General features: G+C 43.9%; 3 protein-coding genes across 3 annotated transcripts in view; 2 read left to right on the top strand and 1 right to left on the bottom strand.

The window, feature by feature from the left end:
- LOC140715724 (scavenger receptor cysteine-rich domain-containing protein DMBT1-like) overlaps positions 1-12318 on the top strand; it is a 90935-nt gene extending 78617 nt beyond the window's left edge. The window contains exon 18 of the mRNA XM_073028096.1: positions 12101-12318. Coding sequence (XP_072884197.1) covers positions 12101-12318 — 218 coding nt within the window. The remainder of the gene's footprint in view (positions 1-12100) is intronic.
- Positions 12319-27224: 14906 nt separating this feature from the next.
- Positions 27225-31976, top strand: LOC140715616 (beta-2-microglobulin-like). The gene is made up of 3 exons (XM_073027985.1): positions 27225-27390; positions 28967-29248; positions 30779-31976. The coding sequence occupies exons 1-3, from the start codon at positions 27297-27299 to the stop codon at positions 30949-30951; spliced, it is 549 nt and encodes a 182-aa protein (XP_072884086.1). The 5' UTR covers positions 27225-27296; the 3' UTR covers positions 30952-31976.
- A 6237-nt stretch (positions 31977-38213) lies between these two features.
- LOC140715723 (class II histocompatibility antigen, B-L beta chain-like) lies at positions 38214-50791 on the bottom strand. Its single transcript, XM_073028095.1, has 5 exons — positions 50686-50791; positions 49481-49711; positions 47239-47520; positions 45123-45224; positions 38214-38302 (listed from the first exon to the last, which is right to left on the bottom strand). The coding sequence occupies exons 1-5, from the start codon at positions 50789-50791 to the stop codon at positions 38214-38216; spliced, it is 810 nt and encodes a 269-aa protein (XP_072884196.1).
- Positions 50792-72089: the final 21298 nt, after the last annotated feature.

Below are 72089 nucleotides of genomic sequence, written 5' to 3'. Positions count from 1 at the left end.
GGATTTAGGAGAGCTCGAAGGGAGCATGAGAAGGACTTGGCATGTAGGATTAAGGAGAACCCCAAGGCGTTCTATGCGTATTTGAAGAACAGAAGGATGACGAGAACGAATGTGGGACCGTTAAAGGATAAAGAGAGCAACATGTATCTGGAGGCGGAGGAGGTTGGGGTGGTCCTAAGTGAATACTTTGCTTCAGTATTCACAACCGAAAAGGATCTTGATCAGGGTGAGGTCGAAATAGAGCAGGCCTGTTTGCTGGACAGTGTGGAGGTTAAGGAAGAAGATGTGCTGGATCTTCTTGAAATCATCAAGATTGATATATCCCCAGGGCCAGATATGATACTCCCCAGGTTCTTGTGGGAATTGAGAGAAGACATCGCTGGAGCACTTGCTATGATCTTTGAATCCTCTTTGCTTACAGGGTAAGTGCCAGAGGACTGGGGAATGGCAAATGTAGTAACCTTGTTTAAACAAAGTGATAGTGAGAAACTTGGGAACTATAGACTGGTGAGTCTTACACCGGTGGTCTGTAAACTACTGGAAAGCATTCTTAAGGATAGGATCTACGAGCATTTGGAGAAATAACAGTCTACTCATGGATAGTCAACATGGCTTTGTGAAGGGAAGATCATGCCTCACGAGCCTGATTGAGTTTCTTGAAGTGGTAATAAAATAAATTGCTGAGGGTAGGGCAGTGGGTGTGGTCTACATGGACTTTAGCAAGGCACTTGACAAGGTCCATCACGAGAGACTCATCCTGAAAGTCATGAGGCATGGAATAAGTGGAACCTTGGCTATTTGGATTTAAAAAAACTTGGCTTAAAGGAAGAAAGCAGAGGGTAGTTGTGGAAGGAAAGTATTCTGCCTGGAGGTCGGTGACTAGTGGAGTGCCGCCGGGATCTGTCCTGGTACCCCTGCTATTTGTGATTTTTATAAATGACCTGGATGTAGAGGCGGAAGGATGGGTGAGTAAGTTTGCGGATGGCATAAAGATTGGAGGAGTTGTGGATGGAGCTGCAGGTTGTCGAAGGTTACAAGAGGATATAGACAGGCTGCAGAGTTGGGCAGAAAAACGGCAGATGTAGTTCAATCCGGATAAGTGTGAGGTGATGCATTTTGGAAGGACAAACCAGAAGACTGAGTACAGGATTAATGGTCAGTTACTTAAGCGTGTAGATGAACAAAGGGACCTTGGGGTTCAAATCCATACATCCCTCAAGGTCGCTGCGCAGGTTGATAGGGTAGTTAAGAAGGCCTATGGGATGCTGGGCTTCATTAACAGGAGGATTGAGTTCAAGAGTAGAGAGGTCATGTTGCAACTCTACAAATCTCTGGTGAGACCACACTTAGAGTATTGTGTTCAATTCTGTTCACCTCATTATAGGAAGGATGTGGAAGCTATGGAGAGGGTGCAGAGGAGATTTACCAGGATGTTGCCTGGTTTGGAGAACAAGTCATGTGAAGCAAGGTTAGCAGAGCTGGGACTTTTCTCTTTGGAGCAGAGAAGAATGAAAGGGGACTTGATAGAGGTCTACAAGAGTATGCGAGGCATAGATAGGGTGCATAGTCAGTACCTGTTTCCCAGGGCACCAATAGCAAACACCAGAGGGCATATGTACAAGGTTTAGGGAGGGAAGTTTGGGGGAGACATTAGGGGTAAGTTTTTTTTAGACAGAGGGTTGTGAGTCCCTGGAATGACTTGCCAGGGATGGTGGGGAAGGCCAAAACATTAGGGGTATTTAATAGCCTCTTGGACAGGCACATAGATGAAAGAAAAATAGAGGGTTACGGGATAGTGTGGGTTTAGTATTTTTTTAAGGATTATCTGGGTTGGCACAATGTGGATGGCTGAAGGGCCTGTACTGTACTGTAATGTTCTGTGGTTGTCTGGTTCTATCACAGTCCAGAAAACCGTATGTGAATTCAATCCTAAGATATCATGGCTTATAACTGCTTCACATAAACCCATGTTTAGCGTCAGATATGACGGGAAGAAGGGAAGAGAATGTAGTCAGAGGATAATATATCGTCCATGACGAGTTGCACAGTATATTAAATGGCCACACTAGCCTAATTATTCTCCTGTTTGTGATTGACATTTACCCTAAGTCGATTGCTGTCTGGCTGATGAGAATTGATCATTCTGTGGTTTCCAGTGACCTGAACTCAATAGTAAATCTGGATAACGAATCACAATTAGGGACGTGTTTGCTGTTCGTCATTATTGTTTTTGTTGACATGACAGCATACAGAGACAAACTTCATCGTCATGTTAGGGTTCAGTATTCTTTCATACGACTTGTTTCACAGGCTGACGAAAGACGTCTGTGCAGTGTGTGTCGGTGATTCTTCTCCACCACATGTGATGTGGTTTATGATACTATTGACTTGTATATGGACTGCTGTCAGTACAACAAGTTATCACATTCCTGTGGAGGGAGAACAGAACTGGGATATTCACTAACATCTGTCTCTGAAGGCGTGATCATGTGTGAGCACTCTGTATTCTTATATTTATAAGCCGTTGAGAACAGTATTGTAACTCTCTTTGATTCTGCATCCCGAATGCAGTGATGCTCTGCTGGTAGCTTTTTTGTTCGATCATCTGCCTGCCCTTGCTACCAGATTGCCTGTACGCCATCTTTGCTCTTTTACCATCCGCGCTGTGCTGACCACATTCCCATTGGTTTCCACCCTCCTGCAGAATTAATTTAAACCTTCCGCAGCAGCTGTAAGAAATCAGTGCGTGAGAATATTGGACTTCATCGGCTTCAGCTGCAACCTTACCTTTCTGTACATGTCCTACCGCCCCCAGAAGTGATCCGAACGATCCAAGAACCTGAAGCATTTCACCCCCTTGTATACCACTATCATGTGTCCTCTCATCCTCCTTCTCTCCAGACAGCAAAGCCCAATCTCCCTTAATCTCTGATCATACTGTATACTCTCGAAACCAGGCACCATGCTGGTAAATCTCCTCTGTACCCTTTCCAACGCTTCCACATCCTTCCTGTAAGTGAGGCAACCAGAACTGAACACAGCACTCCACGTGTGGCCTAACTAGAATTTCATAGAGCTGCATCATTACTCTGCGACTCTTAAACTCTATCCCTTGACTTATGAAAGCTAACACTCCATAAGCTTTCCTACCTGTGAGGCAACTTTCAGGGATCTGTGGAGATGTACCCCCAGATCCCTCTGCTCCTCCACACTCCCATGTATCCTGCCATTTACTTTGTACTCTGCCTTGGAGTTTGTCCTTCCCAAGTGTACCACCTCACACTTCTCCGGGTTGAACTCCATCTGCCACTTTTCAGCCCACTTCTGCATCCTATCAATGTCTCTCTGCAGTCGTCGACTATCCTGAATGCAATCCACAACACCACCAACGTTTGTGTCGTCTGCAAACTAGCCAACCCATCCTTCTACCCCCACATGCAGGTCATTAGTAAAAATCATGAAAACTAATCCTTGTGGGACACTACTAGTCACAACCCTTCAATCCGAATGCACTCCCTCTGCTTTCTGCAGGCAAGCCAATTCTGAATCGACCTGGGCAAATCTCCCTGGATCCCATGCCTTCTGACTTTCTGAATAAGCCTACCATGTGGTACCTTGTCAAATACCTTAGTAAAATCCATGTAGATCACCTCCACTGCACTACTCTCATCTATATGCTTGGTCACCTCCACAAAGAAGTCCGTCAGGTTTGTTGGACACGATCTGCCCTTCTCACAGCCATGCTGACTGTCCCTGATCGAACAATGATTCTCCAAGTGCCCATAGATTCTATCTCTAAGAATTTTTCCCACCACAGCCGTAAGGCTCTCTGGTCTGTAATTACCCGGACTATCCATACTAACTTTTTTGAACAAGGGGACAGCATTCGCCTCCCTCCAATCCTCTGGTACCATTTCCGTGGAAAACGAGGACATTAAGATCCTATCCAGAGGCTCAGCAATCTCTTCCCTTGCCACGTGGAGCTGCCTGGGGAATATTCTGTCAGGCCCTGTGGATTTATCCGTCCTAATGTATTTTAACAGCTCCCAACACTTCTTCTCCCTTAATATCAACATGCTCCAGAACATCAACCTCATTCATATTGTCCTCACCACCATCACATTCCCTTTCACTGGTGAATACTAAAGAGAAGTATTCATTGAGGACCTTGCTCACTTCCACAGCCTCCAGGCACATCTTCCCACCCTTATCTCTCATCGGTCCTACCTTCACTTCTGTCAATTTTTTGTTCTTAACATAATTGCAGAATACCTTTGGGTTTTCCTTTACCCTAATCGCCAAGGCCTTCTCATGCCCACTTCTTGCTCTCCTCAGCCTCTTCTTAAGCTCCTTACTTGCTACCCTATATTCCTTAATGGACCTATCTGATCCTTGCTTCCTAAACCTTATGTATGCTGTCTTCTTCCATCTGACTGGATTCTCCACCTCACTTGTCAACCATGGTTCCTTCACCCTACCATTCTTTATCTTCCTCACCAGGACAAATTTATAGCCGCATAATTTGCCCTCCCCCAATTAAAAATTGCACTGTCCTCTTTAGTTGTATCCTTTTCCATGCTAATGTTAAGGTCAGGGAGCGGTGGTCATTGCCCCCCAGATGCTCCCCAGCTGAGAGATCCATGAGCTAACCCGGTTCATTACCTAATACTAGATCTAGTATGGCATTCCCCCTCGTCAGTCTGTCAACATACTGTGACAGGAATCCGTCCTGGATGCACTTGAGAAACTCTGCCCCATCTAAACCACTGGGACTAATCAAGTGCCAAATAATATTAGGGAAGTTAAAGTCACCAATGTTAACAACCTGGTTATTTCTGCACCTTTCCAAAATCTGCCTCCCAATCTGCTCCTTGGTATCCCTGCTGCTACCAGGGGACCTATAGAATACTCCAAATAGAGTAACTGCTCCCTTCCTGTTCCTGACTTTTACCCATACTGACTCAAAAGAAGATCCTGCTACATTACCCACCCTTTCTGTAGCAGTAATAGTATCCCTGACCAGTAATATCACTCCTCCTCACCTTCCCCCCCCCCATCACATTTCAAGCCCTGAAATGCAGGAATATTGAACATCCATTCTTGCCCTGGTGCCAGCCAAGTCTCTGTAATGGCCACTACATGTATCCAAGCTCTCAATTCTTCACTTTTGTTCCTGATGCTTCTTGCATCGAAGTACACACACTTTTGCACTTCTACCCTACTACCTTTACACCCTTTATTCTGTTTCTCTTTCCTCAAAGCCTCTTTTATGCTAGACCTGGCTTTACACCATGCACTATAGTTGCAGCCCTCGCATGACCTTTATTATCCTGCACCTCACTATTTGTTCTAACTCTCCGGTTCTCCTTGCCCTGCAAATCTAGTTTAAACCCGCCGGAGCAGCACTAGTAAACTTTCCTGCAAGGATGTTAGTACCCCTCCAGTTCAGGTACAACCTGTCCCGTCGCAACAGGTCCCAGCTTCCCTGGAACAAGGCCCAATTGTCCAGAAACATTAAGCCCTCCCTCCTGCACCTTTCCTTAGCCATGTATTTAGCTGCATTATCTTCCTATTTCTGGCCTCACTAGCTCGTGGCACGGGTAGCCGTCCTGAGATTAGAACCCTGGAAGTCCTGTCCTTCAACATGCACTTAACTCCCTAAATTCTCTTTGCAGGACCTCCTCTTCCTTTCTATCTACGTCATTGGTCCCTACGTGGACCACGGCATCTGGCTGCTTACTCTCCCTCTTCAGAATACTGAGAACTCTATCCGAGATATCGCGGACCCTAGCACCAGGGAGGCAACAGAGCATCAGGGATTCTCAATCTCTTCCACAGAATCTCCCATCTATCCCTAGCATGTGTCGCAGGTAGTACACCTGTGTTGCAGTATCCATGAAAGTGATTCTGTAGTTTGGGTTCAGATTCATAATTCCTGAACATACTGTGTCATGACCAGATACCGCTATTAATTGTGCACCAGGCTTGTCCTGTTGTTTCAGGTGATGATATGAAGAGAAATTTCCTTTCTAACTATCAGCAGCCTGAGACAACTGCCAATGATCAGGTTAGGGCCCTAAGATGGGCGCTGACACTATCTTCAGAATTTCGATAGCAAAGACCAACATCACAGTCCAGAAAACCGTATTTGAATTCAATCGTAAGATTTCAAGGCTTATAACTGCTTACATAAACCCAAGTTTGGAGTCAGATATTACAGGATGAAGGCAAGCGAATATAGTTCAGAGGATAATATGTCCATGATTAGTTGGACTGTAGATTAAATGACCACACTGGCCTAATTATTCTCCTGTTTTGAAATGATATTTGCCCTAAGTTAAAGCCCATAAGTCGCTCGCTGTCCTGCTGATGGGAATTGAGCATTCTGGGGTTTCATGACAGCATACAGAAACAAATTTCATCATCATATTAGAGCACAATATCCCTTCACGCGACTACATTCGCTGGCTGACGAAAGGTGTGTGTGCAGGTGATTTTACTCCACTGCATGTGATGTGGGTTATGATAGTATTCCCTTGTATATGGACTGCTGTCAGCGCAAAAACTTATCACATTCCTATGCAGATATGAGAACTGAGATATTCACTGACATCTGTCTCTGAAGGCGTGATCATGTGTGAGCACACTCTATTCTTATACTTTATAAGTCATTGTGAACAGTATTGTAACCCTTTTTGATTCTGCATCCCTAATACACTTATGCTCTGCTGGTAGCTTTTTTGTTCGATCAACAGTCTACCCTTGCTGCCAGACTTCATGCACGCTCCAAAATCACAGCCACGCATGTATCTGCAAAATCCTTCTATTTTTACCGTCCCTGGCGCATGTCACCGGCAGTAATCCTGAATGTGTTGCGTCTCAGCATTCTGTCTCGCTCTTTAAATCCTATCTGCTTAACGTCTTTGTACCACAACTAATGGCTGTTCTCCCTCCCCCTCCACAATGCTATGGACACAATCCGTGTTGTCTATTACCCTGGCACCTTGGAGGCATTCCCCTGGCTATTGACTCCTCCAACACAAACGATCCTGACATTCCCTATTTCCCTTCTGCAATCCATGGTCAGTGCAACCCACCTGGTCTCGGCAGTATTCTCCTGAGAGGTTATCACAAAAAACAGTATGCAAAATGTTATTATTCAGGGGAATTACTCAATAGCTGCTGTGAGTTAACTGCCTATTCACCGTCAAATTCCTTACCCTGACTGTCACTCAGTTATCAGATTCCGGCACCTTAGGTTCCCAGAACCTCTGGATGATCGGCTCACTCTCTGGTACAAGCCGATGGTCTTGCAGCTGCTGCTCCCGATCCACAGCACGGTCTTGCAGTATCTGCAGCTGGACACACCTCACGCAGATGTAGTTGCCCGTGGGGTTCCCAAGACTGCATCATCCAACGTGAATAACACACAAAGGCCTTCTAAACTACACTAAGTAGCCCTCTCAAGTTACCCAGAACTAGTGCCTCTTCTGTCCCGAAAACTCCTTTGAGCCAATGCCTGAAAATCCACTGTCATTTCTTCGGCAGTTTGAATGGGGCATGACTGCGCAACTGTGAGACAGCGGGAGAGTTTAAAAAGTTAACATATTGAGAGGGGGAAGGTAATTTATTCGGCAGTTTGAATTGGGCATGAATGAACAAGCGCGTGAAGGTCGGCCTGTGAGACAGCGGGAGAGTCTAAAAAGCGAGCAGATTAACGGAGCGGGTGTCGTAGCAGCGAGCAACGGAGTAGTGGGAGACAGAGTAGGAAAGCTTTGGCTCAAGAGGCTTCTGCGAGCAGAGTCTGAGGACAAGTTTGCTCATAGTGAGGTAAGGCTGGTTAAGCTCTTTTAATTAATCGAATTAACTTAGAAGTAGGTAAAGGAAGCAGTAGTTAGGGCAGTCGGGTGCCCAGTTTGCATTATGTGGAAAATGAGGGCAAGTATAATTGTCCCTGATGGCTGCACGTGTAAAAGGTACATCCAGCTGCAGCTCCTGACAAACCGAGTTAGGGAACTGGAGCTGGAACTGGATGAACTTCGGATCATTCGTGAGGCAGGGGCAGATTACAGACAGGAGTTTCAGGGAGATAGTCACCTCTAAAAGTCAGGAGACAGGGTGACCGTCAGGAGAGGAAAGGGAAATAGACAGGAAGAGCAGAGCACCCCTGTGGCCATTACCATCAATAGTAAGTATACTGTTTTGGATACTGTTGGTGGGGACAATCTACCAAGGACAAGTTGCTGTGGTCATGTCTCTGGCACCGAGACTGGACTCTCGGCTCAAAAGGGAAGGAGGAAAAAGAGGAAAGCATTAGTGATAGGGGATGTGATAGTTAGGGGGACAGATAAGAGATTCTGTGAAAGAGATCGAGAATCCCGGATGGTCTGTTGCCTCCCTGGTACCAGGGTCTGCGATATCTTGGATTGAGTTCTCTGTATTCTCAAAAGGGAGGGCGAGCAGCCAGATGTCGTGCTCCATGTAGGGATTAATGACATTGTTAGGAAGAAGGAAGAGGTCCTGCAAAGAGAGTATAAGGAGTTAGGTGCAAAGTTGAAGGACAGGACCTCTAGGGTTGCAACCTCAGGATTGCTATTCGTGCCACTATTTCTAGTGAGGCCAGAAATAGTTAGATAATGCAGCTAAATACGTTGCTAAGGGGTTGGTGCAGAAGGGAGGGCTTCAAGTTTCTGGACAGTTGGGCTTTGTTCCAGGGAAGGTGGGACCTGTTCCGACGGGACAGGTTGCACCTGAACTGGACGGGGACTAATATCTAGTGCTAGTGCTGCTCTGGAGGTTTTAAAATAGATTTGCAGGGGGAGGGGAACCAGAGTGTTAGAACAGATAGTGAGGTGCAGGAGGAGAAAGGTCATGCGAGAACTGCAAGTATAGTGCATGGAGTAAAACCAGATCTAAAATATAAAGAGGCTTTGAGGAAGGAGAAGCAAAATAAAGGGTGTATAGGCAGTAAGGTAGAAGGGCAAAAATGCGTGTAATTCAGTGCAAGAAGCATCAGGAACAAAGGTGATGAGCTGAGAACTTGAATACATACATGGATTTATGATGTAGTGGCCATCATAGAGACTTGGCTGGCACCAGGGCAGGAATGGATTCTCAATATCCCTGGATTTCAGTATGTTAAAAGGGATAGAGAGGGGTGGCATTACTGGTCAGGGATACTATTACAGCTACAGAAAGTCTGCGTAACGTAGCAGGCTCTTCTTTTGAGTCAGTATGGATGGAAGTCAGGAAGAGGAAGGGAGTAGTTACTCTATTGGGAGTATTCAATAGGCCCAGAAAACTGAGGAGCAGATTGGGAGGCAGATTTTGGAAAGGTGCAAAAATAACAGGGTTGTTATCATGGGTGACTTTAACTTCCCTAGTATTGATTGGCAGCTGATTAGTCCCAATGGTTTAGATGGGGCAGAGTTTGTTAAGTGTGTCCAGGACAGATTCCTGTCGCAGTATGTTGACAGGCCGACTAGGGGGAATGCCATCCTAGATCTAGTATTAGGTAACAGACTGGGTCAGGTCACAGACCTCTCAGTGGCTGTGCATCTCGGGGACAGTGACCACTGCTCCCTGGCATTGAGCATTATCATGGAAAAGGGTAGAATCAGAAAGGACAGGAAAATTTTTAATCGGGAAAGGGCAAATTATGAGGCTATAAGGCTAGAACTTGCAGGTGTGAATTGGGATAATGTTTTTGCAAGGAAATGTACTATGGACATGTGGTCGATGTTTAGGGATCTCTTGCAGGATGTTAGGGATAAATTTGTCCCGCTGAGGATGATAAAGAATGGTAGGGTGAAGGAGCCATGGGTGACAAGTGAGGTGGAAAATCTAGTCAGGTGTAAGAATGTGGCATACATGAGGTTTAGGAAGCAAGGATCGGATGGGGCTATTGAGGAATATAGGGTAGCAAGAAAGGAGCTTAAGAAGGGGCTGAGGAGAGCAAGAAGGGGGCATGAGAAGGCCTTGGCGAGTAGGGTAAAGGAAAACCTCAAGGCATTCTTCAATTATGTGAAGAACAAAAGGATGACAGGAGTAAAGGTAGGACCGATCAGAGATAAAGGTGGCTAGATGTGCCTGGAGGCTGCGGAAGTGAGCGAGATCCTCAATGAATACTTCTCTTTGGTATTCACCAATGAGAGGGAACGATGACAGTGAGGACAATATGAGTAAGGTTGAAGTTCCGGAGCATGTTGACATTAAGGGAGAAGCGGTGTTGGAGTTGCTAAAATACATTAGGATGGACAAGTCTCTGGGGCCTGACGGAATATTCCCCAGGCTGCTCCACGAGGTGAGGGAAGAGCCTCTGGTTAGGATTTTTATGTCCTCGTCCACGGGAATTGTACCAGAGGATTGGAGGAAGGAGAATGTTGTCCCCTTGTTCAAATAAGGTAGTAGGGTTAGTCCGGGTTATCATAGACCAGTGAGCCTACGTCTGCGGTGGGAAAGCTGTTGGAAAAAGATTCTTAGAGATAGGATCTATGGGCATTTAGACAATGATGGTCTGAACAGGGAAAGTCAGCATGGCTTTGTGAGGGGCAGATCGTGTCTAACAAGCCTGATAGAGTTCTTTGAGGAGGTGACCAGGCATATAGATGAGGGTAGTGCAGTGACTGTGAACCACATGGATTTTAGTATTTGATAAAAGGCATTTGATAAGGTACCACCAGGTAGGCTTATTCAGAAATAAGCATGGGATCCAGGGAAGTTTGGCCAGATGGATTCAGAATTGGCTTGCCTGCAGAAAGCAGACGGTCATGCTGCAGGGAGTACATTTGGATTGGAGAGTTGTGGCTAGTGGTATCGCACAATGATTGGTTCTAGGACCCTTACTTTTCGTGATTTTTATTAACGACCTGGATGTGGGGGTAGAAGGGTGGGTTGGCAAATTTTCAGACGACACAAGGGTTGCTGGCATTGTGGATAATGTAGAGGATTATCGAAAATTGCAGAGAGACATTGATAGATTGCAGAAGTGGGCTGATAAATGGCAGATAGAGTTCAACACGGAGATGTGTGAGGTGGTACACTTTGGAAGGACAAACTCCAAGGCAGAGTACAAAGTAAATGGCAGGATACATGGGAGTGTGGAGGAACAGAGGAATCTGGGGGTACATGTCCACAGATCCCTGCAAGTTGCCTCACAGGTAAATAGGGTAGTTAAGAAAGCTTATGGAGTGCTACCTTTCATAAGTCGAGGGATAGAGTTTAAGATTCGTGGGGTAATGATGCAGCTCTATAAAACTCTGGTTAGGCCACACTTGGAGTACTGTGTCCAGTTCTGGTTGCCTCACTCTAGTAAGGACGTGGAAGCATTGGAAAGGGTACAGAGGAGATTTACCAGGATGCTGCCTGGTTTAGAGAGTATGCATTATGATCGGAGATTAAGGGAGCTAGGGCTTTTCTCTTTGAAGAGAAGGAGGATGAGAGGAGACATAATAGAGGTATACAAGATATAAAGTGGAATAGATAGAGTGGACAGCCAGTGCCTTTTCCCCATGGGACCACTGCTCAATACAAGAGGACATGGCTTTAAGGTAAGGGGTGGGAAGTTCAAGGGGGATATTAGAGGAAGGTTTTTACTCAGAGAGTGGTTGGTGCGTGGAATTCACTGCCTGGGTCAGTGGTGGAGGAAGATACACTAGTGAAATTTAAGAGATTACCAGACAGGTATATGGAGGAATTTAAGTTGGGGAATTTAATATGGGAGGCAGGGTTTAAGGATCGACACAACATTGTGGGCCGAAGGACATGTACTGTGCTGTACTATTCTATGTTTAATTACTGGCCTATCCCAGCAATCAGCGCTCCAACAATGGTGGCTCCGCTTGGGCAAACATTCACATGCTGTGTTAGGCCAGGAATGCGGAATTGCACATACCTGTAAGTGAATCTCTGAAAATACAGTAATTTCTTCTTTGAGAAGTCATTGTAGAGCCCAAAATAAGACTGGTTGGCGGCAGCGATCGTTGTTCACGGAAACTGGAGGTGCGGTACAATGCACGATGGGGAATGGTATGCGACAATAGATAGGGCACTGATGACGCCAAGGTTGTCTGCAGTCAATTGGACTGTCGCTGTGTCACAGGAGCAATTCTGAGGGCACGCTTCGGGCAAGGCAGCGGGAATATATGGATGGATGATTATGAGTGCAATGGAAATGAATCCACCCTTTGGGAATGTTCCTTCCGAGGTTGGGGCAGACTTTATATTTTAATAATTAGTCCAGCCACTCTAGTTGCTGTGGGTAAAATGATGAGTATTTATGTACTGATGCTTGACGTTGATGAGGCAGGCAACACATAATTAACATTTGTACTGCGTTGCTTAAAGCGCTGGAGTGTTTAATTTGGCAAATTTGTATGTCCTAGTTGGTCGTGCATACAGGTGCTGACTCCAGATTGGTATAGGGTTAGACGTTTCAGATTAGAAAGTATAAGGAATGACTGGTAATAAATATGTATGCAAAACAGTGAATTGTAACTATTTATTAACGACATTTCGTTAGTTTTCTGTGGTTCATGTAGGAACTCCATTTCATAAACTGCATATAAACCTTTTAAGTGTTCTGCAGAAGAACTTCTACGTCCCTTTACATCTCAGATTTTTGAATCTTATTCTGTTTAGAAAATAGTCTGCAGTATTATTTCTATTGATGAAGTGCAAGACCATGCATTTTTCAATGCTGTATTAAATTTGCTGCTTCCTTGCCGATACTCCAAAACCGTCGAAGTCCTTATGTACTCGACAAATTCACACTCTTTTGTGTTCTATTACCAACCTAATTTTCCCAATCTACCTGCTTGTTAAAATTTCCCCTCAGTAGCATAATATTTCCCTTTTGGTACACCATTTTTATTTCTGTTGTATTCTGCAGCCTACATTCCAGTTACTGTTTGTGGAACTGCATATACTGCCATCAGGGTCCATTTCCATTGCAGTTTCGTTACTCAACGGACCAGTATTCAACATCTTCCAATCCTATGTCACATCTTTCTCAGTATTTGATGCCATTCCCTAACGGCAGAAGATTGAGGCAAAATTTAGTACAGGTATTTAATGCAACCATAGCATTTGAGATGAATAGAAACAGACAACTTAGGGAAACTTTTAATTGGACTAAGGCGAATATGAGGCTTTTGGGCAGGAACTTGGAAGATTATAACACTAGCAGGAAGGAGCTTAAGAATGAAATTAGGAGAGCCAGAAGTGGCCATGATAGGGCCTTGTCAGGCAGAATTAAGGAAAACCCCAAGGAATTCTACAAGTAGGTGAAGAGCAAGAGGATAGGACGTGAGAGAATAGGACCAGTCAAGTGTGATAATGGAAAAGTGTATATGGAATCAGAGTAGATAGGAGAGGTACTTAATGAATACTTTGCTTCAGTATTCACTACAGAAAAGGATCTCGGCGATTGTAGGGATGACTTACAGCAGACCTGAGGAAGCATCAAGTTGGATATGTCAGTGGGACCGGTTGAGATGTACTCCAGGTGACTGTGGGAGGAGAGGGAGGAGAGCTTCTGGCGATGATCTTTGCATTATCAGGGGAACGGGAGAGGTTCTGTTTGAGCAGTAGACGTAGCTTATATGGATTTCAGCAAGGCATTTGACAAGGTACCGCATGCAAGGTTTATTGAGAAAGTAAGGAGGCATGGGATCCAAGGGGACATTGCTTTGTGGATCCAGAACTGGCTTGCCAACAGAGGGCAAAGAGGGGGTATAGACGGGACATATTCTGCATGGAAGTCGGTGACCAGTAGTGTGCCGCAGGGATCTGTTCTGGGACTTCTGCTCTTCATGATTTTTAGAAATGACCTGGATGAGGAAGTGGAGGGATGGGTTAGTAAATTTGCTGTTGACACAAAGGTTGAGGGTGTTGTGGACAGCGTGGAGGGCTGTCAGAAGCTACAGCGTCATACTGATAGGATGCAAAACTGGGCTCAGTAGTGACAGATGGAGTTCAACCGAGATAAGTGTGAGGTGGTTCATTTTGATAGGTCACATTTGATGGCAGAATAAAGCATTAATGATTAGACTCGGCAGTTTGGAGGATCAGAGGTCTCTTAGGGTCCGAGTCCATAGGACACTGAAAGCTGCTACGCAGATTGACTCTGGTTAGAAGGCATACGGTGGGTGCACTGGCCTTCATCAACCGTGGCATTGAGTTTAAGAGCCGAGAGGTAACGTTGCAGCAATATACGACCCTGGTCAGACCCCACTTGGTGTACTGTGCTCAGTTCTGTTAGCCTCACTATAGGAAGGATGCGTAAACCATAGAAAGGGTGCAGAGGAGATTTACAAAGACGCTGCTTGATTGGGGAGCATGCCTTATGAGAATAGGTTGTGTGGAATCCGCCTTTTCACCTTGGAATGACAGAGGATGAGAGGTGGCCTAATAGAGGTGTACAAGATGATGTGAGGCATTGATTGTGTGGATAGTTAGAAGCCATTTCCCAGGACTGAAATGGCCAGCACATGAGTGCATAGATTTAAAGTGCTTGGAAGTAAGTGCAGAGGAGATGACAGGGTTGTTTTTATTTCGCAGAGAGTGGCGAGTGCATGGAATGTTCTGCTGGCAGCATTGGTGGAGGCGAATTCGATAGGGCCTTTTGAGAGACTCCTGGATAGGTACATGGTGCTTAGAAAAATAGAGGGCTATGGGTAACCCTAGGTAAGTTCTATGGTAGGGACATGTTTGGCACAGCTTTGGTTTTCAATGTTTTTCTGTTTCTCTACACAGTTGTGTGGTGTATAGATTGGTTAATTGCAAGCAAACTCTTTTCGCAGGTCAGGTGGGACTACAAATAGAGGTCATGAATTAAAAGCGTTTAAGGGGATCTTGAGGGGAACTGTCTTCATTCAGAGGATCATGAGAGTGTGGAACAACTTCCAAACAGAAGTTGTGAATGCAAACTTCATTTCAACGTGTAAGAGAATTTTGGATAAGTGCATGAATGCTAGGGTTATGAAGGGCAATTGTTAAGAAGTTGTGCTCGATAGGAGTAGGCGGTTCAAATGGTTTGGTAGGGACTGGATGGGTGGAATAGCTTGATGTTGTGCTAAAGTTTTCTACGACACTATGATAGAATAACCATCCGGATAAAACATTACTGAATAAACACTGATGAACAGCTAGTCATTCCCCTCACACATACGTACAGAAACTGATTCATGAAAAGCACCAGAAATATGGTGAATTAACGGAGGAAATTAAAAGACTATGTAAACAGAAACATATACAACTCGGAACCATCGCAATGTCACTATATAGCAGCATTATGTATTTTGACAGACAGCAAACCGTCACATACTGTGTTATGGACAGGAACGTGGAATTGAACATACCTGTAAGCGAAACTCCGAGGAACGCAGTTCTCTCCGTGTCACAAGAGTAATTTCTTCTTTGAAAATCATTCCAAAGCCTGATATAAGGCTGGTATACAGATACAGATATCGTCATTCCACACACTAAACTTTCAGAAATCAGTAAGTGAAAAACACCAGAAATATGCTGAATCATAAGTGGAATTTCAAAGAGTATGTAACATGTTCAGGGTATTCATTGTCCCAACAGAGACATGTACAACTGCTGTACTACAACCTGTTTTCTCCAGCAGCTTCTCTTTTCATCACCCGCCGAACAACAGCCCCAAGCCCAATTTAAGCGTCCCTCCCCTCAGCTCTACCATCATATCGGATGCCACACATTTCTCCTCACCTCTCATCTTCAACAATAACCCAAACAGGCTGAGAAGAGAAGAGATTCTCTTACAGGACTGATAAAGAAATACCTTCAGCACAACAGTAAAAATATGAACCAGGGCATTACACCTGTTCTGTTTTTTGACATGACTGCATAGAAAGACAGACCTTGTGGTCAGATTACAGCACAGTATCCCTCCATACATCTACATTTGCTGGCAGCACATATGATGTGGGTTGAGGCATTACTGTCTGATATATGGACTGCTGATTGTTGCCGTGACTTAACATACTCCAGGGCAGGGAGAGCGGAACTGCATTATTCACTGACATCTGTCTCTATCGACCATAAGATACAAGCGCAGAATTAGGCCATTGACCAATGGAGACAGATCTGCAATTGAGTCATGGCTGATCATTTTTACCCATCCTTATCCCCTGTCCCCGACATTCTCCTTGTACCCTTTGATGCCATGGCTAATCAAGAGCCTATCAATCTCTATGATATATACAGCCAACGACCTGGCCTCCACCATTTCTCAAATTCACTACCCTCTGTCTAAGGACTTTCTCCGCATCTCCGTGTTAAATGGACGGCCCTCCATCCAGAGGCTGTGCCCTCTTGTCCTAGACACCCCGACCATGGGAAATATCCTTTCCACACCTACTTTCTCTGTGCTTTTCAATATTCGAAAGGTTTCAGTGAGATTCCCCTTCATCCTTCTGAATTCCAGGAAGTACCGAACCGGAGCCATTAAATGTTCCGTGTATGATAATCCTTTCATTCCCAGAATTGTCCTTGTGAACCTCATCTGTACTCCCTCCAATGCCAGCACATCTATCCTCAGATGAAGAGACCAAAACTGTAAACAGCATTCGGGGCTGAGGCCTTGCCAATACCTTATAAAGCAATGAGGTAGAATGGCAATGAGGTAGAACAAGGTAAAACAATAAAACTATTTGAGTAAAATGTTATAGCAACAGACAATATTCTGTTGATGTAGGCAATAAGGATGAGATGGAGTACACTTCAGGGATCTGAAAGAGGGGTCTATAGAGATCGTGGAGACATTGATAATGATCTTTCAAGAATCACGAATTCTGGAATGGTTCTGGAGTACTGGAAAATTACAAATGTCACTCCACTCTTCAAGAAGGGAGACAGTGAAAGGAATTAGTAGGCCAGTTAGTCTGATCTCAGTGGCTGGGAAGAGGTTGGGCCGATTGTCAAGGAAGAGGTTCTGTGGGTGCTTGGAGGCACATGATAAAATAGGCCATGGTTTCCTTAAGGAGATATCTTGCCTGTCAAATCTGTTGGAATTCTTTAAAGAAATAATGGACAGGATTTTGTGTACTTCAGTGTTCAGAAGACCTTTGACAACGTGACACACATAAGGCTGGTTAAGAAGATAAGCACTTGTGGTATTGCAGGAAAGATACTAGCATGAAGAAAACAGTAGCAAATTGGAAGGAGACAAAGAATAGGAATTAAGGCAGCCTTTTCTGGTTTGCTGCCAGTGATTAGTGGTGTTCCACAGGGGTCTGTGTTGGGATGGCTACTTTTCGTGTTATATATCAATGACTTGGATGAATATCTTTCTACGATATATGTCAATGAATTGATGACTTTGGTGCAGCTGATACAAAGATAGGTGGAGGGGTATGCGGTTTTGAGGAAGTGGAGAGAATGCAGAAGAACTTAGACAGATTAAGAGAATGGGTAAAGAAATGGCAGATGGAATACAGTGTCTGGAATGGTATTGTTATGAACTTTGGTAGAAGAAATATAAGATATTATTTTCTAAATAGAGAAAAAAATTTGAAAATCAGAGGTGCAAAGGGACTTGGCAGTCCTTGTGCAGGATTCCCTAAAGGTTGCAGGTTGAGTTGGTGGTGAGGAAGGCAGATGTGATGTGAATATTCATTTTAAGTGGACTGGAATATAAAAGCGTGGATATAATGTTGAGGCTTTATAAAGCACTGGCAAGGCCTCACTTGGAATATTGTGAACAGTTTTGTGCCACCCCGCCCCCTCCTTTTCTAACAAATGATGTGTTGACATTGGAAAGGTTCAAAGGAAGTTCATGAAAATTATTCCAGGATTGAGAGGCTTGTCATATGAAGAGCATTTGATAGCTTTGGGCCTGAACTCACTGGAATTTAGAAGAATGAGGCGTGATCAAATTGAAACTTATTGAATGTGGAGAGGATGCTTCCTATGGCAGAATGTCTAAAACCAGAGGGCATAGCCTCAGAATAGAGGGGTGTTCTTTTTGATTGGAGATGGGGAGGAATTTTTTCAGCCAGAGAGTGGTGAATCTTTGAAAATCGTTGCTGGAGGTGGCTGCGAGGGCAAGCCTTTAGGTATATTTATGGCAGAGGTTGGTAGGATTCTTGATTAGTCAGGGCATGAAGGGGTGCGGGAGGAAGGCAGGAGATGAGGGCTGACAGGGAAAATGTATCCACCATGATGAAATGGTGGGACAGACTCGATGGGTAAAATAGCCTAACTCTGCTGCTGTATCTTATGGTCTTGTGATTGAAGGCAGGAAGCAGAGGGTGGCGGTTGAAGGTTGTGTCTCGGAATGGTGACTGGTGACTAGTGAGCTGTCACAGGGTTGGTCACAAATTCACCAGGCCTGATCACTAACGTTGAGCATGACACAAAATGATGCATTCTGGAAGGCAAAGCAACACGGAACTGTACTGTCAGTGGTCAGGTGAAACAGGCTCATTTGCAAGGGGCCTGAGGATTAACGTTTTTATTTACATAGGGTCTGGTAAGTAGATGCTCAGTAGATTCTGTCAGAGGAAGTAGTTGAGGCAGGTACAATAGCATCCTTCAAGAAGCATTTGCATAGATTTGATTGCAAGCAATGTCAGTTTTAAACGTACAGCGTTTTTAGATCAGTGTGCATCATTGGGATGTTGAGGATTGCAGGAATATTGGCCAAATTCAGGAAATTGGGACAAGCTGAGTGGGTACCATGGTTTGCACGGATTGGCTGGGCCGGAAGGCCTGTGTTTGTGATCACTTGCTCTGTGATTCTCTAAGACTCTATGATACGATATGGAAGCTCTCCTTGACGTTCGTAGTAAGGATGGGGTGAAGGGCAGAAACATGGAAGGACAGATAAGAGACCAGTAACAGAGAAAGACAGACTAAGAGGCATATGAGTGAGCGAGATGATGGGGAATAGACAGTGAGGACTACGGAGAAACAGAGGGAGAAAGAGATGGCGGGAGAGAGAGAAAAGAGAGACAGGTAGAAGGGAGGGAAGACGGTGGGGGAGAGGCAGCAAGGTTCATGAGAAACAGAGTGGGGGTTGACGGGGTGATGGAGTGTGGGTATACAGAATAGGGTAGACAACGAGGGAGGGAGAGGGAAACAGACTGACTAGAGACAAAGACACATACCACAATTTATTACACTAACCACCCCCCCCCGTCCCCCCAGCACTAACCCTAAACCCTCGGTGCCTGACCCTGACCTAGTCCCAAATCTCACCTCATCTCCAGTCACCATGTTACTCCTTATATCTATTATAAATTTGTGGTAAAGTTCAGGGTTTAGTCCAGGGACTTCCAGTTAGTTCCTGCAGATCCTTTCTTCAATAAGGAACTCAGAAGTGCACACAGTACTCCAAATGCGTTCTAACCAATGTCTTAAAAAGCCTCAGTATGACATCATTGCTTTTATATTCCAATCCTATTGAAATGAGAGCCTCCCTCACTGTTCCTCTCCCCTGCCATTTCTACTCAAGCCACTGACTTCCCTCCTGCAGTCTGCAGGGTGCTGCAATTATAGGAATGGGGAATTGGAGGTCTCAGCTTATCCCCACTGACTAAATGCTGCCACTCACCCAAGTCTATGTTTACTAGTAGACAAGACTGGGAAAAATGTAAGTGAATTACTTCTTGCCCTGCAAGGAGCATTCTGGTCCTAGGATGGTGGGACGGGAAGAGGTCATTGTATTGTGAGCAGTTTTGGACCCTTTAACTAAGAAACCATTTGCTGGAATTGGAGGTTGATCTACAATAGAGTTTGTACTGGAAGATTACAAATGTCACTCCACTCTTCAAGAAGTGAAAGAGGCAGTGAAAGGAAATGGTATGCCAGTTGGTCTGACCTCAGTAGTTGGGAAGACGTTGGAGCTGATTGTCAAGGAGGCAGTTTTGCAGATACTTGGAGGAAAATGATAAAATAGGCCATGGTGTCCTTAGGATATCTTGCCAGACAAATCTATTGGAATTCATTGAGGAAGTAACAGGCAGGATAAATAAAGGAGTGTCTCTGGATGTTTTGTACTTCGATTTTCAGAAGGCCTTTGAAAAGGTGTCACACATAAAGCTGCTTAACAAGATAATAGGCCATTGTATTACAGAAAATACTAGCATGGATAACTCAGTGGCTGATTGGCAGGAGGCAAAGAGTTTGAATGATTGGAGCTTTTTCTGGTTGGCTGTCAGTGACTATTGGTGTTTCACAGGGTCCTGGGTTGGGACTGCTTCTTTTTACATATTTGTCAACGACTTGGATGACGGAATTGATAGCTTTGTTACAAAGTTTGCAGATGAGACAAAGGTAGCTGGAGAGGTATGTAGTTTTGAGGAAGTAGAGAGAATTCAGAAGGACAGATTAAGAGAATGGGCAAAGAAGTGGCAGATGGAATAAAGTGTCAGGAAGTGTATGGTCATGCACTTTGGTAGAAGAAATAAAAGGGTGCACTATTTTCTAAGTGGAGGGAAAATTCAAAACTCTGAGATGAAAAGGGACTTGGAAGTCCTTGTGCAAGTTCCCTAAAGATTAAATTGCTGGTTGAATCACAGGTGAGGAAGGCAAGTGCAATGTGAACATTCATTTCAAGAGATCTATAATATAAATGCAAGTATATAAAGTTCAGGCTTTAAAAAAACACACTGAAGCCTCACTTCGAGTATTGTGAGCAGTTTTGGGCCTCTGATCTTAGAAAGAATGTGTTGACATTGGAAAGTGTTCAAAGGAGGCCCAGGATTGAGAGCCTTGTGATATAAAGTGTAGTTGCTGGCTTTGGGCCTGTATTCACTGGAATTCAGAAGAATTGGGGGTGACCGAATTGAAACTTATTGAATGTTCAAAGGCTTCTTTTGAGTGGGTGTTGTAAGGATGTTTCCTGTGGTGGATAGTCTAAGACCAGAGGACACAGCACCGTCTTTTTGAATGGAGATAAGGAGAAATTTCTTCAGCCAGAGAGTGGTGAATCTTTGGAATTTGGTGCCACAGCCAGATGTGGTGGCCAAGTCTATAGGTATACTTAAGGCAGAGGTTGATAGATTCTTGATTCGTGAGGGCTTGAAGGGATATAGGAAGGATGCAGGAAATTAGGGCTGAGAGGAAAAATAAATCAGCCATGATGAAATAGCAGAGCAGACTCTTTGGCCAAATGGCCTAACTATGCTCCTATATCTTCTGGTCTTATGATAGGAAGCAGGAAGCAGAGGGTGGCGGTTGAAGGTTGTGTCTCGGAATGGTGGCTGGTGACTAGTGGGCTGCCACAGGGTTGGTCACAAATTCACCAGGCCTGATCACTAACATTGTGGATGACACAAAATGATGAATTCTGGGAAGGCAAACCGACACGGAACTGTACTGTCAGTGGTCGGGTGAGACAGGCTCATTTACAAGGGACCTGAGGATCAACGTTTTTATTTAAAATAGTGGGTGGTAAGTAGATGCTCAGTAGATTCTGTCAGAGGAAGTGGTTGAGGCAGATACAATAGTATCCTTCAAGAAGTTTTTGCATAGATTTGGTTGCCAGCAACGTCAGTTTTATACCTACAGTGTTTTTAGATTATTGTGCGTCATTGGGATGGTGAGGATTGGAGGAATATTGGCCAAGTTCAGGAAATTGGTTGAAGCTGAGTTGGCGGCATGGGTTGCACGGAATGGCTGGGCCGAAAGGCCTGTATGTGCTCTAACTTGCTCTGTGACTCTAAAACTCCATGATATGAGGTGGAAGTTGTCCTCAGCTAATAGTGAATGGTAATAAGAGAGGGTGGAGTGGCAGAAACATGGAATGACTGAGGGGGACAATAACAGAGAGGAAAACAGAGAGAGAGGGAGACGAAGGTGAAAAGACAGTTTGGATGTCAGAAGGAGAGGGTGGTGGGAGACAAAACTGGGGAAAGGAAAGAGAGAGAGAGGATACAGAGTAGAGGTGATGGGGGAGATGTATGGTTGGCAGAGCAGGAGGGAAGACAGGGAGGGTAAGAGGGGGAGTGGTAAACAGAACGATTGAGAGACAGAGACACATACCCTAATTTGTAACTCTGTGCCGTCAGGCCCTGACCCTAACCTGGTCCCTAACCTTACGTAATCTCCAGTTGACATGTTACTCCTTTCAGTCTTTTCTGTCTTCTTCCCAATGGGAGCTGGAGGGGGGAGGGAGAATGTCTGGAGTGGGTGGCATCTCTGAGGGGCATAAACTGGGTGAATACACAGAGCCTTTTTTTCCCAGGATTGGGGAATCAAGATCTAGAGGACAAAGTTTCAGCTGAAAGGGGAGAGATGTAATAGGAACCTGAGGGGCAAATTTTCCACAGAGAAAATGTCCATATGTGGAACCAGCTGCCAGAGTTTGGGATAGAATGGTTGAGGCAGATACATTAACAATGTTTAAAATACGCCTAGACTGCTAAATAACACATACGTTATTTGAGCAGAATTAGGCCATTCAGTCTATTGAGATTGTTCCACCATCCATTATTAGCTCTGTTATTTTCTCAACCCCATTTTCCTGCTTCCTCCCATAATATTTGATGCCTTTTGTGATCAAGAATCTATCAATTCTGCTTTAAATATATCCAGTGACTAGGCCTCCACAGCTGACAGTGGCAATGAATTCCATAGATTCACCATGGTCTAGCAAAATAGATTTCTCTTCATCTCTGATTTAAAGCCTCTTACACTGAGGTTGTGACCAGTTGTGACCCCTGGTGCCAGACCTCTTTAATATTGGAAGCTCCCTCTCTATGCCCACTCCATCCTGGCCTTTCAATATTCGAAAGGTTTATAGGGAGATGGAGCAAACACTGGGAAATGGGACTAACCTGGGTCAGCACAGATCAGCTGGGAAGAAGGACCTGTTGTCGTACTGTATGATTCCATAATAGACTCTATCATATTCTAAAAGGGGAGGAAGGGAGAAGACTTGTTAGATCTTCTGTGAAGGTTGGGACAAGTAATTCGGCCATTTTGGGAGCGGCCGCTGTGAGAGTGGGTCCGTGCGTAGGCTTCAGCATAAAGAAGCTGAGTACGTGGCCCAGGTTCTTGGCATGAGAGCAGGAAAGAGAAGTCTCATTGATTGACCAATTGCAGGGTGGAATAAAACACTCAGCAAGTGAGATACATAACACAGTTGTTAAAAACAAGACCCTAAATTGTAGAGTGGCAATGCATGCATTTTGCTCTGGAAACACTGATTCAGCCTGTCTGGTCATTTTGTTGTAGAATTGGATCTATTTTCTCAGTCTTAAGTTGCAGAACAAAATAAATGATTCCAAAGCACGCAACAATAATTTAGCTGATTTGGTAGTTTTCTTTTCCAACCAGATCTGCCATGGCCACTTTATTTGGTACACCTGTTCACCTGCTTGTTAATGCATATATCTAATCAGCCAATCATGTAACAGTAACTCAATGCATAAAAGCAGGCAGACATGGTCAGATCAAATATCAGAGTGGGGGAAGAAATGTGATCTAAGTGACTGTGACCTTAGAATGATTGTTGGTACCAGATGGTGTGGTTGAGTATCTCAGAAACTGCTGAGAGAGGTCAGAAAAGAATGTTTGAATCTGACAGGAAGTTAATAGTAACTCAAATAACCACACGTTACAAAAGCTGTCTGCAGAAGAGCATCTCTGAATACTCAACACATCAAAACTTAAAGTGGATGGGGTCTTGCAGCAGAAGATCATGAAGTTACAACCGTGGCCACTTTATTAAGTACAGTAGTTCTCCACCTGCTTCAATACCAGTGCCCAAGAAGAGCAGGGTGATTTGTCTCAAAAGCTATTGCCCAGTGGCACTTATATATACTGTGTTGATGTGTTTTGAGAGGTTAATGATGGCTAGAATCAATTCCTGCTCAAACACCAACAGTGTATGCAATATCACTGGCTCTCCAATTGGCCTTGGATCACCTGGACAATAGTAATACTTATCTCTGGCTGCTGTTTATTGACTACAGGTGAGCATTCAACACAATCGTACCCTAGGTACAAATCAACAAGTTCCAAAGCCTGGAACTCTGTACCTCCCTCTCCAGCTAGATCCTTGACTTCCTCTCTGGGAAACCACAGTCTGTGCAGATTATAAACTATTCACTGCAATCAACACTGATGCAACTATGACAGAAGTATTGTTGGCAAAAATTCAGTTGTGACAAGGAAGCACAAAGGAGCGAAATCAGTCAGATGGATGAGTGGTGTCGCAGCAACAACCTTGCAAGACGAAGGTTGCGGAAGTCAGGAGAATACACACCAGTGTTCATGGAAGGGTGGAAAGGATGAGCAGATTCAGGTTCCTGGGTGTCATATCTCTGTGATCTTACCTGGGTCCAACATATTGATGCAAATACAAAGAAGGCATGACCATGGCTATATTTCATTAGGAGTTTGAGGAGATCTGGTATGTCACGAAAGACACTTGCAAATTTCTACATTGGTACCATGGAGAGTATTGTTGGTTGCATCACTGTCTGGTATGGTGGTGCCACTGCAATTTGTAAACTCATGGACACAAGCCTCCCCAGCATCCAGGACACCTTCGTAAAGCAATGCCTCAAAGGCAGCATCCATTATTAAGAACCCCATCATCCAGGACATGCCCTCTTCTCATTGCTACCATTAAGGCAGAGGTACAGGAGCCCGAAGACACACACATTTTAAGAATAGCTACTTCCCCTTTGCCATCAGATTTCTGAATGAACAATGAACCCATGAACATTACCCTCAGTATTTTCCCTTCTCTATTTGTACAACTCATTTAACTTACTTTTCTTCTTTATGTATACATACTTTACTGTAATTTATAGTTTTTATTATTACAGAGTAATACAGAAGTGCAACACAGAAACATGCCTCCATGGTCCATCTGGTTTATGCCAAAACCATTTAAAATACCTATTCCCATCAATCTTCTCTGGGATCATAACCATCAATACCCTTACCATCCATGTACCTATCCTAACTTTGCTTAAACATTGAAATTCAGAGCCCTGCTGGCAGTCAATGGAGTAACATCTTTTTTCATTCGCTCCTACCTTATCTATCTCTTTATTTCCTCCCAGTTTTTTGAAACCTTATTATAACCTCTCCTTCTTGTTAAAGGAACAGTCCACTTTAGAATAATCCTTCAGATTTTCTCACAGTGCCATTCATTGAATTGATTTTGGATAATCTCAATTGGTAGGGTCTGAAAGAATATAATAATCTGGGCAACATATTCATTTTAATGGATTCAATCCTTGAACTGAGACTAAAGAAAGGAATTAGATTCCATCTTGTTATCAAAAAAATTGCATTCTGATAGTTTTGATGATGATGCCCAAATATTTGAAGACTGTTTGCCATGCCAAGGGATTTCTACTTTCAATTTCTCTTGATGGGCTATAGTTATATGAAAATAACTGGGTTTTATTTATGTTAATCTTGTATCCTGATAATTAACCATATTGTTCAAAGGATTGCGTCAATTTAGGTAAAGAGTATGTTGGTTGCCCTAGATAGATCAGAATGTCATCTGCATAACAGGCCAATTTATGCTCACTCCCTTTAACTGTAATTCTCCTGATATCTTCATTTTGTCTGATGTATTGAGCTAATGGTTCCAGATATAATGTGAAGTGTAATGGTAACCATGCACAACCCTGTCTCGAGCCCCTTTTTAAGGGCAAAACTATTTGATAAATATCCATTGATTTTAATCCTAGTAATGGGTTTGTCATATAGTGACTGTACAGTTTTAATAATTGTGTCATGTAAACCAAATCTATGTTAAACTCTGTAAAGAACATTTAAATTAACTGAATCAAATGCTTTTTCAGTGTCCACGCTTATCACTATTACTTTAATTTTATTTTTTTGTATATGATCCATAATATGTAATGTCCTTCGTATATTGTCTTGTTTTTGGCCTTGTGTATAAAACCTCTCTGATCATTATGTCTCAGTGTGGGTGGGAACTCTTCTGATCATTTGCCATGATGGAGGGAAATAGTCTATAATCTACATTAAGGACAGATATTGGTCTAAATGAACCACATTCAGTTTTATCCTTGCCTTCTTTCGGTATAGCTGAGATGATCACCTCCTTCCAGCTGGGTAGCATTTGCGCTTTTTTTTTGGAGCCTATTTCAGTGTGGGGAGTAAAACAGGAATTAACTCATTTATAAATTCTTTATACCACTCTGCCGTAAAACCATCTGATCCTGGTGACTTACTTAATTTAAGCCTACTAATTGCAGTTTTTAGTTCATCTTCAGTTATGTCAGCAGTCATTGTTTTATTTTGTTCCGTTTAAAGTGGGTAACTCTAGAGAATTCGGGTAGGTGTCAATTTGTGTTATGCTTCCCCCTGAAGTTTCAGAATATAGAATTTTGTAAAACACTTCAAAAGCTTCCTGAATTTCACTTAGCTTATTTTTTTATCACTTTTGTTATTGGATCCCTAATTCTGTGCCTTGTATTTTCTGCTATTTTTTTTTGTTTCAACGACAGTACTTTCATAGATTTAGATCCACTTTCATAGTGTCTCTGTTTCATAAACATTAGATTTTTCCTGATTTCTTGTGTAGCCAAACTATTAATTTTGTTTTTAAAATTAATTTAAAAAACAACAGTGTTGATCATGTTTCAAACCTCACTGAATTTCCTTGGAGACAGCAAAGCACCAGATTGCTCAACTGGTCCAAAAACACACCATCAAAATGTAAATTACACCTTCCAATGGCATGCCAATTAATTGTGGAACTTCCTTTGAAATATGAAGAAGTAAAAGAAGCATAAACAGTGTTTGCCTTACCATTGTACACCGAGATCCTTTTATCCCTCAACACTCCTCACTATTTATGGATAGTGTCATTTGCTCTTATACAGCAAAGTCTCACTATCCCTTGACACTCCCCATCATTTACTGTGTGTACAACCCTTCTACATCAAGGTTCCTCTGTCCCTGGATTCTCCACACCATTTATGACGTGCCTACTGAACCTTTTGACCATATGTCATGTTTTTATCGTGCCACATGATTGGCTAATTAGATATTTATATTAATGAGTATGTGTACCTTATTATACGAGTTGGCTAATTATACATTAGTTGCAAGAATTGATAATGTGATTTAAAATCTTTTTTTACAATGATTTTCTTATCTTTTCAGAGACAGACATGTTGGCAGTCACCTTCTTTGTTACAGATGACCCCAGCCTACCAGAGGGCGGAGCTGAGTTCAAGATTCAGGATAGAAGTATTGCTTACTATGACACCACATTACGGAGTTTTCAGTTTCACTTGTCTGGCTTAAACTCATCCCATTTACCTATGGATAGGCTATTAGCAGGAAATGTGTTCGCATGGCTAAAGTACCTGATGAATGGTGCAATGGAGTTAACCAACAACTCTCCTCCCCCAAACGGTGAGTCAAGATAGGATTGTGATCAGCTCTGTGTACTGACTACCATCAGCCCAATAAGGTGTCCTCGTATGGATTTAGCTAACAGTACAGCACAGTACAGGCCCTTTGGCCCACCATGTTGTGATGAACTTTCAAACTACACCAAGATCCATCTAACTCTTTCACCTGCACAGTCCTCAAATGTCCTTTCATCTATGTGCCTCTCTAAGAGTTTCTTAAATGTACCTAATATATCCACCTCCACCACCACTCCTGACAGGGTCTTCCACACACCCACTAACCAGAGTTTTATAGAGCTGCAACATTACCACCCAGCTCTTGAACTCAAAAGTCTCCGTCTGACGTTACACCTCCCAACCCCTCTCCTGGTACTTTCCTCCGAACACAAAGTTATTCCCTAATGTTTTAGCCATTTCCACTCTGTGAAAAAGTGTTTGGCTGTCCACTCTGTCTATGCTCTTATTATCTTGTACACTTCTATCATGTCTCTGTTCAACCTCCTCCTCTCTGAAGAGATAAGTCCTAACCTTCCCAACATATCCTCATAAGACATGTTTTCTAATCCAGACACCATCCTCTGCACCCTCTCTAAAGCTCTGCATCCTTCCTATACGGAGGCGACCAGAACGAAACACAAAACACCAATTATGGTCTAAACATTTCCTTGTGGCTCTGGAACTCAAGCCCCAAACTGACACAGGCCAACACATTACCTGCCAGCTTAAGATTCATATCACTTTTGTTAGAAATTTGAGTTAAGAGCGTGTGCACAAACGGCTGGCGCTGCAGCACACTGTCATAATTAATGCTTTGTTGTATCAGAATAATACTGGCAGTTAGTTCCGTGGCTCCATCAAATAGATGATGTGAACATTGATTGTCAAATGGCAGATGATTAGCAAGCCTCCGCTTCACCTGCTCACAGCAGAATGTTTCTGACTATACTCTGCAGTAAATCTTATATTGTTGGTATTGCTAAAAGGAATTACGTGGACTTGGTTCGCTATCTTCCCACTATAGTTGAGTTGCCAGCAATGAGTCGGCAATCCCAGAAAACAGTGGATCATGATCTCTTCTTACTGCTGCTATCAGGAAGAAGTACAGGAGCTCAGGACTGACACCACCATATTCAGGATTAGCTATTTTCCCATCAACCATCAGGCTCTTGATTCAGTGGTAATAGTTTCACTTGCCCCATCACTGAAATGTTCCCACACCTATGGATTCACTTTTCAAGATTCTCCATCTCATGTTCTTGATATTTATTGCTTATTTGTTCCTTGTTATTATTTTTTTCCTTCTGTATTTGCACAGTTTGCTGTGTTTTACAGACAGGTTATTTGTCCACCCTATTGGGTTCAATCTTTCATTGATTCATTTATGGTTGTTGGATTTACCAAGCATGCTCACAAGAAATCAAATCTCAGCGCTGTATATAGTGAAATATATGTGCTGTGATCATCAATGTACTTTGAACTTTAGAACTTTGAAAGAAAATATGACTGAAGGGGATTAATAGATATTAATCATCATTCAGTGCAATTGAGATTAAAAAATCTTTAATTTGTTCTTTTAGAAATCGGTGAGCTCTATCTGTACTCAGAGAAACCAGTTGTCTTCGGGGAGGTAAACACTCTGACCTGTTTCGTTAGCGGCTTTTTCCCACCGGCCATAATTGTAACATTACAGAAGAACAAGAAGCCTGCCAGTGGCAAAGTTAACTCCTCACACCTCTCATATGGCAAAGATTGGCGATTCCAAGTGCTCCACAACACATACATCCAGCCAGCAGATGGTGACATATACTCTTGTAGAGTGCTGCACAACATCAGCAAAGAGGAAAAAGTAATTTACTGGGGTAAGAGAATTGATCCATTCTGTTATGGTTATTATTCTATGCATTTACTGAGTATGTGTACAGGAAACTGCCCCTCAGGGTTGTATATGGTGATGTACATGTACAGTCGGCCCTCCATATCCACGGATTCAAAGAACCGCGGATCGAAAATATTCGAAAAAAAATTCCAGGATGTTCCAAAAAGCAAAACTTGAATTTGCCGTGTGCCGAGCACTACGCTGAATCCATGCGATTGAGGTGATGTGTAGGCATACCCTGCTGTAGCCTCCTGCCATTTCACAACTCCTCAGTCGCTCTCCAGCACTCGTTTGAGCAGTGTTCGCCTCGCGTCTCATTCGTTCGCTACTTATGTTGTGAGCGAGAGGAAGAAGTTTATGGCTAGTAAGGGATGGCTGGCTAGCTATATAAAGTGCTACAGTCTCAAGAATTTAAAGATCATGGCAGAATCGGCACATTTCAGCTAACCTTGTACCACTCCAACCCAATCTGGAGCCTAGCAATAGATTCACTAATGAGCGGTATTGCTGAATCACTCCACCCTGAACGAGATTGGTTTTACAGAGCAAACACTAGGAAATCCTCTCTCTATAGATGCTGCCTGGCCTGCTGTGTTCCACCAGCATTTTGGGTGTGTTGTTGTTTGAGATTGGTTTGAACTTTCTTGTTGCTCTGTTAGGTCGCTGAGAGGAAAAGCAGCCCAGGTTCCAGCTTGCACTCAGTATCCAGCAATTCCCAGTGGAACGTGAAGGATGCAATGTGACTATTTGGGCTTATGTTGATCAACCCCATTGCTCATGTTGCATTTTTTTAGCGATGCAGCTCGGAAAGGGCTGTCCAGCCGCACCACTCAGCAACTCCCAATTTTTAACACATGGACAGTTTACAACGACCAATTAACCTACTAATTGTTATGTCATTGGACTGTGGGAGTAAACCGGAGCACCTGGAGGAAACCCAATCCGTCATGGGGAGAACATACAAACTGCTTGCAGATAGCTGCAGGAATTAAACCCGGTCACTGGTATTATAAAGTGTTGTACCAACTTCTGCATTACTGTGCCATTGTTAGTTGACAGCCATTTAATCATAAAGTCATAGAAAAGTACAGCACAGAAGCAGGACCTTTGCCCCATCTGATCTTTGCAGAACCATCTAATCTGCCTGTTCTCCTTGACCATAGCCCTAACGTCCATAGATCTTTTCAAACTTCTTTTAAACATTGAAGTCGAGCTCGCATCCACCACTTCTCTGGCAGCTCGTTCCACACGCTCACAGCTGTCTGAATGAAGGGGTTTCCCCACATTTCCACCTTTTACCCTTCATCCATGAGCTCTAGTTGTAGTCCCACCCAACCTCAGTGAAAAAAAGCCTGCTTGCATTTATCCTATTTATACCCGTTGAAAAGTATATTCAGCCAAGAATGGGGAACACCAGAAACCCAAGAGGACAAATAAGTTGTGGTATCTTTTTTCAAGCTGATTTTAAAAACTAGTTCCTTGTTCAAAAAATGACTGTGTGCTTTGTTCACAGAACCAGAAGAACAAATTAGTGCTGAAGAACTGGATACAAGCCAGCATGCTGTTTTGATCTGTGGGATGATTACAGGAATACTTGGCACAGCAGTTGGACTCTACTTATGTTTTTCATTGCTACTGTCTGGCTGGGGCTCTTTGATTATCCGGATCAATAACCCTTCTCAATGAAAAAATAATTTCTGCAATATTTCCCGGTGATCTGTACCTTGCTTTGTCACCGTTTTGTGCACTCAGATTTGTAATGCATAATTCTCTTCCAGCTTAGGGTATTGATTTCAAATTCCACTTTCTAATTTCAATATTCTTTATTCCATCTGTCAGTCTTCCATTTTAATATACCATCTGCTAAATGCAACAAGAATCCCCTTCAGATAGATAAGATCACAAGTAGGTCGGGTCATAAAACGAATGGCACATTTGCCTTCGTAAATCAAAGTATTGAGTACAGGAGTTGGGATGTTATGGTCAAGTTGCACAAGACATTGGTGAAGCCTGATTTGGAGTATTCTGTTCAGTTCTGGTCACCAATCTACAGGAAAGATATCAATAAAACTGAAAAAATGCAAAGAAAATTTACAAGGATGTTGCTAGAAGTTGCAGACCTGAACTAGAAGGAAAGGTTGAATAGGTTAAGACCGTAATCCCTAGAGCATAGGAGACCAAAGGAGTTTTGATAGCGGTGTACCAAGTTATGAGGGGTGTAAATGAGATAATTGAAAGCAGTCATTTTCCACTGAGAATGAGAGGTTATAACTTAACGGTGGAAGCTCACACAGCGGGTGGTGAGAATGTGGATGGAACAAACTGCCAAAAGAAATGGTGGATGATGGTTTGGTTTCAACGTATAAGAGAAATTTGGATAAATATGGATGGGAGGGGTGTGGAGGGCTATGGACCAGGTGTGGTTTGATGGGACTAAGTACAGTAGTAGTTCATCATAGACAAGATGGCAAAGGAGCATTTTTCTGTGCAGCATTGTTCTGACACATCTGCTTCTTTAACCATTCTGCATCTCTGTTAGGGAAATTAATTTGCTATGGAAATTCAATTCAAGTTGGTCACAAATACATTGGACATGGACTTTGAAATGACTAGAGAATATTGATGAATAAGAAAGAATGACTTGCTAACAGTGAGATCTCCAAGACTTCCAAAGAACAATAGTCATACCCTTCTTTATACATACGCACAAAGTCAATTACATCAGTCAATGTTTAAAAAAATCAATCCTGTGTCTCTTATCAATTCCCATGAAAATGCCAGAGACAGCCTCTAGTGCCCACAGCACATAGGGATGGGTTATTAAACATGGATGGATTATTACAAGCATGCTGAGAACTCAGGCTGAATGCTGAATCTTTATTTATGATATACAGGTTAATTAAATCCTTGAATCCAGTAAATTGTTAAAAGTACAAAGGTATAATTTGTTTCATATGTTAATATATGACAAGTGAAGGAAAAACCAGGACACTTATTGTAATTGTCAGAAACCTGACAGCCCACAGGGTCCTCCCTACAATTTATGACCTTCAATGTCTTCATCTTGTTCAGCTGTGTTATGCACTAAGGTCAGCACTAGGCATATTGATAATTAAAGGAAGGTGCAGGATATCTCAGATATCTTAACATTTTATTCAGAATTTTCTTCCAGACTGACCTATTTATGCCCTTGTGCTCTGCTGTGCCACAAACCCTTCATAAACCATTTCTTTATCGCCAGTTTCTCTGTTTTCACTTCTGTTTGTGAAGTTGGGGAGGTGCATTTCTGTATGAGTGAGCCATTACTGTTGTTGTAAGCTAAAGCTAATCATTTAATCAGTGAATACCAAAACTCTGTAAATCTAAAACAGAAAATAAGCCTGTGCTGTTTGTGGAGAATAAACGGTTTGTTTTGCACAATATCTATAGTTCCTCTTTTTTGCAACTACTGCCTCTGTAAGTTACCAATTTCTTTTCTCGGGGTAGCTGGTGATAATTATTTTCCTGGGTAGGTGTTCGATGAGTCAAATTGCACGTCCCCCTGCACATCAAACCAATGTGTCTCCTGAGATTTTAGTGTTTGGCTCTTGCCAAATGATCATGCTGTTATTTTACAACATACAAAAGGCAGACAATGGTCAGGGATTTACAAAACTATCAACAGCTTCCAATTAAAATACAATTACTATAGTCTACAAGTCACTCAGTTCCTTGGGGGGAGGGAAGGGGGTGTTGCACCATTCTCAGAAATCCCCTATCGTACCCATAGAGATTGCATGCTCCCTTTCCATGGAAGCACTTGCACAAATGTAATACTGGAAGAGGGACCTTGACTGCCTGCTGCCTTGACCAGTGAATGTCCATTTTGGCTAGGCCCAGGACTGGACCTACTAATACTGTGTGACTGTAGTTGATGAGCACAAGGTTGATGTTTAGCCAGAACTTGAGGAGCACTTCTTCTGACATTCAAATGGACTGCAACCTCTTATGCTCCATATACATTGCGTAGCCACTTTAAAAGGTACACCTGCTTCTTCATATTACAGCAACTCAATGCATAAAAACATGAAGACATGTTCAAGGGGTTCAGTTGTTGTTCAGACCAAACATCAAAATGGGGATGAAATGTGACCCAAGTGACTTTGACGGTGGAATGAATGTCGGTGCGAGACGGGTGGTTTGAGTATCTCAGAAACTGCTGAGAAAAACCTTCCCCAACACTGATCGCATCTACATGAAATGCTGTCACAGGAAAGCAGCATCTATGATTAGGGACTCCCAGCACCCAGGACATGCTTTCTTCTCATTGTTGCCATCGTGAAGAAGGTACAAAAGCCTGAGGATAACTTAACTTGCATATTTAGCAAAATTTGTCTTTTGCACACTGGTTGAATGCCCAAGTTGGTGTGGTCTTCTATTGATTCTGTTGTAGGTATTTTATGCCCGTCAAAAAGAAATCCCAGAATTGACATGTGACATCTGTATTTTGTTAACAAATTTATTTTAAAATGATATCTCCGTTGGATTTTCATGCACAACAGTTTACAGAGAATGGTGTGAAAAAGAAAAAAAAATCCTGGAACGTCAGTTCTGTGTTCAAAAATGTCTTGTCAATGAGAGAATTCAGAAGAGAATGACCATACTGTTCCAAACTAACAAGAAGGCGACAGTAATTTAAATAACCATGAGTTACAACAGTGGGGTGCAGAAGTGCATCTCTGAATGGACAGCATGTCGAACCTTGGTCAAGTGCAGCAGAAGAGCACAAATATACACTCAGTGGTCACTTTATTAGATACAAGCAAAATCCAGTAAAGTGGACAATGAGTGCAGAAACATAGAGCACAAGGCCTTTGGCCCACAAAGCTGTGCCGAACATGTCCTTACCTGTACCCATAGCCCTCTAGTTTCCTGAGCTCCATGTAGCCATCCAGGAGTCTCTCGAAAGACCCTATTTTTTCTGCCTCCACCACCGCTGCCAGCAACCCATTCCACACGCTTACCACTCTCTGCATAAAAAAATGTACCCCTGAAATCTCCTCTGTAGCTACTTCCAAGTACCTTAAAACTATGCCATCTTGTGATAGCCATTTCAGCCCTGGGGAAAAGTCTCTGACTATTCACACAATAAATGCCTATCATAATCTTGTACACCTCTATCATGTCACCCCCTCATCCTTTTTTGCTCCAAGGAGAAAAGGCCGAGTTCATTCAACCTATTCTTATAAGGCATGCTTCCCAATCCAGGCAACATCCTTGTAACTCCCCTGCACTCTTTCTGTGGTTTCCACGACCTTCCTGCAGTGAGGCGACCAGAACTGAGCACAGTACTTCAAGTTGGGTCAGACCAGGGTCCCATATAGCTGCAACATTACCTCTCGGCTCTTAAACTCGATCCCATGATTAATGAAGGCTAAAGCAGTGTTTGCCTTCTTAACCATAAAGTCAACCTGTGCAGGAGCTTTGAGTGTCCTATGGACTCGGACCCCAGGATCCCTCTGATCCTCCACACTGCCAAGAATGTTACCATTAATGCTATATTCTGCCATCATATTTGACCTACCAAAATGAACCACCTCACACTTATCTAGGTTGAACTCCATCTGACCACTGCTCAGCCCAGTTTTGCATCAGATCAATGTCCCTTTGTAACCTCAAACAGCCCTGTACGCTACCCACAACATCCCCAACCTTTGTGTCATCTGAAAATTTACTAACCCATCCCTCCACCTCCTCATTCAGGTCATTTATAAAAATCAGAAAGTATAAGGGTCCCAGAACCAATCCCTGAGGCACACCACTGGTCACCGGACTCCATGTAGAATATGACCCGCCGACAGCCACTCTTTGCCTTCTGTGGGTAAGCCAGTTCTGGATCCACAAAGCAATGTCCCCTTGGATCCCATGCCTCCTTACCTTCTTAATAACCCTTGCATAGAGTACCTTATCAAATGCCTGTCTAAAATCCATACACACGACATCGACGTGTTTAGTCACATCCTCAAAAAATTCAATCAGGCTAGTAAGACACGACCTGCTTTTGACAAAACCATGCTGACTATTCCTAATCATATTATGCCTCTCCAAATGTTCACAAGCCCTGCCTCTCAGGATCTTCTCCATTAACTTAGCAACTACTGAAGTAGGAATTGGTGGCCTATAATTTCCTGGGCTATCTCTACTCCCTTTCTTGAATAAGGGAACAACATTTGCAACCCTTCAATCCTCCAGAAGCTCTCCCGTCCTCATTGATGATGCAAAGTTCATTGCCAGAGATCAGCAATCTCCTTGTTTGCTTCCCGCTTTAGCCTGGGGTACATCTCTTCCGGTCCCGGTGACTTATCCAACTTGATGCTTTCCAAAAGCTCCAGCACATCAACTTCCTTAATATCTACGTGCTCAAGCTTTTAGTCCACTGTAAGTCATCCCTACAATCACCAACATCCTTTTCTGCAGTGAATACTGAAGCAAACTATTCATGTAGTACCTCTGCTATTTCCTCCGGTTCCATGACTTTTGCACTGTCCTATTTTCTCACATCTTATCCTCTTGCTTCTCACATTCTTGTAGAATGCCTTGGGGTTTTCCTTAATCCTGCCCGTTAAGTTCTTCTCATAGCCCCTGTTGGCTCTCCTAATTTCATTCTTGTGCCCATTCCTGCTCGCCTTACAATCTTCTAGATTTGTATCATTACCTAGTTTTTAGAACCTTTTGTAAGCTCCTCTTTTCTTCTTGACTAGATTTACAACAGCCTTTGTTTACCACAGATCTTGTACCCTTCCATTCTTTCCATTCCATTGGAATATACCTACTCAGAACCCCACACAAATATCCCCTGAACATTTGCCACATTTCTTCCACATATTTTCCTGAGAACATTTGTTTCCAATTTATGCTTCCAAGCTCCTGCCTGAGAGCCTCATATTTCCCCTTACTCCACTTAAATGTTTCCTTAACTTTTTTATTCCTATCCCTCTCCAATGCTATGGTAAAGGAGATAGAATTGAGATCACTATCTCCAAAATGCTCTCCCACTGAGAGACCTGACACATGACCAGGTTCATTTCCCAATTCCAGATCAAGGACAGCCTCTCCTTTTGTAGGCTTATCTACACATTGTGTCAAGAAACCTTTCTGAACACACCTAACAAACTTTACCCCATCTAAATCCCACACTCTAGGGAGATACCAATCAATATTTGGGAAATTAAAATCTCCCACCACAACAACCCTGTTATTATTACCCCTTTCCAGAATCTGTCTCCCTATCTGCTCCTGAATGTCCCTGTTACTATTGGATGGTGTATAAAAAGCACCCAGTAGAGTTATTGACCCTTCCTATTCCTAACTTACACCCACAGAGACTCTGTAGACAACCCCTCCATGACGTCCCCTTCTGCAGCCCTGACACTATCTCTGATCGACAGTGCCACGCCTCCACCTCTTTTTCCTCCCTCCCTATCCTTTCTGAAACATCAAAAGCCTGGCACTTGAAGCAGCCATTCTTGCCTCTGTACCTTCCAAGCATCTGTAATGGCCACAACATCATAGCTCCAAGTGCTGATCCACGATCTAAGCTCATCCGCATTATTCATAATATTCCTCTCATTAAAATAGACACATCTCAAACCACTTCAGTGTACTTTAGTTTTCTGAACTTGAATCATCTTGCTTTTGGATGACAAAGTCCGTTCAGATTTTATTTGAACCAACAAACGTTCTTCATTCTTAGAAGCAGTTGTGGCAACAGGAAGATTTTGCTCAGAGGTTAATTATTCCTTAGGATGTAGGTTTCAGATTCTTTCAATAACTTCTCTGCAGGCATTGACAACACTGATCTCCAGCACTACAGTTAAAGACAAGCACAAGAGATACTGCAATCCAGAGCAGGAGACACACGCAAAATGGTGGAGCATATCTGCAGGCTAGGCAGCATCTATGGAGGGAAATAAACAGTCGGCATTTCAGACTGAGAGACTTCATTGGGATTGGAAAGGAAAGAATAAGGAGGAAAGTAAACTGTCAGGCCATAGGTGAAGGCAGAGGGAGGTGGTGGGTGGGGGAGTAGGGATGGTGACAAGCTGGGAGGTGGTAGGTGGGAAAGGAAAGCTGAAGAAGGAAGAATCTGAAAGGACAGAATAGTTGACCATGGTGGGAAGGGAAGGAGGAGGAGCACCAGAGGGGGGTAATGGGCAAATGAGGATAAGGAAAGAGGTGAAAGGGGAGCCAGAATATGGAATAGACAAGGAAGAAATGTGGGGAGGGCAATTTCCTCATTAGAAGAATCATAATTTATGCCATAAGGTTGGAGGCTCCCGTTCGGAACACGAGGGTTTGCTCCTCCAACCTGAGTTTAACCTGATTATGGAAGTAAGGAATTCAGGGACAGACATATTGGAATGGGAATCGTCATCATCACCATGTGCCATGTTGTAGGACGTGGATGATCATGGTCATAGGTTTTTGGCAAATTCTACAGAAGTGGTTTGCCATTGACGTCTTCTGGGGAGTTGTTGTACAAAACAGATGACTCCAGCCATTATTAATACTCACCAGAGACTGTCTGTCTGGCTATTGCCAATTGACAATTGTCACATAACCAGGAAATATGTTATGTACCAGCTGTTCATATGACCATCCACCACCTGCCCCTGTGGCTTCATGTGACCCTGATTGTGGGGCTAAGCAGGTGCTACACCATACCCAAAGGTGACCTGCAAGCTAGGAGAGGAAAGATGCACTTTGCACCTCCTTTGGTAGAGATGTATCTCCACCCAGCCACCCCTCCCCCTCCCAAGAAATGAGAATAGGAAATCAAATTGAAATGGTTTAAATCAATGTAAAGAGCTGCAATGCGAGTCAGCCAGATTCCAATACACCTCAGGCCAATGAAAATGGAGACGGCGGACATCAGATGTTCAGCAGGTCATGAATTTGACATTTTGGTTTTAAGCTTCTGTTGTGCATTTAGAGGCAAGCCTTGGCAACTCGACAATTTCTTCATGCAGACAGTGGACCCCACTCTGTGAGCAGACTTCTAAGAAGAAACGAGAAGAGGGTTGATGAAGATACGGACTGTGGAATATTAAGGTAGCACCAGTCAACAACAGTATATAACACTTAAGGATATAATTCAGGATATAAGAGATTAGCCAGGTTGCACTTGGAGTATTGTGATCATTTTTGTACCACCAACCCAAGAATGGACATATTGGCATTGGCATTGGAAAAGTCCCAGATGAGTTTCAGGAGAATGATACTGGGAATGAAAGGTTTAATGTATGAGGAGCATTTGAAGGTTCTGGGTCTATACTCACTGGAGCTTAGAAGGATGGGTGAGGGGTGGGTGGGATGTCATCAAAGCCTATTGGATATTGAAAGTTTGTTAAGATCTTGATTAGTAAGGCCATCAAAGGTTACGGGGAGAAGTTAGGAGAATGGAATTGAAAGGGATGACAAATGAGCTATGATGGAATGCTGAAGTAAACTTGATGGGATGAATGGTCTAATTCTCCTATGTCTAATGGTTACGTTCTCCTGACCCAGGTTCCTGTGTGCATAGTGTGCCCTAGTTAGCTTCTCTGAAGTTTACCGGATACAACATGGGGAGTATGAGATGTCCAGGGAGGGGTAGAACTACCGGTGAAGGAGCTTGTTGTGTCCGTTCTGGGGCAGCTCATTTACATTGATCCCTGACTGACACTGACCTGTAGCTCCAAGTAGCTGAATAGGTGTGACAGCAGCCACACCCCAGTACATTGCTTCGATGGACAGGTTAAACCGTCTGAAGGTAGCTGGCGTCCTTATACCACAGTGAGTTAGGAAAATGCCCATCCGAGCAAGCAAAGAGATGCGGACTGAGTGGATGAGGTCAACAGTGAGATTCAACAGGCGCACTTCATGCAGTGGAAAGGGCATGACAAGGCACAGAAGAAGTCATGGTCATCTACTGCAACGAGGGAAGACCTCAGTGGTGACAACTACTCATACTACTGTGCCTGGACTTTCAAATTTGTTAAAGTGGATCTGCCCCAGTGCAGCGACTTTCCCATTTTAAAAAACTCTCCTTCACTGGTTTCAAACTCATCGTCAGATATGACAGATATCAAATCAATCATCCAGAAAAAAAGGCAAACGAGAAAATCTGCAGATGCTGGAAATCCAAGCAACACGCATAAAATGCTGGAGGAAGTCAGCAGCCCAGGCAGTGTCTAAGGAAAAAAGTAAACAGTTGATGTTTTGCGCCAACACTCTTTAGCAGGTCTGGCGAAAAAAAACAAGTGAGGAGTAGAGTTCGGGGGGGGGGGGGTGTCCTGTTGAAGGGTCTAAGCCCCAAATGTTGACTCTTTTCTATAGATGTTGCCTGTCCTGCTGAATTCCTTCAGCATTTTGTGTGTGCTGTCCAGATACACGGTATTACTGACACTGTTGAGGAGATTGCACAGCAAAGAATTTGCACTGACTCCAATATGCTGACTTAATGTGGAATTCTCTGCCACAGGAAACAGTTGAGGCCGGTTCATTGGCTATATTTAAGAGGAAGTTAGATATGGCCCTTGTGGCTAGAGGGATCGGGGGTATGGAGAGAATGCAGGTACAGGGTTCTGAGTTGGATGATCAGCCATGATCATACTGAATGGTGGTGCAGACTCGAAGGGCCGAATGGCCTACTCCTGCACCTGTTTTCTATGTTTCTATGTAATTTTCCCCCATATCAAACAGGATTAATTGTTACTCTTGTTGACAGGGTTGTGGACAGTGAATTAGGTTGTTATAGGTTACAACAGGACATTCATTGGCAGAATGCAAAGCTGGGCTGAGAAATGGCAGATGGAATTTAACCCAGACTACTGAAGTGTTTCACATTGGAAGATTGAATTTGAAGGCAGAGTACAGGGTTAATGGCAGTATTCTTCGCAGTTTGGAGGACAGAGGGATCTTTGGGTCCATGTCCCCAGTAACCTCAAAGTTGCCATGCAAGTTGTAATGCTGATTAAGAAGGCTTATGGTATGTTGGACTTCATTAGTCGAATGATTGAGTTCAAGAGCTGATACATAATGTTGCAGCTCTATAAAACTTAAGCTATAAGTTAAGCCACATTTGGAATAGTGCGTTCAGTCCAGCTCTCCTCATTATAAGAAGGATGTAGAAGCTTCAGGGAGAGTGCAGAGGAGATTCAACAGGATGCTGCCTACATTGGAGAGCAGGTCTATGCTGAGTGAATCAGTGCAAAGGAGAATGAGAAGTGACTTGAAAAAGGTGTATAAAAGGCAATGACTGAGTGGATAGCCAGAGACCTTTTCCCAGGGCAGTAATGACTAATACGAAGGGGCATAACTGTAGGTGATTGGAGGGAAGTATAAGGGAGATTTCAGGGGTAAGTTTTTATCTTAAAACACATAAAGTGGTGAGTGTGAGGAATTCCCTGCCAGACATGGTGGTATAAGCAGAACCATTAGAGATATTGAAAAGACTCTGAGGCACACAGATGAAGGGAAAAAGTTGGGTTATGTAGGAGGGAAGGGTTAGATTGATTTTAGAGTAGGTAATAAGAGCAAACTACATTATGTGCCTGTACTATGCTACAGAGCTATATATTCTGTGTTCTATTTTGAAAACATTGCCTTTCAGAAGGAGACCAATCCATGGACATCAATACCTCGTGTTAGTATTTCACCCAACTGCCCTGACTCTGACATCAACATGGAATTTAACAACAATGAATCATAATTCTATTGTCACCCAATTGTTAGCAGATCTGGATTTATTGGATGAGGATCAGGAGTATTAATTTCTACTCCTGGTAATTTTTATCAACTCCCCCTTCTTTCTCCATTCCCCATTCTGGTTCCCCTCTTGACTGTTCCCTTCTCCTCACTTGCCCATTGTCTCCCTCTGACACCCTCTCCTCCTTCCCTTTCTCCTCTCCTTTCTTATCACTTTCCTTCTTCGTCAGCCTTTTGCCTTCCAGCTTCTCACTTCATCCCCCATGCCCCCTACCCATCCACCTCCCCCTCACCTTGTCTCACCTATCATCAGTCAGTTAGTTTGTAGTCCTTCCCACCTCCCCTCCCACCTTCTTATTTTCGTCTCCCCCTTCCTCTCCAGTCCTGATGAAGGGTCTTTGCCTAGAACGTTAACTCTTTAAGCTCCCCCACAGATGGTGTCTGACTTGTTAAATTTCTCCAGCATTTTGTGTGTATCACACATTTAAATTCCTTGGATAGGTTTCCATTGTGTAATGGAAATTATGACCAACATTAAAGCAAGACAGATACAAGAAGAAACAGTGAAGCACAGTGTGGTGAAGCCTTCCCCACAATTAAGCACAATTATGAAGAGCGTTGCAGTTAGACATGAAGGAAGTATATTATGGAATAAAACATTGAAATCAAATGGGTCAAGGACAGTGAAAGTATATGAACCAATTTTCTATTCTTGCCACGTGCTTGAAGGGATGGTTAAGTTCCACTGGAACCACCATTTTGTGAACTGTTTGATAAACTGATTCTTGCTGTGAGATAACTCATCAGAGGGACTGAATGCAGAAGCAAGAAGTTTCTGCTATTGAATTGCTAAATCTGAGATCATAGATGGATTGTGTACTGTGTAAATGGCATGCCTGCAGAAGTAGTCTCGTTATCTCTGTCCAGTGTTTGGGTGACCTGGTTTGAACCAGTGTCGACGAAAACAAAAGAAGTCACCTGAGGCATGAAGTTGCGTAGCCCTTGTACTACATCCAGTGGGAATCAGCTATAGGTCAGTCAAAAGAACGTAAGCAAACAAGATGTTGCATCATTTGAATTGATGTTAAGAGCTTCAAATGCAAAATGGCGAGAACGCTGCAGACCAACCATCAGAATGAGGAATCACCATTCCAGTGGCTGGGAGAATAAAGGATCTGATGTCAGGCCAATGGGATATCCTCCAAAAAGGTGTTATAAATTGGAAAAGTGGTTTGAGTGAGTGTTGGTATAGAGAGAACAGTAGAATTCGTATTTAAGTCAACATTGTTCATTGTTGTTTGTGCAGAGACAATAAAGAGCGAGCTTTGATTAATTAAGAGTTGTGTAGTGAGTTTCCTAACCTAGATCAGTTGTTGGTAAACACAGGAAAACAGCATCCAACATTATGGACCCCAGCAATCCAGCCCATGCTCTCTTCTCATTACTACTATTGGACAGGAGGTACAATTCCCACCCGACTATCAGGAACAGCCATTACCCCTCAACTATCAGGCTGCTGAATCAATTGTGGATAACTTTATTTTTGTTTATGGAGATGTAGCATGGAATAGGTCATTTTGGCCCTTTGAGCCACAATCTCCTGATTTTTTTTTTCTCTAGCCTAATCACAGAATTACAATTAACAATGACTAATTAGCGTAACAACCGGTATGTCTTTGGACTGTGGAAGGAAACCAGACCACCCGGACAAAACCCACACATTCACGAGGAGAACATACAAATTCCTTTCATGTAGTGACAGGATTTGAATCTGGGTCGCCGTTACTGTAAAGCGTTGTGCTGATCACTACACTACTGTGCTGTTCCTTTTTTATTTAGAGATTAATTTGAACTGATTCCACACCTACAGACTCACTTTCAAGGACTCTGCAACTCATTCACAGTATTAAGTTTTTTTGCACAATTTGTCTTCTTTTGCACATTGGTTGTTGGTCAGTTTTTGATTATGTATAGTTCATCATAAATTTGATTGTATTTATTTTCCTGTAAATGCCCGCAAGAAGATGAATCTCAGGACAGTATGTAGTGGCATATATGTACTTGGATAATGAATTTAATCATAAGACATAGAAGCAGAATTAAGCATTCAGCCTACTGAGTATGTGCTGGGCATTCCATTGCAGCCGATTCCGTTCCATTGCAGATGCATTTATTATCCATCTCAACCCCATTCTCCTACCTTATCCCCATGATCTTTGACGCTCCTACTAAACTTTAATAAATTTAATTTTACAACTTGTAATAAGAATTACAAATTTACTCTAACTTTGGTGGTTACACTGCTCCGAAGAGGCCAGATGCAAACAATATACACAGCATGAAAGACACAATCAAGGCGCTGATTTAATGACACAATCAATCGAGAAACAGACATCTACCAATTATAATCATACTTCCTGCGTATAATTTTAATGAATAAAGGTATGCTTTAGAAACATACACAGGAACAGGCCATTTGGTCTACAACATTTGTTCTGATCACGATACCAAATTACACTAACTCCCTGTAAATGGTCTACACTCAGTGGCCACTTTATTAGATACACCTGTACACCTACTTGTCAATACAAATATCTAATCAGCCAATCATTTAGCAGCTCAAAGCATAAAAGCATGCATACGTGGTCAAGAAGTTCAATTGTTGTTCAGACCAAACATCAGAAAGGGGAAGAAACGTGATCTAAGTAACTTAGACCATGGTCTATCTCTGTAAGTTAAAACTCTTTAATCTAGCACCCTTGGGATCTGACTGATGCTGACCACACAAAATGTCTCTTCAGACCTGATGAATGGTATTGGCCCGAAATGTCAACTCTTTATTCCTCTCCATAGATGCTGTCTGACCTACCGAATTCTTGCAGCATATTGTGTCTGTGTCTGTGTGCATTGCTCTGGATTTCTACCACCTGCAGAATCTTTTGTGTTTAGACACTGTCCCCTGGCCTTTTGCCTCTGACCAGGGGAATGGTTCTTTCACACACTCCCAAGTCATATGAGGGTTTCAAGAAACCTTGGCAACCCAAAGTTTCCGCAAAGTGGAAATACTGACGGCTGAAAGATCAAAAGTTACATTCAGAGTTTAATTAGCTACAGTTTAGTGCAGTAGACCATGAACATACACACTGTGAGCACTTTATTACTGGTGTATGAGGAACATAATAAAGTGGCCACTGAGGGTATAATGGCTCCACTTCTTGCCTGTTCACTTGTTTGCCAAAATGGTCTTAAATATTGCTATCATATATGGTTCCACCACCTCCCCTGGTGCCCCAGGTGCTGACCGCACTCTGTGTAGATCAGTTCTCCTCACAAATCCCCTTTAACATTTCCTCTCTCACCATGAATCTGCACCATCGAACATTTGATAAACAAAAGGCATTCTGCAGATGCTGGAAATCCAGAGCAACACACACAAAATGCTGGAGGAACTCAGCAGGTCAGGCAGCAATGATGGAGGGGAATGAAGAGTCAATGTCAAGACTGCAGTGGAAGGGGACAGAAGTAAGAATAAGGTGGGGGGAGGGAAAGGAATACATGCTGATGGTTGACGGTTGGATTGTGAGTAGCGTCCAACCTGATGGCATGACTGTCGATTCCTCCAACCTGGTAATTTCTCTCCCCTTCCAATCCTATTTTTTCCATTCCCCATTCAGGCTACCCATTACTCCTTCACTTTTCCTTACCTGCCCAGTGCCTCCATATGGTGTCCCTCCACCTTCCCTTTCTTCCAGGCTCCACTCTCCTCTCCCATCAGATTAGGTCAGTGCGGGGAGCTGATGAGAATGTCTGTAGGCATGGGGGGGGGGGGGGGTTAATTTTGTAGCTATTGGGAATGTTGGAAGAACAAAGCTGGATAAATGTAATTGGATACTTGATGGTCAGTGTAAACGGCGGCCTGTTTCCCGTTTGAATTACTTCTTGTTCTCTGACCTACCCTTGTGTTATACCACACTTAGTGTAGATTTTGGTGTGATAACTCTTGCTGAATCACTGGGTTTCAGGTGACCAGATTGGGTATTTGACCCATTGGATATCTGTGGTTTCCTTGATGAAGTGTATGAAGAAAAATTGTTTCCCGGACCGATGAGTACATGCAAAAACATTCCTACCTTTCCACTTGACGATTCCTCCGAACACTGCAAACAGAATGCCAATTATTCCGGTGATTACTCCAATCGCGTATCCATAGACTCGATTGGTATTCTCGGGAACTAGGAAAATCAGTAAAAGTGGAGTCAGAAGATATTACAGCAGAGAGTTTAGAACAATATTGTGAGGGGATCTCATTCAATCCTATCAAATATTGAAAGGCCAAAATAATTTGGACATGGAGAGGATTTTCCAAATACTGAGGGAGTCTAGGACCAGAGGACACAGCCTCAGAATGGAACAGAGATGAAGAGAAATTTCTTTAGCCAAATCCCTGGAGTTCATTGCCACATATTGTTCTGGAGGCCAAGTAATTGTGTATATTTAAAGATGAAGTTTATCGGCTCAACATTTTTAAGGGTGTCAAAGGTTACGGAGAGAAGGCAGAAACATTGGGTTGAGAGGATAAGTAACTCAGTCATGATGAAATGCCAGAGCAGACTCAACAGACAAAAGGACAAATTATTTTCTTATAAGTTATGATCTTATGGTGATCGGCATGATCCGGTTGGGCCGAAGGGTCCATGTCTGCATTGCTCCATAACTGATATAGAAAGCGGAGATACTGGTCCTCACCAGGCTGCAGCAGGATTCTGCTCCTGTGAACCGTTCGGAAACTGAATGGATTGAAACTGTGAACCAAATCACCCAATCCTGTGGTAGCAACTCGATGCAAAAAAGCATGCAGACATGGCCAAAAGGATCAGTTGTTGTTCAAACCAGACTTCAGAATGAGGATGAAATGTGATCATAGTGACTTTGATAATGGAATCTAGTCAAGATGGCGCCTGTGTACAATGTCTACTCGGTCGACATCTATCAGATAATTCATGAAACTGGTTATTTCACTTCTTCTACTTCTTCTAATCTGAAATATGTTTCTGGAGCTGTTAGGCGTCTGGGATTTACAGTTTGGAGATCAACTGAGTGATCTAGTGCTTCACTGTTTCAAAGAAGATTCTAGAAAGTGAATGCTAGCTCGAACAACCTTAAAGTGAAGCAGTTTAGTGATGGTGCGCCAGCCAATGATGGACTCCATTTCACCGATTAAAGCATTGAGGAAGATTGAAATCAAGGTGAGTGAGGGTTTAGCACTGACTGCAGATCGCAGGGACAGATCTCTCTACTATCAGATGAGTTATGTAGTACCTTTCACTCACTGTTGCCGGTGGGAAGGCCTCTGTGTTTAAGAGGTCTCGCTCTCCCCCCCCCCCCCCCCTCTCTCTCTCTCTCTCTCTCTCTCTCTCTCTCTCTCTCTCTCTCTCTCTCTCTCTCTCTCTCTCTCTCTCTCTCTCTCTCTCTCTCTCTCTCTCTCTCTCTCACACACACACACTCTCGATGTTGGTCAGAGGATATTACCGAGGCTCTGCATTTATGGACTGGACTATGGAGTTTTTCAGTCTCATGATTTTTTTAATTCTGTGTTTTCACCCGCTATTTCTCTTTATTGTGTGCCGTGTTTTGTTCGTTCGTTGTGTGAGGGAAGGGGGTTGGGGTTTGATGTTCTTGTTCTTGACAGCTTTTTTTGTGTGGTGTGGGTTTTGATGTTTATCTTTGAATGATTTCCTTGCATTTCTTTGTTACGTGGCTATCTGGAGAAGACGAATCTCAGAGTTGCATACTGAGTACATAATTTACTAATAAATGGCCCTTTGAACGATGACAGAGCCTGTTGAGCTCCTGGGATTATCAGGCACGAGTCTCTGGAGTTTACAGCGAATAGTGTGAAGAAAACAAATATCTACTGAGTGGCAGTTTTTGGCGAAAATGCCTTATTAGTGAGATTTCAGAGGAGAATGGCCAGACTGGTTCAAGCTAACAGGAACATGATAGTAACTCAAAGGAGAGCCTGTTAGAAAGGTAGTGTGCAGAAGAGCATCACTGAACATTTCGAACTTTGAAGTGCATGGGTTGCAGCAGCAAAAGACCATAACCTTACCCTCTGTAGTCACTTTATTATGTTGAAGAGGTGCCTAATAAATTGGCCACTGAGCGTATAATACAGTGTTGGACAGAGTGTGAACCAGATCGTCACCAGTACACTGGACGCCAAATTATTGAGACACTGAGCCTTACCCCAAAATGCATACAGCTTGGCAGGGAAGCTCAAGTGCTCGATTTCACAAACGTAAGTGTCACCCTTCCCGGGGTCAATGTCGACCTGCAGCTGGACTTGGAACGTCCCGTCCTGGTTGGGTAAAATGGTCGTATTTAGCACTTCCTGATCGATTGCTTCACCATTCCGCAGCCACATTACATGGATATCCTTGGGATAAAATCCATGCACCTGGCATCTCAGGGCCAAGGTATTCTTTCTGTTCTTCAGGGGTCTTGAGATTATTCTTATAGTCGGCTTCGCTGCAGTGGACAGAAAAACATTGAAGCTGAACTTGGTTACAGGATCAGAAAAGGTAGAGCAACAGAATTTCAATGTTCAAAGTATGTTTAGTATTAAAGCATCTATACATTATGCAGCCTTGAAATTCCACCATGACAGAATGGCCTATCTCTGAAGGCTAAATCCATTTAATCTTGCACCCTTGGGACCTGACTGATGCTGGACCAGAGAAGTTGTCCCCTTTCATCTTAGTCTCAGCCCAAAGTGTCCAATATTTATTTCCCTCCACTGAATCTGCATGGCCTGCCGAATTCCTGCAGCATTGAGTGTGTGTGTGTGTGTGTGTGTGTGTGTGTGTGTGTGTGTGTGTGTGTGTGTGTGTGTGTGTGTGTGTGTGTGTGTGTGTGTGTGTGTGTGTGTGTGTGTGTGTGTGTGTGTGTGTGTGTTATGCTGCTGTGGATTTCCACCACCTGCAGAATCTTTAGCGTTTAGAAATTGTTTCCTGGGTGATTTGCTTCTGACCGGTTCTTTCAGACACTCCCAATCCACACACGGGTTCCGAGAACTGTTGGTAACCCAGAGTTTCTGTAGGGTGGAAATACTGTTGGCTAAGAATTCAGAAGTTGAATTGGGAAGTTAATTAGCTACAGGTTAGTGCAGATCAGAATCCAGTTTGATATCAATAACACACACCCAGTGTCCTCTTTACTAGATACACCTGCTCAATAATAAAAATATCTAATCAGCCAATCATGTGGCAGCAACTCAATGCATCAAAGCATGTAGGCATGGTCAAGCGGTTCAGTAATGTTCAGACCAAACATCAGAATGGGGAAGGAATATGATTTAAATGACTTCGACTGTGGACCAGGTGGGGTGGGATAAGTAGCTCAGAAAGTATAAGTATATGTATAAGTATAAGTATAAGCTCAGAAAGTAGAAGTATAAGTAGCTGATCTCCTGGGATTTTCACACACAACAGTCTCTAGTGTTTACAGAGAATGGTGTGACAAAGAAAAAACATTCAGTGAGCGGCGGTTTTGTCGGCGAAAATGCCTTGTTAATGAGAGAGGTCAGAGGAGAATGGTCCAGACTGGTTCAATCTGACATGAAGACAACAATAACTCTAATCACCACGTGTTACAACAGTGGTGTGCAGAAGAGCAACTCTGAATGCACAAATACGTCAAACGTAAAGCGGATAGGCTATGGCAACAGCGGACTATGAACTTACTCACAGTGACCAAATTAATAGGCACAGAAGTTACCCAATAAAGTGGCCACTGACAATGAGGTCGTAAATTTTGTTGTTTTGCAGTAGCAATACAGTGTAATACATAAAAATACAAATTACAATAAAAACATTTAAATTAAATTAATTCAAATAGAGAGCAAAAATAGTGAGATTATGTTCATGGACTGTTCATAAATCAGATGGCAGAAGAAAAGCAGCTCATCCTGAATCACTGAGTGTTTGCCTCCAGACTCCTGTACCTCCCTCTTGATGATAGCAATGAAAAGAGGGCATGTCCTGGGTGATGGGGGTCTTTAGTAGTCGATGCTCCTTGAAGATTCCTGAATGCTAACGAGGCTAGTGCCAACGATGGAACAGATTGACCTCACATCTTTCTGCAGCTTCTTTCAATACTTTGCAGTATCTACACTCCTCCCCATATGCATCTAGCTAGAATGCTCTCCATGGTACATCTGTAGAAATTTGAGCCTATCTTTGTTAGCATATTAAACTTCCTCGAACTCCTAATGAGATTTATCCGCTGTCGTGCTATCTTCGTAACAGTCTCAATATGTAGGGCACAGGATAGATTCTCAGAGATACTGACACCCAGGAACTTGAAATTGTTCATTCTGTCCTACTGCTGACTCCTCTTTAAGGACTGGTGTGTGTGTTCCCTTGTCTTGCCCTTTCTGTCAAACTATGGCACAAAGCCTGTTTTAACATCACATTGACAACAAACTTACTAGTCAGAGCTCGAATGGCATTACGAATTCGTGGCGCAATAAACTCAAGGGCGTGGTTAACTCGTGACATATTCTTTCTGTTGACGTTCAGTATGTTCAGGTAAGGCTGTACAAGCGGATTGACAGCCACAGCCTTTCCTGTGGTAGAATCAAGATGAACGAAATCTTCGCCATTGTAAGCATATATCTCCAAACTACCAGAATACAGAGTCACTTGAGCGATGTGCATCCCTGGGAAGCAAACAATAATCAATCCATTAGCCATTTGTGAGAAAGAAATGGCGCAGTTTAAAACCTTAAACTTAATCGAATTGAAACAGCAAATTCTTCTCTCCCCTTTCAGTGGATGCCACACAGTGAACATATACCATTTCATCATGTTTTTACCAGAACCACCTCTCCCTCCCAGTATAAAACTCCAATAGTACAGTAGACTTGCGATTCGGTCATGCTGGGTAAGCAAAACCTTCACCGCCACTCTCTGCATCCAGCTCACTCAGCTCCATGCCCACATTTCCACCTACTCCCTCGACCAAACCCCTCTTCTCACCCGCAACGCTCATCTCTCACTCAACCTCCCTGTTCAAATCGACACACACCCTCGAAGGCCCCTTCCTCAACATCCCTCTCCACAGACATCTTTACTCACCATCTGCACCAAACTCTCCACCTACCGTTTCGGCACCCCCGCCCTCTCTCCCTATCTACCCTCAGCGACACTTCCCTCCCTCCACAGACACCCTTTCTGTCCCCTCCCTACCCTCACTCCCTTGGCCCCCACCCTCCTTAGGAGACCACTCCACTGACCCTCCAATTGTGCCCGCTGTCCTTCACCCGCCTGTTCCCGCTTCCCTTTCCTCCATTGACGACCACTCCCCTTCCCTCCGTCCCTATGCTCTCTTTCCACCACTCTCTACACTCTCCCGCTGTGTGCCAGTTCCCATCCGCTCCCCACCCTCCCTCGCTCCTTGCTCCCCTCTTCACCCGATCCTATCTGGGTGCCACCCTCCTCCCGACTTTCCCTCTGTGCCCCCTCCCCTCACTCGTTCCTCACTCCCGTACCCTCCTCATCCTCCTTCGGTGCCTCCTCGCCCCTATCCTCCCTTGGTGCCTCGGTGCCCTTTCATCTCTCCTCCCCTACCCACCTTATCCTCCTTCCCCACTTGCCCTCGTTGCCCCCAGTCCGCTTGGGCTGCGCCTCTCACCTAGGGCAGTAGATCCGTTGAGGAGGAGGAGGAAGGCGGCGAGCAAAGGGGGAGAGCGGCGTCGCCTCACGCCGGCTAGCTGTCTCATGGTTCGAAGAGGCGGCATCATTAACCCAATCTATTCCGCTGAAGGACTCGGACCTCGTTGCCTTTCCAGCCGACGACCTGAACCGACTGCCAGTTTGAAGGTCCTGTAGCGGGAGACGATTGACGTGAAAACTTCCTCTCTGTGTGGGCGGCCGTTGCCACAGACAGGCGGGGCGGGACCAACGTCTTCCATTTCCAAATGACGTTTTATTCTCAACGACACTAGGTGAGAGGGAAGGCGATCGGGATAAAAGGTGGGGGGTAAGATGGGTGGGATATCAGCTGAGCGATAAGGTAGGTGATAGGAGAAGTGAGGATACCAGCTGAAATGGGTTAGTAGGTGAGGCGGATGGCAGTTGGATGTGTAGTGGATGGAGCAATACAGGTGTGGGAGAAGGTGTGAGTCTGGTCCATTTTCCATTCCTATTAGATTTCACATTCTTCAGCCACTAACCTTTTCCACCAATAACCTTCCAGCTTCTTATCTCGAAACGTCAACCCATCCCACCCGCCTTCCCCCCTCCCCTGGTCTCACCTATCACTTGCAAGCGTGTACTCCTTTCCTGCCTCCCACCTTGTTCTTATTCTGGCTTCTAACTTCACCATCCCCACTTTCCTTTCCAGTCCTTATGAAGGTTATTAGCCTGAAAATTCGCCTGTCCATTTCCCTCTCTGGACATTGCCCGACCTAAGAGATACCTCCGGCATATTGTGTGTGTTACATTTATGTGGCATCTTTGAAGACTTTGCATGTCAGTTAAGTGTGTCATCAAATGTGACGTAGAAATGCCAATGGTGATAGTCGCAAAGGTCAATAGATGTTTGAAGAAAGAGGCAACTAACCTACCTAGAACTTTATTTCATCCGCTGAATTACATTTTCAAAAGCCGTTCTGTTCGAGTGTATCATATGGTTTGGATTGCGTATTTCAAAGTTCAAAGTAAAATTTATTATCAGATTACATCTGAGTATCACCACAAACAGCACTGAGATCCTTTATCTGTGGGCATACTTAGCAAATGTATACAACAGTAACTATAAACAGGATATGTAAACTATAAACATCAGGAACTGAAAACTGTAAACAAACTGTGAAACTTGTTTCAGTCACAACAAGGGGAAGTAATCTCAGTGTCTACTTTATTACCTACAGCTGGTATCTATCAAGGTAGCAGCCACAGCACATCCACTTCGGGGTTCGATGTCTTGTGCATTCAGAGATGATTTTCTGCACACCACGCATAGATATTTAAGTTACTGTCAGCTTGAACCTGTCTGGCCTTTCTCCTTTGCTTAAGACAGAACTGGTACGACTAGATAATTTGTTTTCTTTTTGTTGTTTTTAATTTTGGTTTCGGAGCATTCTGTGTCACTGTTGAGACGATTCTGAAAATCCCGGAGATCAGCAGTTTCTGAGATTTTCAAACCACCCTGTGTGGCCCCAACGATCATTCCATTTACAAAGTCACCTAGATCACATTTATCTCCCATTCTGATGTTTGGTCTGAACAACTGAATCTCTTGACATGTTTTTACGCATCGAGTTACTGCGACATGATTGACTGATTAGATATTTGCATTAACGAGCAAATGTAGGGGTGTAGCAAAGAAAGTACATATTATTAAACAAACTGTGGTATTGCAATGTAACTTTCGCGTCGGCTAGCAGCTTAATATAGGGGGTGATAGACCCAGGCCCGGCCAAACTTAAGAAATCTCTTTTGGATGAATGCTATGCGGTGCGTCCCCTCTTACAAATCAGTACCCAGATATAACAATCTGTACACAATATGCGATTAAACGATTGAGCTTTATAATTATTACTTCGACTGTATGGTTAGCAAAGAAAACAAATAAATAGAAAAAAGGACCCATTCATGAAAAAGTCTATTGTGCAAGGTTGGAGCTCACTAATAAGGTGGTTGTCCACTATCGACCTTTTCTGATCGTTGCTGACCTTCGGACCCTCGCTCCAAGTCCACTCCATCGGCAGTCTACCAACGCTTCCCATTCGCGACTCACTCGTCATCTCTTCCCAGAAAAAGACCACGGAAAATTTCTCATCCAGACTCTCAAGATAGAACAACATTTCTTTGATTGGGTAGCACCAGCATTACAAACCTCGTTATCTCTAGTCATAACCCAAACATTGCTGCTACAGAGAAACCATTACATTCACAGTGAAACCTTACAGCATGATACAGAGACATAATGTTTCAACTTCTGGAGCTGCAAAGGATCTTGGAACAATGTGCCCTTTACTTAAAAAAAAAAATGCTGCATGGACCAACAAATGTTCTGAGCAGGAAATGTTTACATGGCCTTAAAACTATGTGATACTTTGAATGCTATTTTTTTCTTTAGTATGTGTACTATTGAATATTTAAATTGAAAAATCACATTATTTTCATTTTTTATTAACTGAAGTGTATAATGCAATACAGTGCAACAAGGAAAATCTTTCATGTTTCATAAACCTTTTCTTGTCTTTTTTTCTTCCATCTGTGTGGCAACAAAGGCCATGTGTGTGGAAGCATTTCCGATTAGATGAATTGGCAGATGGAATACAATGTGGTGAAGTGTTTGCTCTTGCGCTTTGGTAGAAGGAATAAAGGTGTTGGCCGTTTTCTAAAGGGGGAGAAAATTCAGAAAACAGAGGTGCAAAGGGACTTTGTAGTCCTTGTGCAAGATACCCCGAAGGTTAACTTGTAGGTTCATTCATTACTAAAGAAGGCAAATACAATATGGAGAGTCACTTCAAGAGGGCTGGATGATAAAAGCAAGGGTGCAATGCTGAGGGTTTATAAGTCATTGGCCAGACCATATTTGGAGTATTGTGAGCAGTTTTGGGGCCCTTACCAGAAACGATGTGACAGTATTGAAGAGGCTCCAGAGGAGGTTCGCAAGCATGATCCCGGGAATTAAAGGGTTAACTAACGCCTCTGTGCCTGTCCTTGCTGGAGTTTAGAAGAATGAGTGGAGATCTCATTGAAACCTGCGATATATTGGATGTAGAGGGTAGAGCTACCAATAGTGAGAGATATAGAACCAAAGGGTACAGCCTTCAGAACAGAAATGAGGAGAATTTTTTTTATCCAGAGTTTTGAATTCATTGCCAGCGGGCACAGATATGATGGGTGATAATTTTAAGAGTTGCTGCCAATGAACACTAGGTGGTGTAAGAGACCAGAGATGAGGTAGTGCCTTCACTGGAATTCCACAAGGTGTATTGTCAGCCCCCTACTTCCTGTACACTCACGACATCCTAGCCGGATTCTGCTCGTATCCCACCTAAAAGTTTGCAGATAAGACCACTGTAGGGGGCTGGATCTCAGATACCAATGGGAGGAAGCAGGGGAAAGAACGAGAGAACCCAGTGGCATGGAGTCGCGCTAACAACCTCTCCCTGACTGTCGGCAGAAAGAAAGAGCTGGTTCTAGACTTCTGGAAGGGAGCGGGTGCACTCACTCCTATTTACAAAAATGGTGCCGGGGTCGAGAGCTTATAACTTTTAGTGGTGAACATTATCAATAAGTTCTCCTCTTCGAACCACATAGATGACGCAGCCAAGAAAGCGCACCATCTCTTCTATGTGCTCTGCAGACTAAAGAAATCCGTCTGCTCCCTTTGCATCCTCACCAATCTTTATCGATGCATCATGGAAAGCATCTTATTTGGATGCATTACTGTTTGGTTCAGCAGCTTTTCTGCTGAGATCTGACACCTGTCAATGCAGCAAATCACGGGAGCTAGTCCCAATTGTCTTGTGTCCGAGATCAATGAAGAGTTTGAAGCGCAGCACGGAAATTATTTGCAGTTCCATGAACACCAGTGCAGCACCTATAGTAATTGTGATCGGTGCAGACTCTGGACCTTACCCCAAACTGCGTTCAGTCTCTCCACGATGTCCCTGTACTCCATTTGGGAGGTGTAGGTGTTCGCCCCATGTCGGGGTCAACGCCGACATGAAATCTACTTTGGAATGTCCGGTGCTGGTTTGGCAAAATCCTTCGCCACTCCACAGCCACGTGGTGTTGACGTCCTTTTGGGTAAAATCCATCCACTCTGTACATCAGGAATAAGGACTTGATTCCCATGTTCAGGTGTGTTAACGTTATGATGATGGAATGTTTCGCCGCAGTGGAGAGAAACCATAAGACACAGGAGCAGAATTCAAAGGTCCGATTTAATGTATACAATATACATCCAGAAATGCTTTTTCTTCGTAAACATCCACGAAAACAGGGAAGTGCCCCGAAGAATGAACGACAGTTAAACATCAGAACCCCAAAGTCCCCCCACAGTTCCTCCTCCTGTGCGTAAGCGGCAACAGGCAACGTTCCCCACTCCCCACCAGCAAAAAAAACACGTATTGGTGCCATCAGCGAGCCCAAGCGTGTGCTAAGCAATAGCAAAGACACAGACCAAAGTTACTCAAAAAGCTTCGTATTTCATCCGACATTCAACAAACCGCAGGTTCTCTCTCTCTCCCTGGCAAGGGAGAGGGAGGTGTCCCCCATTTTCACAGCGAGCAGGAGACATAACAACAACCCGATAGATTACGATGTTAAAAGCCCGTTTTGTCCCTTTTTTGAGCTCTGTGTCCGAAGATCGCAACGACCTCCGGTTTCGGACCACAGCGTAAGATTTTCCGACCACCCCGATGACACACGAGTCTTCTGCCGTGACACCGACCCTCGATCAGCCCGTCTCCAGAGCTCAGAGATCTTAGGCTTCCAACACGATCGAGATTCTCAGGCCAAACCTTTGGCTTGTCGAATTGTGGCTAGTCGTGGAAACCCGAGAACGGGTCCCATTCCCGCAAAGAACCGAATCCTGCCTGCAACTCCAGGTCAGGGCCTTCAAAAGAACCCTGAAAGGGAAAATAAAGATATTAAATGTAGAAATGGAGCTGTTTCCGAAGATGCAAGCAAAGGGGACGCCGTTTGGCGCCATTATCCCCGCTCAGTTCAGCCTTCAAATTGGGCTATTCAGCCCGTTGCACCTGCTCTGTCAAACCACCATGGCTGATCTATTATCCCTCTCAACGTCATTCTCCGGCCTTCTCCCCACAGCTCTGCCACCATTGCTAATCAAGAACCTCGCAACTTCTCCTTTAAACATATCCAATGACCTGACTTCCACAGCTACGTATGGCAACGAATTTCACAAATTCACCACCCTCCAGCTAAAGAAATTCCTCCTCATCTGTGCTCTCAAGGGACGCTCCTCTATTCTGATGCAGTGCCTTAGTATTACTGAGAATGCTCTGTATAGGAGATGGAATATCATGTTCTAGTATATTGGTAAGGTCACCCCCATAGTGCTGAGGCTATGAAGACTGCGCCAGTCCTTACAGGATGAACCGATAAGCCAGGCTTTGGGCTGCTCCAGGGTTCAGATCTGAGGATCATCTTTTGTTCAGAATGTTGTTGTCTGCATGACTTGTTTTTCTTTCTCCTGCGCATTGATTGTTGGTCTTTCATTTTTATTTTTATTATTTTTTTCTTCTTTAATTGGGTTCGTTCAGGTTTCTGGATTTGTGGCTACCCATGAGCTGGCAAATCTCAATATTGTATAATTTTTGCATTCTTCGATAATAAATGCACTTGAATCTTGAATCAATGCACAGTTCTGGTCACTCTCCTGTAGGAAGAGTTTTATTAAATGAATAAGGTGCAAACAGAATGTTACCAAAACAAGAGGTTATAAGAAGCTGGATAAGCGGTTGCTCTACCCTCTCGATTGCAGGAATTTCAAAGGTGAACTTATAAACTTATAGAGGTTTTTAAGACCACAGTAAGAATATTGTGTTCAGTTATATTTGCCTCAATATAGGAAGGACATTGACACTTTAGAGAAAATGCAGGGGAGATTCATCAGGATTTTGTCTGTTCTAGAGGGCATACCTTATCAGGACAGTTTGAGCAAGCTAGGGTTTCTCTCTTTGGAGCAAAAAAGATGACAGAGGTGTAAAATGATAAGAGGCATAGATCAAGTAGATAGCCAGAGGCCCTTTCCCAGGCTGGAAATCCCTATTACGAGAGGGTATAATTTTAAGGTGATTAATGGAAAGTATAGGAGGGGATGTCAGAGAGTCCACCCCCCCCCCCACCCCAACCACCAGGGTGGTGGTAGAGTCAGATATATTAGGGTCTTTTAAGAATCTCTTAGATAGTTACTTAGCTGATAGAAAAATGGAGGTCTATGTGGGAATGTAGAGTTAGATTGATCTGGGAGTAGGTTTAAAGGTTGGCACAACATCTTGCGCCAGTGGATCTGTCTGTGCTCCAAAGTCCTATGATGTCATGCGGGACATAGAGAAGGTGAATACAATCTTATTCTCCAGGTCAGGTAGAAGTGAGAAAATGAGAAAGAAAGACTTATAAATGACCTGACGGGAAACTTTTTCTGCACAAATAGCTGGCAGGTATAATTGCAGCATTTAAATGACATTTGGGCCACTAAAGATGAAATGATCTGAAAATTACCCTCACTTGTCATATGTACATCGAGCACTTATCGAATCATAAAAACAAGAAATTCAACGGATTCTGGAAATCCAGAGCAACACTTTGTGTGAACGATAATCACAGTCTGAGGATTGTGCTGCAGGCCTCGCTTTGCTTTCAAAGCCGTGGTAACATTCCCACGTGGATAGGAAAGGTTTAGAGCAGTGGTTCACTTCCTGGGTTTCTCGGAAGCCTCTGTTAATGGTAGGGGTCCAAGTCATAAAACAATGTTGAGTACCCCTGGTTCAGAGGGACATGGACCAAATGCAGGTTTCTGTCCTGCTGTCTGAAGACTTTTGAATGAGAATGATTCATTCAATACCCTGGTACTCATACCCTAGTATGACATGATGGGCTTTGGATCACACTGTGTGCATCTCCATGGCCTTACATCTTATCGTCTACCTACTTACTCTCTGAAACCGTCACACTTTGTTCTGCATTCTATTATTGTTTTAACCCTGTACTACCTCAATGCACAGTTGTAATGAAAAGATCTGTGTGGATGCAGTGTACCTTTGTTAGGGTACTTGCTCAGATTAATTCAGTTCAAGATCGGAGATTATTTATTGTCAATAGACAATAGACAATAGGTGCAGAAGTATACCATTCGGCCCTTCGAGCCTGCACCGCCATTTTGAGATCATGGCTGATTGATTCCTATCAATACCCGGTTCCTGCCTTGTCTCCATATCCCTTGATTCCCCTATCCATAAGATACCTATCTAACTCCTTCTTGAAAGCACCCAGAGAATTGGCCTCCACTACCTTCCGAGGCAGTGCATTCCAGACCCACACAACTCTCTGGGAGAAGAAGTCATTCATCAGTACATGAGTGTAAAGGAAAAGAAAATCATTGTCACTTCCAGTCCAACGCAGCACAAAAGAAGAGACTAAGAAGTTGAATTGAATTATCTTTATTTCTTACATCCGTCTGAATGTGCAATGTGCAATCACAGTAATTTATAATAATTTTTAATAGGTAGAACAGTCAATCTAACATAGAAATACACGCAAATCAGCGAGAATTGATCAGTCTAGTGGCCTGGTGGAAGAAGCTGTCTCGGAGCCTGTTGGGCCTGGATTTTATGCTGTGGAACCGTTTCCCGGATGGTAGCTGCTGGAATAGATCGTAGTTGGGGTGACTCGGGTCCCCAGTGATCCTTCGGGCCCTTTTTGCACACCCGTCTCTGTAGATCTTGTGAATTATGGGTATTTCACAACTACAGATGTGCTGGGCTGTCCACACCACTCTTTGCAGAACACTGTGATTAAGGGAGGTACAGTTCCCATATCAGAGAGTGATGCAGACAGTCAGGATGCTCTCAATTGTGTCCCTGTAGAAAGTTCTTTGGATTTGGGGGCCCATACCAAACTACTTCAAACGTCTGAGATGAAAGAGGCGCTGTTGGGCACTTTTCACCATACATCTTGTGTACAGACCACGTGAGGTCCTCGGTGATGTGGATGCCGAGGAACTTAAAGCTGTCTACCCTTTGAACCCCAGATCCATTGATGTCAATTGGAGTTATCCCATCTCCATTCCTCCTGTAGTCCACAACCAGGTTTGTTTGTGCGACATTGAGGGAGAGGTTGTTTTCTTGACACCATTGTGTTAGGGAAATAACTTTCTCCCCTATTGCCCACTTCGTTATTGTTTGAGATTAGGCCGATTAACGTAGAGTCGTCGGCAATATTTAATTAGCATATTAGAACTGTGGGTAGCGACAGAGTCACAGGGAGTGAAGGTGGGGAATTTGTACACAGTCCTGAGGGGCTCCTGGTACAATAACAATAAAAGCAATTCTATATAACAGAATGTAGTGGCAGTTTGACTGCGGCCATATATACTCAGTGTCATAAGGGGGGCGTTGGGAGTGGACCCAAATGGAAGACACAGACACTGAAGTTCCTGGAACAGGACTGGGCGTGAGGAAGAAGCAGGGGAAGAGAGGTAGAAAAAAACACTGAACAAGACACTGGCCCCGGACGAGACAAGGACTCCGGGCCTGTGCTGGGACCTGACTAGGTTAGAGAACCAGGACGTGGAAATGGGAACTAGGAACCTGGGCTTGGACTTCGAGCCAGAGACTGGACAAGGACCCAGAACCTGGGTCTTGACTCATGCTCGGACTCCAGAACCCGGCGAGGACAAGACGTGGCTACAGGACAAAGAGAGGCACAAGGCTGGACGTGAGACTCCTGGACGGGACAAAGGAACCTCAGCACAGGACAAGGGAATTCCAGCAGCGGGCTGGGCAAGGTACTCCTGTGCTGGGCGGGGCACATGGACATGACGAGAACCCAGGGCCTTGGTCGAGGAAGGGACAGGAACATGGAACACCGAGCCGGGGACCCTCCTTGAGTAGAGGACGTAGGGCCGGGATTCATAACACAGAACGCTGAACACGACGAGACAGTTCCCAACGCCTGGTAGGGTCAAAACGGCCGGGCCTACCTAGCGAAGGCGTGGACACGGAGAGGCAGTTCCCAATGCTAGGTAGCGGCAAAACGGCCGGACCTACCCAGCGAAGGTGTGGACACAGATAGACAGTTCTGGGCGAGGCTGCAGACACAGACAAGGCGAGGCAAGGCTCCAGGCAGGAAGGTGAAGAGCAGGGATACAGACAAGGGATTTGGACAGGAACAATCCAGCAGCGAGAGGCTGAATCGTGAAGCTATTTATGAGGCCAGCTCAAACAAGAATCAGCTGCCTCAACAGAAACAGAGGGAACCCGGAAAACCTGGAATAAGGGACGTGGACCGGACCGTGAAAAGGAAAGCGGATTTCACGGACTGGATCATAACAGTAGCCTCTATGGAAGCCTTCTGGCGATCCATAAAGGCTTTCCCAGACTATCGACAACACGGGCGGGCGGGGTGGGGTTATTCAACTGAAGAGAAGATAGCGGGAGTTAAACGACAGTGTCTGTGTGATTGGGTCCAAGACTGGCTGGATTGTTCTGTCATAAGGTGGACGTTGGGCAGTGCACCCAAATGGAAGAGACAGACACTGAAGTACCAGGAACAGGACTAGGCGTGAGAAAGAAGCAGGGGAAGAGAGGAAGAAAAAACGCTGGACAAGTCACTGGCACCGGACGAGACAAGGACTCCAGGCCTGGGCTGGGACCTGACTAGGATAGGGAACCAGGACATGAAACTGGGGACTAGGAGCCTGGGCTTGGACTCCGAGCCAGAGACTGGACTAGGACCGAGAACCTGGGTCTTGACTCGGGCTCAGACTCCAGAACACGGCGAGGACAAGACGTGGCTACAGGACAAGGAGAGGCACAGGGCTGGACTTGAGACTCTTGGACAGGACAAGAGAACCTCAGGACAGGACGGGGGAATCCCAGCAGCGGGCTGGGCAAGGTACTCTTGTGCTGGGCGAGGCACATGGACATGACGAGAACCCAGAGCCTTGGTCGAGGAAGGGACAAGAACATGGAACACCCAGCCGGGGACCCTCCTTGGGGACAGGATGTACGGCTGGGACTCAAAACACAGAATACAGAGCCGGGACCCCTTCTTGGCTATAGGACGTAGGGCCGGGTCTCATTACACAGAATGCTGAACACGATGAGACAGTTCCCAACATTAGGAATCGGCAGAACGGCCGGACCTACGAGCTAAGGCGTGGGCACGGACAGGCAGTTCCAAGCAGGGCGAGGCTCCAGACACAGACACAGACAAGGCGAGGCTCCAGCAGAGGCAAGGCGATGCAAGGCAAGGCAAGCCTCCAGACAGAGGCGAGCCGAGGCAAGGCAAGGCTCCAGGCAGGAAGGTGAAGAGAAGGGTTACAGGCAAAGGGTTTGGACATGAACAATCCAGTAGCCAGAAGCTGAATCCTGAAGCTATTTATGAGGCCAGCCCAAACAAGAATCAGCTGCCTCAACAGAAACTGGTGAAACCCGGAAAACCTGGAATAAGGAACTTGGACCGGACTGTGAACTGGATTACGGAATTCACGGACCAGACCATGACACTCAGGGTTTGCTATATACAGTGTATATTGTATCTACACTATGTGTACACTTTCTTATGTATCTGTACATAAGATGACTGACAGGATCTAGTCAAAGGCCTGTTCCCGAGCTGCGTGACTCTATGATGAACAATTGGCGGACAGCATAGTCATGATGGGCCAAAAGGCCTGCTTCTATCACGGTTTAATTCCCTGATTTGCCGAAATTACGCCTACCCTGTATAGTGCACTTAAAGGCAATATCCCTAATCAAGTTCGTGACTGGTCAGCGGACATGACCAGGGCATTTGATGATAGCAAACGAGCTCTTTCTAACGCGACACTACTTAGGTACCCGCTCTCCAACGCACCAATAGCCATTACTACTCATGCTTCGGACTATGCTGTGGTTACATTGCACGAATAGCTGGAAAGGGCGTGTGGCAGTTGCTCGCCTTCTGCAACCGCCAGCTCTGTCCATCGAAAGGAAGTACAGCATTCTTTGATCGTGAGATTCTTAGTCTCTGTCTGCCTGTCTGCCATTTTTGTTTTCTTCTAGAGCGTCGCCATTTCACAGAGTTCATTTACCACAAGCTCTTGGTGCATGCGACGGCCATAATCTCAGACTCTTGGTCCCCATGGCAGCAACGCCATCTTGTCTACATATCTGTGTTTGAAAAAACAGATCAACATAACATATCAAGGGGAAAATATTGCCATGCCCGATTGCCTCTCACGGCGAGCCATTGAGGCCATACACAACGGGGTTAATTATGCTTGCACGGCATGTGACCAAGTTCCTGACCAGGCTAACTGAACAACAGCCATGGACCTGCGGTGGCTGACATTAAGTTCAGGAAAGCTGGGGTTGCTCTCCTGTGTGATGTCTTAACCAGTCGCCCTCGCCCCATCGTGCCCACAAACAGAACATTGACTGTTTTTGATTCCATACATGGCCTCCCGCATCCGGGCTGGAAGGCCTCACATTAATTTTGTTTGTTTGACACGGCCTCATAAAAGGCTTGCATTACAAGACTGCAGCTTGTGTGGAGTGCAAGGGACACAAATTAACCATCATGCTTAGGCGCGATTGACACATCCCGCGGTTTCACGCACCTTCTTACCATGGTGGACCACCAGGCGGCCAGAGCTCGTCCCTCCCGAATCGAAGATGGCCGCAGACGTCTCTCGGACATTAATCAGCACCTCGGTTCGTTGGTTTGGCACCCCATCTGATTTTTCCTTTTATCGCCGTCCCCAATTCATTTCAGGGCTCCGGGTTGCGGTGGTCCAGAACCACGGCGTTAGGATACATCACACCACCGCGTATCACCCACAATCCTATGTGAGCGTTTTAACTGTCCTTTGAGTCCTTAAAGGGTGCTCTTAGGGTTTCCCTGACCGATGATTGCTGGCATGATCGGCTCTCACGGGTCCTCCTGAGACCGAGAACTGCTCCAAAGAAGGTCCCGCAGTCTTCCGCGGCTGAGTTGGTAAAAGGCCAGACGTTAAGTGCGCCAGGTGATTTCATTCCTCACGCCATGGCTGCCTGGACGGTCTCTCAACAATAAATTCAATTCCTTTTCACCTAGACCGAACTCCTGTCAAGGCCTATTGCACTTGATAGGCTACGGTCAATTATGGAAAACTCTGAACATCCTCTACATAGCACCATCCAGAGACAGAGAAGCAGTTTCAGCGACAGGTTACTATCGATGCAATGCTCCTCAGACAGGATGAAGAGGTCAATACTCCCCAATGCCATTAGGCTTTACAATTCAACCGCCAGGACTTAAGAACTTTTTAAAAGCTATTATTAATGCTTTTTGAGATAGTGATTTAGATGCATATCATATTTTTTACTGAGTTAAGTATTGTATGTAATTAGTTTTGCTACAACAAGTGTATGGGACATTGGAAAAAAAGTTGAATTTCCCCATGGGGATGAATAAAGTATCTATCTATCTATCTATCTATCTATCTATCTATCTATCTATCTATCTATCTATCTATCTATCTATCTATCTATCTATCTATCTAGGTACCTATTGACCAACATCCCCCTTCGTTTGTTTTCGTCCACCATTTCGCACACCAACATCCCCTGAGTCCCCTTACAATCCTGTTCCATATTTTGGAACCGGGAAAATATACTTTTATCATAAAAACCTGAACGTTTTCCGACTTAAACCGGCCCAGAAAGAATTGGAATATTCCGTTGCCATGCCCCTAGCATTACAGTTCTACCATGAACGTTAGAACACATCTCTGGACAAGCCAGATGTACCTGCTGCTCTTCCACCCATGGAACGCAGGACCCGAGCCGGGCGCTTCGTCCGACTTCCAGACAGACTCACAATGCCAGTTTTAGCGAATACAGGGAAACTTGAGGTGGGGGCTTGAGGTTGCTGTGCAGGGTAACGTGACCTGGAGAAATGTACCCAATGAGTTGGGGCTTCACTTTAAGAGGTTGGCCTGAGGTGATGATGTTATTACGTAAAAGGTTTTTAGCGCGTTTTTGTTGTGTTGGTTTTGGAGTTCAGAAATGTGTTACCGGTTTCGTTAAATCTAAAACTCCTCACTTTGTTTTATTTGCAGAAACCAACAAGGGAAAGATTCTAGTTTAGGACTTTAGTCTGTGGAGTTCTGGAGAATGAGGGGAGATTTGACAGATTTATAAAATTATTAGTGGCATAGTTGAAGTAAATACAAGCGTTTTCCCACTGAGGTTGAGTGAAACAACAAGTAGATGGGTTCGGGGTGAAAGGTGAAATGTTTAAGGGGAACTTCTTCACTTCGAGATTGGTGGGAAAGTGGACCGAAAATGGTGGATCCAGGTTTCAATTCAAGATTTAAGAAAGTTTGATTTCAACGTTTGCATGGGATACATTTAGTGCAAACGTAGAATTTTCAATCGTCCATTATTCAGGATAACATCGGCAGTTCATCTGCTGATGGAATCCTGGATAGAGTGGATGTGATGGTTCCTGTAGTGGGAGAGTCGAGGGACAAAGGACACAACCTCAGAATACAGGGATGTCCCTGTAGAACAGAGATGATGATGAATTTCTTTAGCCAGGTGTTGGTGAATCCATAGAATTCATTGCCACAGACAACCATGGAAGTCAAGACATTGGGTATATTTAAAGCCGAGGTATTGATTAGTAAGGGTACCAAATGTTACGGGGAATAGCAAGAGATTTGAGTTCGGAGGGTTAATAAATCAGACATGACGGAATTGAGGAGCAGACAATGGGCCGACTGGCCTAATTCTGATCGTATGTCTCATGGTCTTATGAATTACTCGAGTGTCAATTTGACCCAGTGGCAGATTGCCTCCACTTTGCCTACTCCAGGCAGGATGATTCTGGCTGCCTGATTTAACTTGCAAACACAATTAATTTCAAACGGAATTTTTATTTCATGGGAATTACAAAGCAGAATTTAATGGACTTGATCGACTTTCTTTCTGCTGCTCTTGCCTTGCCAGCAGTGAGTCAGCGAACCCAGGGTACAACAGGGAAATGACACTGAAATGGATCAATATAAAATGATCATCATTCAGTCCAATTGACATAAATGATTTTTAATATGCTCTTTTGGAAATTGGAGAATTTTTATCTCTACTCAGGTAAACACTTTGACCTGTTTCATCAGTGGTTCCTTTACGCCGGTCGAAATCGTAACCTTACAGAAGAACGAGAAGCCTGTCAGTGACGAAGTTAACTCCTCGCACTCCTACTTGTCGAAGATTGGTGATTTCAAATGCTCCACTACACAGACATCCTGCTCGCGAACGGTGACATGTCCCCATAGAGTGCACCGCAACATCAGCAAAGAGGAAAAACTGAAGTGAGAGAAATGATAAAAAAAAATCGGGGATCAATTCCCCTGTTGTCTGTACAGAGCTAGTACGTGGTCCCAATGACCACGTGAATTTTCACACAAGAAGCTCACACAATTGCGCTGACAGGCCTCCTGGTGGAGACTAACAGGAAAAACAGACAGGTAACCACAAATTTGCGACAACAAACAATGTGGAAGCTGCGGTGACGCAAGGGTTAACATAATATCCGGGCAAGTTTAGATTTCAAATGGAGTGCAGACAGCCCAGGTAAAAAAAAGGTCTTTGAAGAAAACTTCCCTTTGAAAACCAGGAGTCTGGAGATGCGACTAGTGATCCAAGACACACACCTGTTAAGGGACAATTGATTTACTAACTTGAAAGTATCAACTGTTGCTAGATTGTAGTTTCTAATGACTTTTATCCTTTTATCAGCTATATTGTTAATAGTAATTGTTCCTGCACGTAAGGGGCTGAAACATGCATAGTTTATCGAATGCTCAATATCCGTAATAGTGGGTCAATTCCTTCTAAAAACGAGAAAGAGAGAGAGAGAGAGAGAGAGAGAGAGAGAGAGAGAGAGAGAGAGAGAGAGAGAGAGAGAGAGAGAGAGAGAGAGAGAGAGAGAGAGAGAGAGAGAGAGATAGAGAGAGAACGAATACTGTCTTAATCTTAACTATAATCCTAAATGCGCTGAATCCATCCTCAATTAACCTTAGTTCCTAAATATCAATTTGTCATTAACACAAGTCTAAACCCATAACTATCACCCCAATCCCTAAGCATTAACCTTGTTCTTCATTAGAGCCAGACTTGTAAAACTAACCATAATCCCTAACGTTCCTGACTTCTAGAAATAACTCGTGTCTAACTCTAAATCCTTGCTCATACCCCATTTTAACACTAACTCACATCACGAACCGTAAGCCCTTGTCCCTGATCCAGAAGCGCAACTCCAGACTCTGATCCGGACCCTTACCTTAGCTGCAGTCCAGTCGTCATGTTACGACTTACATCTGTTAGAAATTTAGTGATGAGGATTCGTGTTATAACTTTAGGATATAGTTCAAGATTTAGTTTAGTGTTTGGGGCTAGTATTATAAACTAGGAGTATATTTGAAGATTTAGTTTATAGATAGGAGTCAGTGTTATTTTTCTGTGGATTTAGTTCAGGATTTATGATTCCAACACATCCTTTCTTAGATAAATGTCCCAAGACTCTGCATTATCCCTTTGTGTTTATATTCATGTAATCTCGAAATGAGAGCGTCTGTCATTGGTTCTACCTCTGTCATTTCTACTCAAGCCACTGACTTCCCTCCAGCAGACTGAGGGTTGCTCCAGTGACAGGAATGGGCAGCGTGATGTCTCAGCTCCCCCCCCCCCCTCCCCCGCAGACTGAATGCAGCCGCTCACCACAGTCAGCGTTTGGTTCATCCAGCGTACAGGAGACCCCAGGATGCACACCGAATACGGTGGGCTAGTTACTTACCCTGGGCTATGTTTCAGCAGGAGCTATATCAGATCAGGATCTGATTTCATCAGCGGCTATATTTCATCACAAGTTTGAGGACATTTGGTCTGTCACCGAGAACACTCAGAAACTTCTGCAGTTGCACAGTGGAGAGCATTTTGACTGGCTGCATTACGGTCTGACATGGAGAAGGAAGCTACTGCACAGGACTGAAGAACAGCTTCTTCCCTACTACCATCCGATTTTAACCCATGAACACGAACTCATCACATTTTTGTATTGCATAGTCCTGCTGCCTCAAAGTTATCAGATTTCGTGACCTGCGCCAGTGATATTAAACCTGATTCTGATTCTGTTTCTCGAAAGAGTTCAGGTCCCTGGATTGTGCAAAGGGAAGAGTTGGGAGTATAGTGAACAGTTTCGGGCCCCTTTCCTAAGAAAGAATGTGCTGGCATTGGAGAGGCCCAGAAGAAGTTCACAAGGATAGTAGCAAACCTGTTCGAGAATGAAAGGGTTAATTTATGAGAAACGTTTTATATCTCTGGGCCAGTACTCGCTGGAGATTAAAAGAATGAACGGTGCATCTCATTGTAACTTACCGAATACTAAAGTAACGTAGAGAGAGTGGACATGGAAAGGATTTTTCCTGCAGCGAGAGAGTCTAGGATCATAGGGCACAGCTTCAGAATAGAAGGACGTCCCTTTTGAAGAGAGATGAGGAGGAATTTCTTGAGCCAGAGGGTGGGGAATCTGTGGAAGTCATTGCCACAAAGACTACGGAGCCAAGTCATTGATTGATTTAAAGCGGAAGTTGAAAAGTTCTTCATGAGTAAGGTCATCAAAGGTTATGCGGAAGAGTCCGGATAACGGTGCTGAGAGGGTTACCATGGAATGTCGCAGCACACTGGATTGGCCAAATGGCGCAATTCTGCTCCTTTGTTTTATGATCCCTTGGAGGATATTGTTTTTTAAAGGGAAGGGCGGCGGAAGGTGGGACTGGACCAGGGAGTCACAAGCTGATTGTTCCATTGAGAGTCACACACTGAACTCTCTGATCTTATCACCCCAGTGCCAATTTGTAAGTAGCTGAGGTAACAATCTAGCGCTTATTAACTTTTGGGTTCTGCATTTTAATTTAGTCCATAACTGCTCGAATTCACTCATCGGAACCCCTCTCCTTGTTCGTCCTGCTCTGTAGTTACCCAGGTGGACTACAGCCACTAGATCTTTCCCCTTCTACTCCAAATTACTCCCTAGGCCAGATAAGATGTTCCGTTCCAGGCAGCCAACACAGACGTCAGGGCTCTCAATTCCTGAGACAGAGAGGATCGCGAGCCTGTACATCCCTACGGCCCCCACTTCCAACTTCACAAGGAACAAGAGGCTCAGACCTGCTGGCAAGCTCAAGAGCTGAAACTCCCCCCTGCACTACCTTTTGGATCCACTTATATTCCTCACTCACAATCAAACCTCGTGTCACTCGCCACATATACAAATAAGAACTATTTTATCTAATATATGCAACTGTCTCCTGACGCAATCATATTCCCCCGGATACGCCACCCATAGATCTTGTTAGTCCCCAAAATATTCTCACTGCACCACACTCTCCCCATAGCCCTGTATCATTCCCTGAACTAATCTCACCGTCCTACTGTCTCGACGCAGCCCGGGTCAGTCCCCAAATGCACCACACTGTCCCACTATAACCTGAAGCCATGTGTCAGTCCCTGAACTAATCCCACAGCCCCACTCTCGCCACAACCCTTTGGCTGTTTCCAAACGACCCATGCTGCCTAACTCTTTTTACAGTAGCCCTCTGCATGCCCCTGAAGTAATCCCACTGCCCCACTCTCTCGCCACAGCCCTGATTCAGTCAACAAATGAACCACACTGCCCTGCTCTCTTCCCACAACTTGGTGTCAGCCCATGAACCGATCTCATTGCTTCACCCTCTTACCACAGCCCCGTTTGTGTCCCTGAACTAATCCCTATCGCCACAGCCCCGTACCACTCCGCCCAGCTCAGTCTGCACAGACCCGTGTCACTTCACAGATGAATAACCCCTAAGCTGTCGCTAAGCTGATCCCACTGACCCGCTCGATCCGCACAGTCTTGCTTCAGTCCCTAACCTACACCCAGTACCCCATATTTTCCCCACAGCCCTGTGTCAGTCCCCAAACTAATCCCACTGCGGAGATTGTCGAAATAGAAAGGCCAAGTGGCAGCAACACAGGCGATAACCCGAAATAATCCTAAAATCGGAGATACAGAAAATGATTTAGGTGGTGGATGTCCATGATGGAAAGAAAGGACGGAGAGAAGGATACACGGGGAAGAATTAAGTCATTCAAGCAGGATACAGAGCGGAAGAATTGAAAGCTGGTAAAGCCTCTGTCCCCGACTCGGGAGCGGGAATCCAACAGTTCGCTAGACTCCGCTACTCTAAATCCCACCGCATTTCTCTTCCCCTAGTGTGAACACTTCCACAGAAAGTCTACCCCGCAGCATTGCCGAGGATCAGAGATAATGCCTGATAGTTTTCGAGCCCAAGAACCAAAAACGTATCCAGTTTATTTTCAACCGTTCTCTTTAATACAGACCGCAGGACTGTTGTCTTGAACTTCCACATCATTCTCAGAGGTAAAGTCATTCCGCGACATGTACACAATTGAACATAAGTACTTTGCTCGATCTAACACTTAATTAATTTAACAAGTATATGCAAAGGATATTGTATGCCGTTCTTCAGCTCCTCTCGGAATCTTCTCTGCGTTAAGATATAAATACACGTGTTGGTGCAGGAGCTGAGAATTTGCAGCATAAATGCGCTTGTTTCAGCCATATAATTTGGGTCAGAATAAGAGAAATAAATTACGCCTGCTAGTCGTCTGTAAATATTGAACACAACCTTCGTCATCCACAGCAAGATGAAAATGCCCGTTATACTGAAGAGCAAAACGACAGATTTTTTACGGCTTTCCATTTCCGGGTCTTTATCATTCTCTCCATTTTTACGGCCGTGGAGGCCCCTGCGGACACGACTGGCCACTAGAATCCGCCTGACTGTCAGAACATTGAGCAGCAATATCAGAAAGAACGGGAAAAAGGGGGTTAAAATGCGATCAAACCAGTCAAATGCGCCCCATGCTGTCGAAGATAAGAAGTTGTCCGTAAGATAGCAGCCGAAAGGCACCCCGTTAATAAAAGAGTCAGGCATATGAACAAAGTACCAAGGGGCTGTGACAAGGAAACTCAACACGCTGACCATCTTTATCAAAGCTGCCGCCATTCTCCGTGCAATATTTCGATTTCAGCTTCTCAAAACAAATGGCCACAGATCGATCGAATGTGAAAGCGACCGTCAGCCAGACAGAGATATTCATGGCCGCAGCAAGCAAGACGATGGTGACTCTGCAAACGTGAGTGATGCTCAAGAATGAAAGCGGGAAGTAAATCCGAGCAGTCCACCTCAATAAGGGATCGGTGAGAACGACCAGTAGATCGGACGCCGCCATGGCGACTAAATAGCGAGTGATGCACTTGGAGAGACTGCATTTCCCCCGGAAGAGGATCACAATCGCCAGCAAGTTAACTGTAAAAGAGAGAATAAGGGAATAATTATGATCTATTCATTATGCCACCATATACAGCCTGAGATTCCTTTTCTTGTGGGTATACACAGTAATTCCACGAAACACAATAGAATCAATGAAAGACGGTACTGAACAGGGCAGTCAAACAAGCAATGTGCAAAAGACAGCAAACTTTGCAAATACATAAGAATAATACGAATGGCAATTTAACTCATATTTAAATAACCCTGAAAAGTACCCAAAATCTCTTACCTGAAGGGGAAATCATAAAGATCCTCCAAAATATCACCTTATTACTTGTTTACAAACGAAATATAAAATTGTAACATCATGCGTCTTGCAACGAATCACCACTCAGTCAGATAACCACAATATACTTACAAAAGAGAGGAAAGGATGCGGCAAGGCTGTGAAAGGATGTAAAGAACAACTGATAATAGATTCTCTGATTCTAACTCAAGCCCGGAGAAAAAGCAGAAATCTTTCAAGTTGTCTTATTGACTATGAATTCTGTGCCACACTCATGGTTAATAGAAGTTCTTCATATATATGTAACCTACACCGAATATTTGTGAAATTCTGACAACATCTGTTGAAGCACTGGCGTACTATAAACACCATATCTATTAGCAACAAAAAGTAAAGCCACCATTAACAAACTAGACCGAGACATTTTTTTTTACAGGGCGATTCTTTAAGACCGCTGGAGCTTCAACCCCTCTCTAATTTATTGAACTGGACGAAAGTAGGGTATAAAATCAGAAACATCCAAAGGATTGCTTCCCTGACACATCGTCTATACACCTATGAGCCACTTTCCAAATATTTGAATATCAACTTGGGACATGATCATTGCAGAACATTAGACATAAAGAAATGCAGACCCACTAGAATATAAAACAGAGCAGCTGAATGAAATACAGACGACACATCAATATGAAACACTTAAGTATCTGGAATACAAACAAGCAAATAAAATAGACCATAGCGTGAGAAAATAAAATAAAAACAACTTTGGATAAAATTTGCTTCAAGCCTTCGAAAAATCTGCCAAACAGAGCTCAATGTAAACATACAACAAAGGCAATGAACACTTTAATTATAACCAGACTAACTAACGTATTCTCTTGGCATAATATCTAGGTCTGGAACCAATCTGGAGATGTTACAAAGAAAAGTAAGTCCTGAAATGATAAATTTTAGAAAACACTACGTAGACTCGAATGCAGTCAGACTAACATCACCTAGGAAAGAAGGAAAAACCAAAAGATATGATAACATACAGAACATAGATAAAACTTCTAAGGATAAATTTTCTTCAACGCAAACAGGGTTCAGCACGCGATGCGAACTCATGTAATTCTGGTAAGAAGCGCACCCGACTAAACTTAATTGAAAGAAAAGTTCAAAGTTCAAGGTAAATTTATTATCGAAATACTTGTAGGTCACCACCTGAGGGCATACTCAACAAATCTATCGAATAGTAACAGTGACAGGATTAATGAACGATCAGCTAAAGCGCCGAAGACAACAAACAAAATGCAAATATAAACAAACAGCGATGGATAATAGTAACATGAGATAATGAGATTCCTTAAAGAGCGATTGTTGGTTGTAGACGCATCTCAGCGGATGGGCAATTAAGTGTTGCCTTTTTTTCCAGAACCTGATCGTCAACCTGTTGGTCCGAGTCCTGAGGGTACGTTCTACATGATGGTATCAATGAGAAGAGCGTACGGTGGTGTGGGGGCGGGAGCGGGGGTGTGGATGGTCATTGATGATGGATATTGCCTTTCTGTGACAGCGCTATTTGTATATGTCTGCAATGGGCGGTGAGGGGCAGTACCCCCGCTGGGCTTGGCCATATCCACTACTTTTGCAGGACGTTCTATTCAAGGGCATTGGTATTTTCATACCAGGGTGTGAT

This window comes from Hemitrygon akajei, chromosome 24 (genome assembly GCF_048418815.1).
Source record: "Hemitrygon akajei chromosome 24, sHemAka1.3, whole genome shotgun sequence".
Classification (NCBI taxonomy): domain Eukaryota; kingdom Metazoa; phylum Chordata; class Chondrichthyes; order Myliobatiformes; family Dasyatidae; genus Hemitrygon; species Hemitrygon akajei.
The sequence above is the reverse complement of the archived record's forward strand: the minus strand, read 5'-3'. Positions and strand labels throughout refer to the sequence as shown.

Coding starts and splice junctions, on each gene's coding strand:
- LOC140715723 (XM_073028095.1), bottom strand. CDS start 50,791: ATGCCGCCTCTTCGAACCATGAGACAGCTAGCCGGCGTGAGGCGACGC. Junction 47,521..49,480: donor TGCCATTCGAGCTCTGACTA/GTAAGTTTGTTG, acceptor TGTCCACTGCAG/CGAAGCCGACTATAAGAATA. Junction 45,225..47,238: donor CAAGCTGTATGCATTTTGGG/GTAAGGCTCAGT, acceptor TGATTTTCCTAG/TTCCCGAGAATACCAATCGA.
- LOC140715616 (XM_073027985.1), top strand. CDS start 27,297: ATGGATAGGCTATTAGCAGGAAATGTGTTCGCATGGCTAAAGTACCTG. Junction 27,391..28,966: donor CAACTCTCCTCCCCCAAACG/GTGAGTCAAGAT, acceptor TTGTTCTTTTAG/AAATCGGTGAGCTCTATCTG. Junction 29,249..30,778: donor GGAAAAAGTAATTTACTGGG/GTAAGAGAATTG, acceptor CTTTGTTCACAG/AACCAGAAGAACAAATTAGT.